This window comes from Acomys minous (genome assembly GCF_964271855.1).
Source record: "Acomys minous genome assembly, chromosome: 5".
Classification (NCBI taxonomy): Eukaryota; Metazoa; Chordata; class Mammalia; order Rodentia; family Muridae; genus Acomys; species Acomys minous.
Genome location: NC_140494.1, coordinates 72,314,216 through 72,386,304, shown reverse-complemented (window position 1 = coordinate 72,386,304; position 72,089 = coordinate 72,314,216). Strand labels below are relative to the sequence as shown.

The 72,089-nt window shown below is 42.3% G+C and overlaps 1 pseudogene across 1 annotated transcript; it reads right to left on the bottom strand.

Annotated features, from left to right (window-relative positions):
* Positions 1–21,602: 21,602 nt before the first annotated feature.
* Positions 21,603–22,334, bottom strand: LOC311598018 (ferritin heavy chain-like; annotated as a pseudogene). Its single transcript has one exon. The product of its transcript is annotated as a ferritin heavy chain-like (transcript).
* Positions 22,335–72,089: the final 49,755 nt, after the last annotated feature.

The following is a 72,089-nucleotide window of genomic DNA, read 5'->3' as shown; positions in this document are numbered from 1 at the left end:
TTCTGCCTGAGGCACTAGCTCAGCTCAGCCACAGCTCCCCTGCTGTGATGCATGCTGGGCAGAGTGATCAGTTCCACCATAGGCACTAGCTGAGCGCAGCCGCAGTTCTCCCGCTGTGACAAAGGCTGGGCAGAGTGCTCAGTTCCACCCTAGGCACTAGCTCAGCACATCCGCAGTTCTCCTGCTGTGACACAGGCTAGGTGGAGTACTCAGTTCCACCAGAGGCGCTAGCTCAGCTCAGCGAGCAGTTCTGCCCGAGACACTAGCTCAGCTCAGAGTGCAGTTCTGCTACTCTGACTCAGGCTGAGGTCAGCACACAGATTTGGCCCAGAGTCCCAAGCTGGACTTGCCGGGCAGGTTTGGCCCAGAGACTCTAGCAGAGCTTTGCACACAGGCTCATCTGCCCTGAGACACTGGCTGGACTCTCCAGGCAGTTTAGGCCCAGAGTCCCGGGCTAAATTCAGCACGCAGTATAGGTCCAGAGTCCCTGGCTGAGCTCAGTGCGCAATTCTGCCCTGGAGATTTGGGTAGACCTCAGCATGCAGTTTGGGGCCAGAGTCCCTAACTGTGCTAGGCAGATAGGTTGGGTCCAGAGACTCTAGCTGAGCTTTTGGCACAGTCCTGGCTCTAAGACTCTGGTTGGACACAGTGCGCAGTTGAATCCAGAATTCCTGGCTGAGCTTGGCGGATGGTTCAGGCCCTGAGTCTCTAGCTGACCACAGCACGAGCTTTGGGCAAAAAGCCCCTAGCTGAGCTTGGTGGGTAGTCCCAGCCCAAAAATTCTGGCTGGACTCTGAGTGTATTTTGGGGCCAGAGTCCCTAGGGGAGCTCAGTGCGAGGATTGAACCGAGAGTCCCTAGCTGAGCTCAGCAGATGGTTCTAGCCCTGAGAATCTAGCTAAGCTCGGCACGGGGTTCAGGTCCAGTGTCCGGGCTGGACTTGGCAGGGGACCCAGAAGACTGTAGATAATTTGGCCTGACACAACGCTCATTCAGAGATCCAGAACGATTGCAGGACCCACAGTACAGGAGAGCAGAGGATCACTGGCTGTGAGAGTCCAAAACGACTGGGCTAGCCTCCTGCCATCCACACCAGTGAAGCATCAGAGCTTCCAGCCTAGGGAAATTGTGAGAAAACAGGTGAATCTATCATCAGATTCCCTCCACCCAACTCTGGAAGCTACCCAACAAAAACAGAAATGGCAGGATGTCTAAAGGACAGTGTAAAAGCGTAGGCAAAAAAAACTCCAAAACAACATGGCATCTCCAGTTTCCAGCTATCCCAAAGAAAAGAACCTACTTTGAAGGCATATATGCCACAAAAGTTGAAAATCTAAGGGAAATGGACAATTTTCTTGATCAATTTCACTTGCCAAAGTTGAGTGAAGAACAGATAAACAAGCTAAATAGTCCCATTTCCCCTACAGAAATAGAAGCAATCATTGATAGTCTCCCAACCAAAAAAAGCCCAGGGCCAGATAGTTTCAGTGCAGAATTCTACCAGACCTTCAAGGGCGAGCTAATACCAATACTATTCAAGCTACTACAAAAGATAGAAATGGATGGAACATTACCAAATTCATTCTATGAGGCCATAGTCACATTGATGCCTAAACCTCACAAAGACTCAACAAAGAAAGAGAATTTCATGTCAATTTGTCTTATGAACATTGATGCAAAAATACTAAATAAAATACTTGCAAAACGAATACAGGAACACATCAAAGATATTCATCATGACCAAGTAGGCTTCATTCCAGGCATGCAGGGATGGTTTAATATATGGAAATCCATCAATGTAATCCACCATATAAACAAACTGGAAATAAAAACCACATGATCATCTCCTTAGATGCAGAGAAAGCATTTGATAAAATCCAACACCCATTCATGTTTAAAGTTTTAGAGAGATTGGGGATACAAGGCACTTTCCTCAACATAATAAAGGCTATATACAGCAAGCCAATAGACAAAATCAAAGTCAATGGTGAGATACTCAAGGAAATTCCCCTAAAATCGGGAACAAGGCAAGGCTGCCCACTCTCTCCATATCTCTTCAATATAGTACTCAAAGTTCTAGCCAGAGCAATAAAACAACAAAAGGAGATCAAGGGTATCCAAATGGGAAACGAGGAAGTCAAATTATCCCTATTTGCAGATGATATGATAGTGTACATAACTGACCCTCAAAATTCCACCAGAGATTAACACCTTCAGCAAATTGGCTGGATACAAAATTAACTCAAAAAAGTCTGTAGTCTTCCTATACACAAATGACAAGCTGGCAGAGGAAGAAATTAGAAAACACACCCTTTACTTTAGCCACAAGCAATATAAAATATTTAGGAGTTACTCTAAGCAAGTGAAGGACTTGTTTGAAAAAAAATTCAAAACTCTGAAGAAAGAGATTGAAGATGACATGAGAAGATGGAATGATCTTCCATGCTCATGGATCAGGAGAATTAACATAGTAAAATGGCCATCCTACCAAAAGCAATCTACAGATTCAATGCAATCCCTATCAAAATACCTACACAATTTTTTTTAACACACTGGAAGTTCCATTCTGAACTTCATATGGAAAAACAAAGAACCCAGAATAGCTAAAACAATCTTGTACAATAAAAGATCCTCTGGAAGAATCTCCATACCTGATCTGAAGCTGTACTATAAAGCAATAGTAATTAAAACAGCATGGTACTGGCACAGCAACAGGCTGGTTGATCAGTGGAATCGAATCGAAGACCCAGATATGAATCCACACACATATGGTCACTTGATTTTTGACAAAGAAGCCAAATCCATTCAATGGGAAAAGGATAGCATCTTCAACAAATGGTGCTGGTCTATCTGGAGGTCTATGTGTAAAAAAAATGCAACTGGACCCATATTTGTCACCTTGCACAAAACTCAAATCCAAGTGCATCAAAGACCTCAACATAAAACCAGAGACACTAAGTCACTTAGAAGAAAAAGTGGGGAAGAGCCTGGAACATATTGGCACAGGAGACAACTTCCTGAACAGAATACCAACGGCCCAGGCATTAATGTCAACAATTAATAAATGGGACCTCATGAGGCTGAGAAGCTTCTGTAAGGCAGGAGACACTGTCAAGAGAACAAAGCAACAGCCTACAGACTGGGAAAAGATCTTCACCAACCCTACATCTGACAAAGGTCTAATATCCAAAATATATAAAGAACTCAAGAAATTAAACACCACCAAACTAAATAACCCACTTGAGAAATGGGGCTTGGAACTAAACAGAGAATTCTCAACAGAGGAATATCAAATGGCTGAGAAACACTTAAAGAAATGCTCAACCTCCTTAATCATCAGGGAAATGCAAATCAAAACAACTCTGAGATTCCATCTTACACCCATCAGAATGGCTAAGATCAAATATTCAAGTGACACCACATGCTGGTGAGGATGTGGAGAGAGAGGAACACTCCTTCATTGCTGGTGGGAATGCAAACTAGTACAGCCACTTTGGAAATCTATCTGGTGCTATCTCAGAAAAATGGGAATAGGGCTTCCTCAAGACCCAGCTATTCCACTCCTTAGAATATACCCAGAAGATGCTCCAGCACACAACAAGAAAATTTGCTCAACAGTGTTCATAGCAGCCTTATTCATAATAGCCAGAACATGGAAACAGCCTAAATGTCCCTCAGTAGAAGAATGGATAAAGAAACTGTGGTACATATACACTATGGAATATTACTCAGCTATTAAATACAAGGAATTCCCGAAATTTGTGGATAAATGAATTGAGCTAAAAATGATCATAATGAGTGAGTTAACCCAGAAGCAGAAAGACTCATATGGTATATACTCACTTATATCTGTATACTAGCCCAAGGGGCATGTCCCATGAAAGCGTTTACTTACCAGGAAACTGGGACAGAGGGGAGGACATCCTATTGGGACTCTACATGAGAGAAGCATGGGAGAATAGCAAAGTAAAAGGATCCAGAGGATCCTAGAAACCTACAAGTAGAAAATTATGATAGGCAGATTTGTGCCCAGGGGTCCCGCTCAAACTAAGGCACCAGCCAAAGACAATACAGGCGGTAAACTTTAAACCCCTACCCAGATCTAGCCAATGGACAGAACATTCTCCACAGTAGAGTGGAGAGTGGGGTATGACTTTCACACAAACTCTGATGCCTCTTATTTGACCATGTCCCCTGGAGGGGGAGACCTGGTGGCACTCAGAGGAAGGATAGCAGGATACCAAGAAGAGACTTGATATCCTATGAGCATATACAGGGGGAGGAAGTCCCCCTCAGGAACAGTCATAGGGGAGGGGAATAAGGGGGAAATGGGAGGGAGAGAAGAATGGGAGGATACAAGGGATGGGATAACCATTGAGATGTAACAAGAATAGATTAATAAAAATTTTTGAAAAAATAAAAAATAAAAAAATGCACACACACAAAAATAAAAATAAATAAATAAATAAAATTCAGACTTGTATGTGATTTAAAACACTTAAAAAATAGAAAAACAAGGTGAGATGAGCAGCCCAAATACATACAAGCTGATAACATAGTCAGTGTGTGTATGTGTCAATATGTGTGTTATGTGTGTGCATGTGTGTTGTGTGTGCATGTGTGTGTGTTATATGTATGTGCATCTGTGTGCATGTATGTGTGTTGTGTGTGGGGAGGGGTGTGTGTGTATGTTCTGTGTGTGGGGGCATGTGTGTGTTGTGTGTGTGCATGTGTGTTGTATGTGTGTGCATCTGTATGTGTGTGTGTGTTCTGTGTGCATGCATGTGTAGGGAGTGTGTGTGTGTGTGTGTGTGTGTGTGTGTGTGACAGACTTGGAACTAAGCCTAAATCCTTTCGAACACTAGCCAAACACTATACTACTGAGCATAAGACCTGAAGAATCATAACTAATATACAATACTGAGGAGCAATATTTAACAGAAGGAATGAGGCCGACTCTATTTGTGTATGCCTAACACACACATCCATTTACGTCTAAGACTTCTACTCTGCAGTAGGAATGACTGGGCTGTTAGAAGCAGAAGCTAACCCAGGTGGAGCACAGTGTTTCAATGAGGAGTGTCTACTTAGATATTATCAGAATATAAGAATATACCAAGTGGTAGGAATTGGAAAGAGTATAGATTAGATGAGCCAGGACCCAATACAGAAGCCTCACAATATCTAACCTTCAAGCCAAAGAGAAGGAGCCAGAAAGGGGCCACAGAAAGTCTTATCTTCCCTCCCTGACTGACTTTCCCACTGAGCTACACCTTCGCAGGTGATGCTGATGTGGCCAGCATCCCTACGCCCTTGTAAAGGTATCTATCCCTTCTTCATCCTGGTTGCCCTCTTGAGGTGCCCTACTCCATCCCCTTAGTAGACCCAAATTGCACCATCGTTCAGGTAATGACTTGAATATCGAATTGCTTATATAATCTACTCCTTTGTTAGATATATTCTGAAATGTTGACTATGAAATAACAGCGAATTAATATTTACCTCAGTAGTTTTATGTGGGGCTGTGTTATTACTGCAAGGACAGAACCTGCTACGCTGACTCTGACTTTAAAAAGGTTGACTTGTTTTTCTTTTAAAAATTAAAATGAGTTTCTCCCTATTACATTTGATACCAAGATAAAGCAGTTGTGGTATACTTGTATTCAGAATATTCCAATTTTAATTTACATTTTGAGAAATATTTCTGAAGTTCCATTTATAAGAGGTATTGTCATGGTAATTTTTAAAAAGATAACCTCTGTATATTTCTGAAACTTCTGAAGATCTGTCCTAGGAAAGAGTTTAGACTATAAGTTTCCACTATAATGGTTCATACAATATTGGCTTCCAAAGTGAGAGTTCATCAGTTCCCTAACATCCTCACACACATGTGTGGGCTGCATTCACCTGACCATCCACTCCCCAAGTTCCTGACACCAAAACAGTAATGGATGCAGGAAACCAAACTTGTAGCCCCTGCAAGAGCAGCGCATGCTGTTAACTGCTCTGCCTTCTCTCCAGCCATGAGAATACATAACCTCTTAAGAACGCCATGTACAACCTTAGCAGTGTTACCTGACAGTGTCATCTAATGCCACTGAGCATGATGGACACACAGTCACTGTCCAACATCCCCACAGCTGCAAAGTGTCTGTGCTGGGGAATTACTCTGCCAGCAGGAAGATATCGCTTGCACAAATTGACAAGTGACTGCTGTAAATACCCCGTGGCTTTCGCAAACCACACACACTGTAAGTGCTGGTAATGTTGGTATTCGTTGCCTTCGGCCAGCGTCATGGAGGAGGTGATGGTGGCCTCAGGACTAGCACTGTTGATTTGATCTCCCTGTAGGATTTATAGCTTCATGTCTTACTATGACTGCCACAGAATGGACCATAGGCCACTAAACACGACTCACGTTTTGTTTTTATTTCTCAGCCGGACTGCACTCACTTTATTTTAATAAACGTGTCTCTACATAAAAGTGCCAGTTATTTGGTGAGTGTCCCCCACAAAAAACTTTATAGACTACCCTGGCCTTCGGCCTGACACTATTCAGAGTTAACTCTTGTCTCTGGCTGAAGCTTTAAATTCCTTATGTTGCTGGTGTTCTCAGTGTTATCCCTCTGTCCAAGCGCCCAGCGGTAAAATATACAACAATTCTCATTAAGTTTGTTTTGTTTTATTTTGTTTAATTTTTAACAGCATACAAAGCAACACTTTTGTTCTGGCATTTTCATGCATATATATCCTTGTACTTAGTTCTGATTTGTTGGGCTCCCCTACTTTTCTTCTTTGGACCTCCCTTCTGTCTCTTCCTGGTTTTCTTTCTTCCTCTAAAGAGTCTCCCTTTTACTTTCATGTCACAGGAACACAATCCATTAATCTTACCTTTCCCTTCTTCCTTGAACTCTCATTGTCTGTCATGATCCCTTTCTATTTTCATCACACACACACACAGATACACACACACACACACATGCACGCACATATCTAATATGGGTTTGAAGCCAGGCATAGTGACATACACCTGATTCCAAACGTTTGGGGAAGTTTGTTTTGTATATATAATTTTTAATCTGTGTTCTGCATATGAGAAAGAATGAGACATTTGTCTCCTGGAGATCTCCTTGTTTAGCTTACCATACTGACCTCTGACTTGTCAGTTGTCCTTAAAATGTCCTGCACATCTTGCTGTTTTTGTAGCAACAGCTGCCTACTCCCTGAGGTTCTCCCACACTTGCTGCTCCAGTCTCACCTCACTTGGGTTGGAACCCGCAAAGCTAAGATGTGCTAAACATTGCCCTTCACTTGGATGCTCCTCCAGACACAGTGGACAGACATGCCTTCAGCTCCAGGGTCAAGAGTGGACCTATTGCACAACTCGCACTATTCTATTGTGGCTGGACTTCCTCTCATCACTCTTCCCCATCTGAAGCTCAACACAATCATGTCTAGTGTGCTACCTGACTATTGAGTCAACTCTTTTCTGCCTCCCACTGACTTTGGATCTTAACAGTTTTCTATTTCATACTAATTCTGTACCCAAGAATCTAAATATTTTCATGGAATTCCACTGTGATGACATGCAAACTTCTCTGCTCTAAACCATGTTCCCACCCAGACCAGACTTTGTTATTTCTTTTTTTTTTTCCCTTCTACTTTCTTAAGAACTCAGCCCTCATATCTACTCTATATGGGGGAAACTGCAAGGGGAAATGCAGGAGGAGAATGCTGGGGAAAATTGCAGCTGGAGAATGCAATTCTCTCTCTCTCTCTCTCTCTCTCTCTCTCTCTCTCTCTCTCTCTCTCTCTCTCTCTCTCTCTCCCTCTCCCTCTCCCTCTCCCTCTCCCTCCCTCTCCCTCTCCCTCCCTCTCCCTCTCCCTCCCTCTCCCTCTCCCTCCCTCTCCCTCTCCCTCTCCCTCTCCCTCCCTCTCCCTCTCCCTCTTCTTTGCTCTCCCTCTCTCGTCCTCTCTCATCTCCTTTTCTCAAGAATAGGAAGTCAGGTTCTATCTACTACCCCATTTCAACAAGGTCTCCTGTGCATTAATGTAGAAAAATTCAGTGGCAGCATCACAAAACAGATACCTCACCCTGGTATGTTACACCTACGGAAACCCAGTCACATGGCACACAGACCTGCTGCCCCTCTGTGTCCTGGAGAAAATAAAAGAATGGCCCCAGCTGCGGACTACACACACTTTTTACTCCAGTCCCCATTAGTATGGCTCATTGAGACTCCTAGTACCTGCTCTAGAGCGAACACTGGAAACCACCTTCACTGGCATAACTAAAGCCTATTTCCCACCATGAATCCCAGGAAGACAGCTACTGCTGCTCTCCAGGCCTTCCTCCCGCACACAAAAGGGGCCACTACTGAGCTGCTACTGGAGCTGCCTCCTGCCTTGACCCCACGGAGGTGAGGTTTCAGAGCAGCAAGAGCTGCAATGATTCCGCGCACCCTCAGCCCTAGTTCAGCCCCGCTACTGGGCCAGCACCTGAGATAAGAGTTGCTGTTGTAACCCACACATGTGCAGCCTAGACCCTGGAGCCTTCCTGCTCCGTGCATGCCCAGCCTCAGCCCAAGGTGCCTTGCGGTTTAGAGCTGTGGCCGCCTAGCGGAATAGGGCGGAAGAAGGAGTCGGGTGGAACCAGAAGATAAGAGTGAGGGGGTTACAATTGGGATGTAATGTGAATAAATTATAATAAAAGAAAAAGGCTGGGTGTGGTGGCGCACGCCTTTAATCCCAGCACTAGGGAGGCAGAGGCGGGAGGATTGCTGTGAGTTCGATGCCAGCCTGGTCTACAAAGCGAGTCTAGGACAGCCAAGACTATACAGAGAAAACCAGTCTCGAAAAATAAAAAAAAAAAGAAAGAAAGAAAAGAAAAGAAAAAAAAGAAAAGAAAATGAGTGTCCAAAAAATTTTAAACAAAAACAAACAAACAAACAAAAAAACCAGAGCTGTGGCCACTCCTGCATATCTACACTCCAGACCTCTGATCCATGGCCACTGTGGCAGGCACACAGGACAAGCTTGCTCATGCAACCTTGCAACCTTGTCATCTTAATTACTCAGGAGACTGAGGCAGGAGCATGACAATTGCAAGGCTTGCCTGGGCTGTACAACAAGTTCAAAGCCAGTCTGCATAACCTAATGATGTTGTGTCAAAATAAAAGGTGGTTGTGGTGATGGTGGTAAGGTTTTTGTTTGTTCGGTTTTTGGTTTTTGTTTGTTGGGGGTGTTGTTGTTGCTGTTGTTTTTAGCAGGGAATGGGAACAGGTTAGGGAGTGGCCCAGCTGTAGAGTGCATAGCTAGCATGCATGCAATCCTAGGCTCAACCCCCAGTCATGGGGTGGGAGGGCGGGGCAGTAGGACATCTGAGTCTGACAGCATCTGCCCTTTAACTGGAGTGCATAATTCATTCATATTTACTTATGTACATGACTGCTTAAGTCTACCATTTTATTGTTGGTTTTCCATCGATCGGCCTTTCCCTCTCCATCCTTGCTTATTTACGAGTATCCAAACAGTCAAGTTATTGCATTTTAACTCTTTCTGAGTGTTTGGCTCTATGTTTGCCTGGCTTCCTTAGGATTAGTACTATTCTCCTTAAATGTGTCACACTACTGTTAGAACAGATGCTTTCTCTCTTTGTTAAATATAAAATTAATAATATAACATAACAATTCCACTTACCTCTGCCTACGTTTTATGGTGTGTGTGTGTGTGTGTGTGTGTGTGTGTGTGTGTGTGTGTGTGTACACGCGGGTGTGTGCATGCGTGCATGCATGTGTGTGTTCAAGGGGAATCCATCATTTTGTGAAGCCATGGCTGTAAAGACTTGCACACAGTCAGGAGACAGAGAATCATTAGTCCTCATCTTTATATATTTTCAATCTGTACAAACAGCAAATTCCATTTCCCTTGCTTTTATATACTCTACCCAAATCAAAAGAACTCTGCATTTCTAGTGGCCTTTATTTATTTGTAACTGTAGCTAGGACTCTTGCATGTAGTCTCTCTGTCTTGGACAATCCCTGTAGTCTGTCTCGGGTGTGGTCCTGAGGTGAGGGATTTTCTGTTCCCTCTAACTGAATAGGCTTATATCTCACCTTTATTTCTGAAAGAGACTTTCATTGGATGCCTGAGTTGACCCTTCTTTTTCCTTTCGTGACTCTAGAGATCATCCCTGCATTCAGGTCTTCCCTGGATCTGGTCAAAATCCAGCAGCCATCCATTTTATCCTGTAGAGAATCCTTGAAGATTTTCTGTCACTGATATTCAGCAGTTTGACTATGGCATGCCTAGGAATTACACTCCCAATATGTATCTTTTTGGAGTCTGCTTCATGTCTATAAGCATGCATGTATTTGGTCTATCATCATCTTCACAAATCTGCTCTATTTTCTTTTTCTCCTTTCTTTTTTTTTCCCTCCTTTCTTTGTGAGACTATGTGTCTCACATTTTTGCAGTAGTGCATACTGGTCCTTAAAGCTCTGTTCACTTACTCTTCTCATTCTGTGTACTTTCCATTCTATAGAGGAATACAGATTTATCTAATTTTTTAATTCACACTGCTTTTTGTTGATTTTTAAATCCGTGTCATGAATTTTTATTGTTGAAATTCTACATTTTTATGTTATTGTGTTTATTTTTATGTCAGTGCATTTTTTTTTCAGGGTGGTGGCTCTCTCTAGGCTCATATATTTGAATGCTCAGTCACCAGGGAGTGGCACTATTTGAGAAAGACTCAACAGTGTGGCCTTGTTAGAGGAGGTGTGTCACTGAGGGTGGGCTTTGAGGTTTCAAATGCCCATGCAGGCTCAGTCTTTTTCTCTCTGCTTTCAAGCCAGGCTGTAGCTCTCAGCAGCTTCTCCAGCACCATGCCTCCATGCTGCTATGTTCCCTGCCATGGTGATTATGGACCAAGCCTCAGAAGCTGTAAGCCAGCCCCAATTAAATGCTTTCTTTTATAAGAGTTGTCTTCGGTCATAGTGTGTCTTCACAACAACAGGACAGTGACTAAGACAATATCAGAAACTCTTTTGAGGTTTTCTATTGATTTTGAACATACTTTTTTACCCTCAATTTGAATTGTTTTATTTGCTTTAATTCAGCTAAAGAAGCAGAGTGAGGGAAAGTTTAGTTCTCCTTCCCAAAATCACACAAAAAGTAAGCAACAGAGCTGCAATTTGACGCTGACTCAAGTTGCATCATATTCTCTGTAGAAAAATCTACTGTGGTTATTCAGTATTGCTTTAAAAGCATATCAATTGATAACTAACTTATTTTCATTGTTTAAACACTGCACAACACATATTCTTGTTAATGAGAACAGGTTTCAATTTGTTAATGCCACTTGGTGGAGATCAAAATAGTTTGGAGTCTTATTGGAAATAGAAAAGTTACTGATAGTTTCACTCAGAAAACATATTATGTAAAGAAGTGGCACCTAATTTTAAAAAAAGGTCTCTGAAGAATATATAACTATCACACACAAAGAAAAGCCACTGTCTCTGGTGTAGAACAGAATAAAAGAAAAGAAGAAAGAAAGAGAAAGGAAGAAAGAAAGAAAGAAAGAAAGAAAGAAAGAAAGAAAGAAAGAAAGAAAACAAGTTAAGTCCCATCTAACCCCAAAGCCGCAATTCAGACTTTGGAGACCTGTGGTAATGGCAGACTGGTAGAAAGACAAGTCATGGTAGGACAGTAAATAAGAAATCACCTGCAGGTAGATGAGAAATAACAGACCCACAGCTGGATAATGTGCAGAGACACGTTAGAACACTCAGTGCTAAATGGGATGTCTTCATCAAGCCCTTCTCCTCAGGACTCAGGAGCAGGAAGGTGGTAAAAGCCACAGGGGATGGATGGCACCAAGGAAACTGCCCTCCTGATGCAACAGGACTGATGCGCATACAAATCCACAGGGACTGTTGGCAGCATCCACAGGGCCGGTACAAGGTCAACCTGGACAAGGTCCCAGAGCTGAGAGTGGGAAGATGACACTGGCTCCATTCCTAACCAATATGTTATCTCCAATTGTCATCCACTTGCAAAGGAAAATAATTTTCTCCAGTGGAGTCTCACTGGGAAAATTAACCACACTTCAGGGTAGCCCCATGCCCAGCAGAAGATGCCAACGCAAAAGGGACTTAGTTCTGTATGCTTTCCGTCTTATATCTCTTTGTCTGAGCGTTGGCTGTCTTACCTGGTCTTTGGCTTCTGTATTATAGTTTTTTGATTTTGTGTTTTTATGGGTTTTGTTTTTCTGAGTCTCTGTGTTTGTTTCCTGTGATTGTTTGTTTTTGATTCTGGTTTGCTTGTTTTGTTTGCCTGTTTGTTTTCTAAAGAGAGAGAGAGAGAAAGAATGTGGAGTTTGGGTGTAGGCAAGTGTGGTGGTGATCTAGGAGATGTTTAGGGAGGGAAAGCCATGATCAGAACACATTGTATAAATTTTTTTCAATTGAAAAAAAGGAAGAAGGAAGGAAAAGAAAAGAGAGAAAGAAAGATCCTGCTGGGTCCCAAATGTGGAGAGAAGACAGTAAACCTCCACAACGTCAAAAGGCAGAAAATCCTCAGAAGCAGAATATCTTTCCTTCTCTGGTTCCCTCGGGCAACTTCTACCAATGCCCAGTAACACCACAGCTGTTACAAAATCAGACCTGGCTGCACCACGTGGACCCAAGTGCCAGAAGACAGGAGAAGTAACTGGAGCTGAGAACTGTGAACCAATGACTTCCACTGGAGCCGTGTTGTGACATGTGCTTTAAAGGACTTGTTCCAGGAGCTATGTTATCTCAGGGCTTTTGGGGTTTGTTTTCTTTTTGCTTTTGTCTTTTGGGGTGTTTGGTTTTTTGTTTGTTTGTTGTTTTGGGGGTTTTGTTTTAGTGTTTTGTTTTGTTTGTTTTCTTGTTTTTGTTTTGTTTGTTTGTTTTGGTTTTGGGGTTTGTTTGTTTGTTTTGTTTTGTTTTGTTTTTTGGGTTTTGGAGAAAGGGTTTCTCTGTGTAGCCTTGGCTGTCCTGAACTTGCTTTGTAGACCAGGCTGGCCTTGAACTCACAGTGATCCACCTGCCTCTGTCTCCCAAGTGGCAGAGTCTTTGTCTCATCTTTCTCTTGACTGATTCGGACTGTTCTATGTCTTTAAATACCTATTGATTTCTTATATGCACTAGATATTGCAGATGAGGTGTTTAAGAGACCAAACCTTATTATCTCTGAAAATGCTACATTTGTTCTAACAGAAAATTCACTTACTGGACATTTGCTCAACTTAAGTGTTTTGCTTAGAGAGGGTCTCTTGGCTTCTGTTTGTGGATTTAGCATGAATCTTTGTAGACCAATTCTAGGGCATAATCTTTTTCCTATACCATGAATCTTGTATGGTTTCAGTGAATAGCTTGATTTTTCCAAGCCCCTTCAACATGTCAGACTCCCCATCTCTTTCTGGAGGGAACAACTGGAATATTGTTCAACCTTACAACAGCTGGTTCCCACTGGTCTTAGAGCTCCCATGCGTATCGGGGTTACCTAAGAATTCAAATACAAGACTTGGCGACTCTGCCTTTAGAGGGTCCTCCTTGCATGACTTTTCCACAAAGTTCCCACCCCTCAGCCATCCTACTCCTTGCTCTTGCACATAAGTTCAGCAACACTGTGGCTTCCTTCATGTTCCTAGCTGCTCTGTGACATTCGAGACAGCCCATTTCCTCACAGAAAAATCTGCACTGAGGCATCCCTCAATCTGCGGTAGGTTCCACCTTAAAGGGCCATTTCTGCTTTTATTTTACTCGCAAGTTCTTGAGGTGAACTGCCTTTCCACACCGAGAACAAGACAGAACTGGAAATCATTTCTACGTCTCACTTTTGATCTTAGTCGGGGTTTCTTTCCTTTTAAAATTAATTTATTCTTGTTACATCTCAATGGTTATCCCATCCCTTGTATCCTCCCATTCTTCCCTCCCTCCCATTTTCCCCTTATTCCCTTCCTCTATGACTGTTCCTGAGGGGGACTTCCTCCCTCTGTATATGCTCATAGGGTATCAAGTCTCTTCTTGGTATCCTGCTATCCTTCCTCTGAGTGCCACCAGGTCTCCCCCTCCAGGGGACATGGTCAAATATGAGGCACCAGAGTACTTGAGAAAGTCATATCCCACGCTCCACTCAACTGTGGAAAATGTCATGTCCATTGGCTAGATCTAGGTAGGAGTTTAAAGTTTACTGCCTCTATTGTCCTTGGCTGGTGCCTTAGTTTGAGCGGGACCCCGGGCACAAATCTGCCTATCATAATGTTCTACTTGTAGGTTTCTAGGACCTTCTGGATCCTTCTACTTTGCTATTCTCCCATGCTTCTATCATCTAGAGTCCCAATAGGATGTCCTCCCCTCTGTCCCAGTTTCCTGATAAGCTTTCTCTGCATCTAAGGAGATGATCATGTGGTTTTTTATTTTCAGTTTGTTTATATGGTGGATTACATTGATGGATTTCCGGATGTTAAACCATCCCTGGAATGAAGCCTACTTGGTCATGATGAATGATATCTTTGATGTGTTCTTGTATTGGTTTTGCAAGTATTTTATTTAGTATTTTTGCATCGATGTTCATAAGAGAAATTGATATGAAATTCTCCTTCTTTGTTGAGTCTTTGTGAGGTTTAGGTATCAATGTGACTATTGCCTCATAGAATGAATTTGGTAATGTTCCATCCCTTTCTATCTTTTGTAGTAGCTTGAATAGTATCGGTATTAGCTCACCCTTGAAGGTCTGGTAGAATTCTGCACTGAAACCATCTGGCCCTGGGCTTTTTTTGGTTGGGAGACTATCAATGATTGCTTCAATTTCTGTAGGGGAAATGGGACTATTTAGCTTGTTCTTCACTCAACTTTGGCAAGTGAAGTTGATCAAGAAAATAGTCCATTTCCCTTAGATTTTCAACTTTTGTGGCATATATGCCTTCAAAGTAGGATCTTATGATTCTTTGTATTTCTTCAGTGTCTGTTGTTTTCTCTCCCTTTTCATTTCTGATTTTGTTGATTTCAATACTGTCTCTCTGCCTTTTAGTTAGTTTGGCTAATGGTCTTTCCATCTTGTTGACTTTCTCAAAGAACCAGCTCTTGGTTTTGTTGATTATTTGGACTGTTTTCTTAGTTTCTAATTTGTTAATTTCAGCCCTGAGCTTGAATATTTCCAGATGTCTACTCCTTTTGGGTGTTTCTGCTTCTTTTTTTTTTCTAGGGCTTCCAATTGTGTGGTTAAGATGCTTATGTGGGATGTTTCCAATTTCTTTTTGAAGGCACTTAGTGCTATGAATTTTCCTCTTAGCACTGCTTGCAATGTGTCCCACAAATTTGGGTACGTTGTTCCTTCATTTTCATTGAATTTCAGCAACTCCTTGATTTCTTTCTTTATTTGTTCCCTGACCCAGGTGTCATTTATCATAGAGTTGTTTAGTTTCCATGTACGTGTAGGCTTTTTGTTATTTCTGTTTTTGTTGAATTGCAGCCTAAGACCATGGTGATCTGATAGGATACAAGGTATTATTTCAATCCTCTTGTATCTGTTGAGGCTTGCTTTGTGTCTTACGATGTGATCAATTTTGGAGAAGGTTCCATGGGGTGCAGAGAAGAAGGTATACTCTTTCTTGTTTGGGTGAAAAGTTCTATAGATATCTGTTAGATTCATTTGACCCATGGCATTGGTTAATGATGTTATTTCTTGGCTTAGTTTCTGTTTCCGTGACTTATCCTTCAGTGAGAGTGGGGTGTTGAAATCTCCCACTATTATTGTGTGGGGATCAATGTGTGGTTTAAGCTCTTTTACCATATCTTTTACAAATGTGGGTGCTCTTGTATTGGGAGCATAGATGGTCAGAATTGTGATGTCATCCTGGTTGACTTTACCTTTGATGAGTAAGAAGTGTCCATCCTCATCCCTTTTGATTAATCTTGGTTGAAAATCTATTTTGTTCGATATTAAAATGGCTACGCCTGCTTGCTTCTTGTGTCCATTTGCTTGGAATATTTTTTTCCAACCTTTTATCCTGAGGCAATGCCTATCATTATGGGTGAGATGTGTTTCTTGAATGCAGAAGAATGTTGGATCCTGTTTATGCACCCATTCAATTAGTCTGTGTCTTTTTATTGGAGAATTGAGACCATTGATGTTGAGAGATATTAACGACCAGTTACTCTTAAGAGTCTTAATTTTGATGTTGGTTCCAGTCGAGCGTTTGTGTAGTTGTGTTTTTGCCATGGTATAGTTATCTATTTCCTGAGTAGTTTTGATTGTAGCTTGACCCTTTGGGATGGAGTTTTCCTTCTAGTCCCTTCTGTAAAGCTGGATTTGTGGATAGGTACTGTTTGAATTTGTTTTTGTCTTGGAATATTTTGTTTTCTCCATCAATGGTTATTGATAGTTTTGGTGGGTAAAGTAATCTGGCCTGGCATCTGTGGTCTTTTAGGATTTGCAGCATCTCTGTCCAGGCCGTTCTGGCTTGTATGTTCTCTGCTGAGAAGTCGGGTGTAATTCTGATAGGTTTGCCATTAAATGTTATTTGGCCCTTTTTCCCTTGCAGCTTTTAATATATTTTCTTTGTTCTGTATGTTTTGTGTTTTGATTATTATGTGATGGGCAGTTTTTTTTTCTGGTCAATTCTATTTGGTGTTCTGTAGGCCTCTCGTATGTTTATATGCATCTCTTTCTTTAGATTGGGTAATTTTTCTTCTATGATTTTGTTGAGCATAGTTTCTGGGGCTTGGAGTCTGATATCTTCTCTTTCTTCAATGCCCATTATCCTCAGATTTCTTCTTTTCATGATGTCATTGATTTGTTGAATGTTTTGTGTCAGGCGTTTTCCAGATTTGGCATTTTCTTTAATGGTTGCTTCAAGATATGTGATTGTATCTTCTAAACCTGAGATTCGTTCTTCCATCTCTTGGATTCTGTTAGAAAAGCTCACCTCTGTGTTGCTCGCCTTCTTCTCTGAGGTCTCACGTTCTTGTTTTTCTTCTGTCTGTGTGTTTATCAGTGAATCCACTTTCATCTTCATATCTTGAACTGATTTTTTTTATTTCCTTCATCTGATTGTTTGTATATTCCTGAGTTTCTTCCATTGCCTCTGTATAGGTCTTCAGAGCTTGAACCATTTTATTTATTTCTTTCATCTGGTTGTTTGCATTTTCCTGAAATTTTTCCATTCTACTCTATGTGCTTCTTTTATGTCTCTGACCTGTTTGGCTCTGTCTTCCTGCATTTGATTACGAATTTTATTTGTTTCCTCCATTATCGTCCTCATTACTAAGAATTTGAGGTCATTTTCTTGCATTTCTGTTGTATTTGAGTTCTCTGGGTTGTTTTCTTTGGGATAGCTGGAAACTGGAGAGGCCATGTGTTTTGGGGTTTTTGCATATTCTTTTACGCTGTCCTTCAGACATCTTGCTGTCTCTGGTTTTGTTGGGTAGCTTCCAGAGTTGGATGGAGGGAGTCTGATGAAAGATTCTCTTGTTTTCTCATGATTTCTGTAGGCTGGAAGCTCTGATGCTTCACTGGTGTGTATGGCAGGAGGCTAGCCCTGTCATTTTGGACTCTCACAGCCAGTGATCCTCAGCTCCCCTGTACTGTGGGTCCTGCAGTCGTTCTGGGTCTCTGAATGAGTGTTGGGTCAGGCCAAGGTATCCATAGCCTTCTGGGTTCCCTGCCAAGTCCAGCCAGGGACACTGGGCCCGAACTATGCGCCAAACTTAGCTAGATTCTGAGGACCCAGACGGTCTGCCAAGCTCAGCTAGGGATTCTGGGCCCAAAATCCACACAGAGTCCAGCCAGAATTTTTGGGCTGGTCCTGCGCACCAAGCTCAGCTAGGGGCTTTTGGCCCAAAGTGTGTGCTGTGGTCAGTTATTGACTCAGGGCCCAAACCATCTCTGAAGCTCAGCCAGGAATTCTGGATTCAAACTGTGCACTGTGTCCAACCAGAGTCTTAGAGCCGGGATTGTGCCAAAAGCTCAGCTAGAGTCTCTGGACCCAATCTGTCCACCAAGCACAGTTAGGGACGCTGGCCCCAAACTGCACGCCAAGCTCCACCCAAGTCTCCGGGGTAGAATTGTGCACCAAACTCAGCCAGGGACTCTGGATCCACACTGCACGGGCTTAAACTGTGTGGAAAGTCCAGTCAGAGTCTTAGGGACTGTTCGCAAAGCTCAGCTAGAGTCTCTGGGCCCAACTGCCCAGCAAGTCCAGCTAGTGACTCTGGGCTGAATCTGCGTACTGACCTCAGCCTGCATCAGCGCCCCAGAACTGCACGCTGAGCTGAGCTAGTGTCTTGGGCAGAACTGCTCGCTGAGCTGATCTAGAGCCTCCAGTGGAACTGAGTGCTCTGCTCAGCCTGTGTCACAGCAGGAGAACTGGGGTTGCACTGAGCTAGCTCCTCCAGTGGAACTGAGCACTCTGCCCAGCCTGCATCACAGCAGGGGAGCTGTGGCTGAGCTGAGCTAGTGCCTCAGGCAGAATTGCTGGCTGAGCTGAGCCAGCATCTCCAGAGCACTGCACACTGAGCTGAACCCAGGACTCTGGGGCTGAACTGTCCTCTGAGTCCAGTTTGGGTCTCAAGGCACCACGCAACCCAAATCCTTCCCAGAGTCCCCTCTCCCACAGCAACTACCACCAGCCACCACACCAATTGCCTCCACCAGAAGGTTCTGAGCTGCAAATCTCAGCCACCACCGCTGGTGCTGCTGGTGCTGGTGCTGCTGCTGCTGCTGCTGCTGCCTCTGCTGCTGCTGCTCTAATCTGAGAAAATCCACACTCCTCCCGTGTGCAGTGGCATGCAGGTCCTCCACACCCTTGTCCCTCCGAACCGTGGATCACTCATGCTGCCGTGGTGTGGGGACCTCAGTGTTCCTGGCTCAGAAATCTGTGCAACTCCCTGAATTGTTCACTGGAGCTTCCAAACACAGTCCACACTGCTCGCCACTATCTTGGATCCTCCCTAGTTGGGTTTTCTATTTCTGTGATAAAAATACTATGACCAAAGGGTACCTAGGGAGTAAAGGGGTTACTTCTGCTTATATGTCTTGCTCATGTCTTCATGAAGGGAAATCAGACAGGACTTCAAGGAAAGACCTAAAGAAGATCCCATGGAGGAATGTAGCCATTTCATCTCTTATAAAAGAAAACACTTAATTAAGGTTCAGAGGCTTAGTTCCTTATCACCAGGCAGAAGCATTACACTATGCAGGCAGACACCACGGTGCTGGAGAGGAACTGAGAGTTCTAACTCTGGGTTGCAGGCATCAGGAAGAGAGAGAGACATTGAACCTGGCTTGAGCATCTGTGACCTCAATTCCAGTGGGGGGCAACTGGGGTGCCAGTGACATACTTCCTGCAACAAAGCTACACCTACTCCAACAAGGCCACACCTCCAATAATGCCACTGCCTATGTGGCCATTTTCATTCCAACCATTATAAAGGCTATGCTTATGAAGACATTTTCTCAATTAAGAGTCAGTCTTTCCCTCACCATAAAACTGGACACACTAAATCTGTTAGAAGAAAAAGTGAGGAAGAGCCTTGAGCTCACCGGCACAGGAGACAACTTCCTGAACAGAACATGAACAGCTCAGGCCCTAAGATCAACAATTAATATATGGGACCTTATGAAACCGAAAAGCTTCTGTAAGGCAAAGGATACTGTGAACAGACCAAATGACAGCCAACAGACTGGGAAAAGATCTTCACCAGCCCTGTATCTGACAAGAGGCTAATATCCAAAATATATAAAGAACTTAAGAATTTAAACACCACCAAACCAAATAAGCCAATTTTAAAATGGGGTACAGAACTAAACAGAATTCTCAACAGAGGAATATTGAATGGCTGAGAAACACTTAAAGAAATGCTCAAAGTCCCTAATTATCAGGGAATACAACTCAAAATGACTCTGAGATTCCATCTTACATTTATGCAAATGGATAAGATCAAAAACTCAGGTAACAGCACATGCTGGGGAGAATGTAGAGAAAGGGAAATACTCCTCCATTGCTGGTGAAAGTGAAAACTTGTACAGCCACTTTGGAAAGCAATCTGGAGCTATCTCAGGAAACTAAGAATAATTCTACCTCAAGACCCAGCCATACCACTCCTGGGAATATACCCAAAAGATACTCCACCATACTACAAGGACATTTACTCAATTATGTTCATAGCAGCTTTATTCATAATAGCCAGAATCTGGAAACAAGCTAGATGTCCTTCAGTTAAAAAATGGAAGAAGAAACTGTGGTACATTAACACAATAGAATACTATTCAGCTAGTAAAAACAAGCAAATATTGAAATTTTCAGACAAATAGAAAAGATCATCCTAAGTGAAGTGACCCAGACCCAGAAAGACACGCATAGTATTTACTCACTCATGAGCATATATGATATTAGCCACATAATACCAGATAATTACACTACAATACAGAGACTGATACATCAACCAAGGACCATGTAAGATGTGGACCTAGACGCTCTGCTCAGATGTAGTAGCACAGTCTCCTTGACAGTTCCACAATGTGGAGAGTAGGGACTACTTTGGACATGGACTCTGGCCACTTCTATCACTTCCCCTGGCAGGGCAGCCTTGCCAGGCTATAAAGGAAGAGGTTACAGGAAGTACAGATGAGACTTGGTAGCATGAGGTCAGATGTTAGGGAAGGAGGGCTCCCCTTCCTGAGGACTAGGAGAGGGAGGGAGAGAGGATGAAGGAGGCAAGGGGGATCTAGGGAGGATGCAGGAGGGGGCTACAATCAGGATGTAAAGCATCTAAACTGTAGAGCAAACAGGTGGCTTATATTGCTAATCTCATTTATGGGAATAGCTCTGAGACTGGCTGAGACATGAATGTCTATACATAGGCAATGCTTCTTGTTGGCTATAGAATCTCTATGAATTATTATTAGATACCATTCTTTATATGGCATGAATTAAGATTTACAGATGTCTTTTTTTTTCTGTTCATACAAAGAGAAGAGAACCAGCCTTAATTGCTTTGTGCATCCTGCAAACCTTATATGTTTATAATTTCAGGACTGTATAATGCTTGTGAGAAAGTATATGTTTGAGAACAAAAGAACTGGACACTGACATTGGATCAGACCTGACAAGATTCATTTCTCTCAGGATGATGGACAGTTGGCATCCTGCATCCTTCATGTTCCAGCACCAAGTGCTTCAATTGCTGTTCCTCATCAGAACAAGACAGCTCCCAGAACACCTTTGAAGAAAACATTTGTGGAAAGCTGTGAGGTGCCGCGCCTTAACATGGCGCAGGCTTCCGCCTTCCACCATCCCGACAGTGAGCGCTCTCTAAGATAAACAAGTCCTCATATGGCAAAAGGCTGTGCAAGGGTAACTGGTGATCTGATGACGAGCAGTCCTGCTCTGACGTGGACCTATGAGGAGGTGACACCTGGCATGAGCTGATTGGCCCTTGAGTTGTACTTAAGCTTGGCCCTTCCCTTCTTCGGGGCCATTCCCACTGAGCTTAATACTGACTAAAGATCTCGAGAAGATGTCTGGTTGTTGGTGTCTTATTTCCACTGGACGGTGCGGCGCCGACAAACATCTTTTTTTTTTTTTTTGTACCAAAACTCTTTATTTGAAAAAATGGTACAAATTAAAGAACTTAAGCAGATGTTTTGGTGCAACTTATAGAAAAGATCAAGGCAGATCGACATGCATGCACTGCCTCGGTGACCAGAGAAGTCACGTGGCTTTGGGGAAGTCAGCTTGGCTCTCATTACTGTGTCCCAGGGTATGCTTGTCAAAGAGATATTCTGCCATGCCAGTTTTGGGGGCTCCCATCCTGCACAAGTTGGTCATGTGGTCACCCAGTTCTTGGATGGATTTCACCGGCTCATTCAGGTAATGTGTCTCAATGAAGTCACATAAGTGGGGGTCATTTTTGTCAGTAGCCAGTTTGTGAAGTTCCAGTAGTGACTGATTCATGCTCTTTTCCAAGTGCAGTGCACACTCCATTGCATTCAGCCCGCTCTCCCAGTCATCATGGTCTGGTTTCTTGATATCCTGCAGGAAGATCCAGCCACCTCATTGGTTCTGCAGCTTATCAGTTTCTCAGCGTGTTCCCTCTCTTTGTGGTGGAGGAAGTATTTGGCAAAGTTCCTCAGAGCCACATCATCCCGGTCAAAGTAGCAAGACACAGACAGACGTAGGAGGCATACAACTCCAGGTTGATCTGGCGGTTGATGGCAGCCTTCAAGTCCTGGTGGTAGTTCTGGTACACTTGAGAAGGAGGCATGGTGATCAACGCAGTGGTCATGGTGGCAGCAGGGCAAGGCGCGGTGATGACACTGGAGCGGGGGCGTGATGAGATTGCAGAGGGCTCAGGCTCAGAGTGGCCTGCTGGGGTCGGAGGGGCCGAGTACCTGGTTCGTTCAAACACTGTTGAAGCAGAAAACCATGGTGACTCTGGGTGAGAATGTCTGGCCAAAGAAAACCTCTAATCCCAATTGGTCCAGCATTTCAGACTGTCCCACACAGGACTCTGATTAAGCTTGGAATTTCTCAACATTTAGAAACTAGATGACAAATGCTATTCCTAGCTTGTTTAACCATTTCCCCAATTATATTTGGGCCCTTACAAAGGTATTATTCATCCCAAATCAGCCAGAAGAAACCTTAAGAGAATGATGCCCCCTTCCTTTAAGGTGTGTTGTGTAGGTTTTTGGTTGCTTTCTTGGGATATAGAGGGTTGTTTTCAATGGGAGTTGGTTATAACTTATTATTAGTCTTATTTATAGAGAAAACAAGGTTGGACTCAGGTATGTCTCTCTTTTCCTTTATCTTACATTCTTAGGTTTGGAGATAGGGGTTGAAAAGAAAGAAGGGAGAATATAGAAATATGTAGGGAAGATAGACCAAAAAGTAGATTAGTGAATCTACTTCTCAACTTAATGCCTTGTCACTCACAAGGTTATTTTTAATTCACTGGAATAGAATTTTCTATCTACATGCAAAATAAGTTTAATTTTAGATACAGTGGTATAGAATTCAAATGTAAGGATTATTCTTCACACATTATATATATATATATATATATATATATATATATATATATATATATATATATATTCCACTCTAATATGAGGTATTGTACCTGTATAACTCAATTATAATACAAGGTTACTTCCAATACTTTGAAAGTGCTATTGCAGGCTGTTTAGGATAAATAAGTTTTATAAGTTAATTGTTAGTTGATCAAATCATGGTCATATCAACTACTAGCCTATTTTTATCACAGTAATATATATCTTAGGTGTAACAGATAGATATGATTATATAGAAAGATAAGGTAAAGTAATTAGATAAGGTCTTCAAAAACCTCAGCGACTTAAGAATATGGCATTTGAAAATGTTTTTATTATTTTTAAAGATTCATTAACAATGAAACAGGTTAAGTCCTGACAACACCCAGCTTACCTCAAAGAGGATGATGATCATCAAAGAACCACCTTACGGAGATGGCTTCAAATGTGGCAAATAAGCCACTGGGCAAAATTTCCTCATTTCTACCACAGACAAAATTCTGCCTAAATAGGGAAAGCTTGGATGCAGGCACAGTCAATGGCCAAACACTGCCAAGACAGGATAAGCAAGTCCTCAATAGTTCCTCACAAATATGTCTGTCAGATATATTGGGCCAGAAGGCTGAAGATGAAACTTCAACATTAGAGAGAGTTTTGGGTGACTGCTCAGGCAGCAAACTGTCTATGTCATCTTCTCATTTGGGAAACAGCTAACCTGTACACCCTGAATACTCAGGTATTTAATTTTATTCCTTCTCAACTCTCTGATGGGGTTGAAGACCAGATAGTTTAGTTTTACATTTAAGCTTAGTTCTTTAGGGGTTAAGATGTTTTTAGGTCCAGATAGATGTTTTAAGACCATAATGACAAGATGTGATGGAGATTGATTTACATTCAGAGTTTTAGATACACCAAGATAGGAAAAATGTTTTCTTCAGGGCTGCCAAATACAAATAGCCAAAACACTAGGAATATAACATTTATATAATTCCTCATTGTTTCATGGTTCTTCTTGCTGTAGTTAGTTTATTGTATATATGTGTAATAATATAAATGCATATATAAAAGTACAAAAATTAAATAATAAAAACCTAAACATCAAAAACATACTAGAAAAATAAATGCAATGAAAAAAAGTCAGTCTTCTCAAATGACTCTAGCTGCATCAAGTTGAGATAAAACTAACCAGCACAAAACAAACAAACTAACTAACTAACTAACTAACTAACCAGCACAGTAACACCCTAAGAGATTTAGAGCCAACTGAAAAAGTAGCTTTTAATACATGTTATCATGGATTTTTATTGGCTAGATTATAAGTTACCATTTTGGCAAAATATGTCCTTTATTTCAGTACATCCTGACTGCAGCTATGGATAGAATATTAATTGTGCTGACATATAATAAGTAGACAGTGGGATAAATAGCCTTAAGGTAGCTTGCCTCACTACACTTAGAGTGAACATGAAATGTCGTATCTCAGAATCAGCATTAAAAATAGTCTGGCTTCACAGTGAATACCTTTAAGTGGTGAAGAGAGCATGTTTGTAACTGGTACATGTACACACACAGCAGATCTTCACTGTGCAGAGCACAGCCATGCTCCTTTCCGGGAATGGGCAGGACTTGCTCAGGAGCAAGTTATTGCTCCTCCACAGACTACAGAACTGACAAGGTCTCCTGGGTGAGGCACCAGGACACATGGCCCAGCTGGCAGAGGAAGTAATTGGGGAGAGAAATTATTGTTCAGTGACAAGTAGACAAGGGCTGGCTTTTTCCTTCTCTCATTAGGTTGTCTGAAGCATTAGCTCCCAGAAAATACAGGCTGCATGTGGCTTCCTTTGGAGCTCAGAGGGACCACTAACAAACCTAGCCATGTGCGATATTTAATCTTGTTGCAGAAAAATAAAAGGGTAAAGGTTAGAGCGAAAGAAAAAGGAGCAGCCCCTCTCTGTAATGGTGGTCACCAACCTCTGTCTGCACAGGGAAGAAGGCTTAAAAACCACCAGACTGCATTCCTTTTTTCCTGTTATATCAAACATTTTTATTGTTTTTCTTTCCTCTTGACACCAGAAAACCTTACACTGCAGGAAACACATGATCAGTAATCTCACCATCAATAAGAGGCATTGTTTACACTTTGCTCAATAAACCTAGACACAAGCAAGAGCACCATTTACCTCTTCACCCCAGTGAAACTGCTCTGCTAATTTGGATGAGAATGTGTTTTAATTAAAATCTCATGTTATCAGGCCTCTAGCAAGTAGTATTATTAGACTTATGAGCTTCTTTGCTTACTAATTGAGCCTAAGATGAGTGGCCTCACTTGTAGTACTTTTTTTTTTGCATTATTTGTATAAATTCTTAGACGTGAAATTATTGAATCAAAGATTATAGGCATAGGTAGGCTTTTCATAAATAGTAACAGGGAACCATCCAGGTATGTTATATGGATAACTACTCCCACTATAATGGCAGGGCCTTCTACACCCCTGATACACACAGCTAAAAACTTGAGAACACACAACAGCAAGAAGAATAGATAGGCTGCCTGCCCACAGAACTCTCCTATGCCCTCAGTTTGGTTACCAAAGACCCAATCTGTTGACCCCATTCCTTCCTGCCCCAATGGCCACCCCTGCTGCCATGCCTCCCCACAACTTGAGCAGTTATCTGCTGCTCAGGTGCAGGCCACATCAGTTAGGCCATGATAGCAGCCAGATCTCCAACCCCTAACTAGGGTGAAGACTCCCTGATGGGCCAGAGACCACACCAGCCTCCAGACCTCCTCCACATTCTCACTGTCCCATCCCTGACACTATCCCAAATGGCCCCTCCCCACCTCTGCAGGTATTTCACCCCCCTCAACTCAAGTGGAGACCATTGGCTCTACCAAAGGCCATTCTAGCATCTGGAATTCCAGTCCTCAACTTGGATGGAGACTCCCTGCTAAAGCACAAGCCACACCAGATGCTGGAACTTCAGGCCACAAAGACCAGAAGACCAAAGAGGAAACAGAAACTAAAAAACAAAATGCCTGTCCAACAAAGACAAATTCAGAAATCAGTACCTAGACCTATAATCACCCAGAGGCAGATGCCTAGACACCAGCATAAGAACACAGTCAACAACGCCAGAGTACATGTTCCCACTGGAACCCAGCTCTCCTATGACAACAAATCCTAAAATTCCCAACATAGCTGAAGCACAAGAAAAAGGCCTTAAAACCAAACTTATGAGGATCATAGAAGTCCTTAAGGAGGAAATAAGTCATTTAAAGAAGTCAAGAAAACAAACAAACAAAATTTTGAGCTGGGTGTGGTGGCGCATGCCTTTAATCCCAGCACTCGGGAGGCAGAGGCAGGTGAATCGCTGTGAGTTCACGGCCAACCTGGTCTACAAAGTGAGTCCAGGACAGCCAAGGTTACACCGAGAAACCCTGGGTCGAAAAACCAAAACAAACAAACAAACAAAACTTGAAGGAAACAATTGAAACTGTTCAAGACCTGAAAAGTGCAAAGAGAAGCAATAAAGAAACAAACTAAAGGAAATCTGGAAAAGAAAAATCTAGGTAAGAAATCAGGAACTACAGACACAAGCATAACCAACAAAATATAAAAGATAGAAGAAAGAATCTCAGCTGTTGAAGATACAACAGAAGAAACAGATACATCCATCAAAGAAAATGCTAAACCTCAAACACTCTTACACTAAACACCCAGGAAATCTAACACAGTATGGAAAAAAAACAAACCTAAGAATAGTAGGATAAAGAAGGAGGAAGAGAAGGAGGAGGAGGAGGAGAGGAAGGAGAAGAAGAAAGAGGAGGAGAGGAAGGAGAATGAGGAGGAGGAGGAGAGGAAGAAGAAGAAGGAAGAGGAGGAGGAGGAGGAGAAGGAGAAGAAGAAGAACTCAAAGTCCCAGAAAATATTTTTTAAAAGATCATAGAGGAGATTTTTCTTAATCAAAAAAATAAATGCCTATGAAGACAAGAAGCATAGAGAACACTAAATACACTGGACCAGGAAAGAAAGTTCCCTTCCTGTGTAATAAATCCATAGACATATGGTACAAAGAAAGAATATTAAAATCTTCAAGGGAAAAAGTTTAAGTAACATATAAAAGTAGACATATCAAAATTACACTCAATTTCTCAGTGGAGACTGTAAAACCCAGAAGGGCCTGGACAGGGATACTGCAGACTCTAAGAAAGCACAGATGCCAGCCTAGACTACGATGCCCAGCAAAACTGTCAATCACCATAAATGGAAAAAACAAAATATTCCACAATAAAGTCAAATTTAAACAATACCTATCTATAAATCCAGCCTCACAGAAGGTGCTAGAACAAAAACTCCAACCTAAGGAGGTTAACTACACCCACAAAAGCACAGGAAATAATCTCACACCAACAAAAAGTAAAAAGAAAACACACACATACACATAAACACTTACCAACAACACAACAACTGCAAACTAACAGGAATTAACAATCACTTGTCATTAATATCTCTTAGTATCAATGGATTCAATCACACAATGATACAGACTAATGGAATGGATGTGAAAACAGAATCCATCCCTCTGCTACATACAAGAAACACACCTCAACATTAAACATAGACATTAAGCAGAAGAAAATGCTGGAAAAATATTTTTCCAAACAAATAGACCTAAGAAACAAGCTGGAGTAGGCACTAAACTCTCTAACAAGATAGACTGCAAACCAAAATTAACCAAAAGAGATGAGGAAGGATACTTCATACTCTTCAAAGGAAAAATCCACTAACATGACATTTCAATTTAAACACCTATGCACTAAAAACAAGGATGCCCAAATTTGTAAAAGAAACATTCCTAAAGCTTAAGGAACATATGGACCCTTGCACATTGATGGTGGGAAACTTCAGTAACCCACTCTTGCCAATGTACAGGTCATCCAGACAAATCCTGAAAAGAGAAATACTGGAGCTAACAGTTGTTATGAACTAAATGGACCTAACAGATATCTTCAGAACATATCAACAAAACAAAAAAAGACTATACCTTCTTCTCAGCACCTCATGGAACCTACTCCAAAACTGTGACTCAGTCACAAAGCAGTCTCAACAGATAAAAGAAAAGTAAAATAAGGTCCTGAATCCTATCTTACCACCGCAGAGTAAAGCTGGATTTCAATATCACCAGAAACAACCAAAAACCTACAAACTCACTTGAAACTGAACAACTCTCTAAACAAGACTATTGGCTCAGGGAGAAAAAAAAAGTCTGCCTAAAATTCAATGAAAAGGAATATACAACATATTCAAACTTAAGGGACACAATGAAAGTGACGCTATGAGGAAAACTCGCAGTGTTAAGCACCTACATAAAGAAGTCACTGAGACAACTGGAGACCTATGACAGGGTAGGCTTCAGGAAGGATGTGAGGGTGGCTCTAGCTGAGCCTCCCAGCAGCAGGGGGCACGAGACTGGGGAAGCCACATCCTAACCAGGCAGGACTTATATTGGTGGGAGGAGAACACCAATCTACCTCTATAAAAGCTTCGAACCAAAATTTACCCTGTCTACAAGATGTGCAGAGATAGAAACAGAGTAGAGATTGAAATAATGACCAAGCAATATCTGGCCCAACCTGAGACCCTTCCCATGGGAGAGAACCAACCAACCCCTGACACCATTAACAATAACCTGCTCTGTTTACAGACAGGGGCCTAACTTAGCTATTCTCTAAGAGGCCCCACCCAGCAGCAGATCAAATCGGATGCTGAATCTCACAGCCAAGGATTAGGCCAAGATAGGGGAATCCAATGGGAAAGTTGGAGGAAAGGATAGAAGGACACAAATGGGACAAGAATGCTTCAAGAGGAACAACAGAGTCAACTAACCTAGACCCATGAGGGCTTACAGAGACAGAAGAACCAACCAAAGAGCATGCATGGACTGACCGAGGTCCCCCTATACATATATGTAACTAATGGGCAGTTTGATCTTCATGTGGGTCCCCTAGTAAGTTGAGTAAGTGCTGTCTGTGACATGGACTCTGATCCCTGCTTTCAATCACTTTGCACTAGCCAAGCTGCCTGGCCTGGCCTCAGGGGACGAGGAGGACATCAGTTCTAATGCAACCTGATGTGCTGGAGTGGGTTAGGGTTGCTCCCCTTTTCTGAGGACAAGAAGACAGGGGATGGGGAAAGAGGCTGGGAGAGTGGGAAGGAGGGACCAGGAGGAGAAGAAGGAGGGGCTATAATCAGGATATAAAGTGAATATATAAATTAAAAGTTAATTTTTATAAAAAGGAAAAGAACAAACAGAAAGAAATCAGGACCAGAGGGCCTCGCCCCATCACCTACCCACGTCAGTCCAGGCCCACAGTGCAGGCCTCATCCCTGGAGGTCTACAGGCATCAGGTCCAGGACAGACAAAGAAGACCTCTACTCTCTAGCCTCCTGCCTACAGGGGCAAGCACAGCAGCAGTGAGCTATGCCCTTCCCCCTTCCCCCTCTATCTCCTGGAACCCAGCCAGAGCTGCATTCTCAGAGGTCTGGGACCACCAGGTAAGACTTATGCCCCCAATTCCAGCCAGCTGGTCCCCCTAATACACTCCCAAGAGAGATAAACTGCACCTTCTCCCCAATGATCCATTTTCTGGCCCTCAACTCAAACTAAATTACCAGAGGCCTGTCAATATCAGAGACAACCAGATGGCTAAAGGCCAGCATAAAAACACCAATAACAAGAGCCAGGACAATATGGCAACACCAGAACCTAATTACTGTACTACAGCAAGCATTGGATATCTTAACACAGGTGAGGCGCAAGAAACGGCCTTAAATACAATTTTATGAAGATGATAGAGCCTTTTAAAGGAAAAAATGAACAAATTAAAAAACAGTAGGGGATCAGGAGAGATGCTGGGACTCGCAGCTGAACTCTGGGTGATAGTGGCTGGAAGCATAGAGAGAGGAAAGGATCCAGAGGACTCAGGAACCCTACAAGGAGAACATCAAGGCTGGCAGATCTGGAACCAAGGGAGACTATACAAACTGTTGCACCAACCAAGGACAATGCATGCAGTAAACCTGACCCCCTGCTCAGATCTAGCCAATGGACAGCCCATTCTTCATGGCTGTGGGGAGAGCCTACACTGCCTCTGACATAAACTCTGATACCCCCAATTTGGTCACTCCCCCTTGGTGGGGAGGCCCGGTGTCACACAGAGGATTGGGAAGCAGGCTATCTGGATGGGACCTGATAGGCTGTGGTAATATGGTGGGGAAAGAGGTCTTCTTCTGTCAGAAGTCTAAGGGAAGGGAAGAGGGCAGAAGAGGGAGGGAGAGTGGAAACGGGAAGATACAAGTGAAAGAATAACAATCAGGAGGTAATCTGAATAAATTAATATATAAAAGAAATGGGAAAATACAATTGAACAGGCAAATGAATAGATAGATAGATAGATAGATAGATAGATAGATAGATAGATAGATAGAAAGAATTAATAAAACTGACGAAAAAATGAAAATAGAAGCAATTAAAAAAAAAACAAAATCTGATGAAATCCTGGAGGTAGAAAACATAGGGAAGAGAAGAGGAATTACAGGCTCAAGCATCACCAACAGAATACAAGAGATACAAGAGAAAAATTTTAGGCATGGAAGATAAGATAAAAGAAATTGATACATCAGTCAAAGAAAATATTAAGTCTAAAAAAATTCTTGACACAAAACATGCAGGAAATCTGGGACACTGTGAAAAGACCAAACCTACGAATAATAGGGATAGAAGAGGGTGAAGACTCCTAGCTCCAAGGCCCAGAAAATATTTTCAATAAATTAATAGAAGAAATTTCCTCAGCCTAAAGAAAGAGATGTCTATAAACACAGAAGAACCACACAAAACATCAATTAGATTGTACCAGGAATGAAAATCTTCCCACCACATAATAGTCAAAACACTAAATATACAGAACAAAGAAAGAATATTAAAAGCTGCAAGGAAAAAAGTCCAAGTAACTTACAAAGGCAGACCTATCAGAATTATACCCAACTCCTCAACAGAGACTGTGAAATCCAGAAGGGCCTAGACACAAGTCTAGCAGCCTCTAGGAGACAATAAATGCCAATCTAAACTATTATACCTAACAAAACCCTCAATCACTATAGATAGAAAAAACAAGATATTTCAAGACAAAACCAGATTCAAACACTACCTATCCACAAAGCCAGCCCTACAGAAAGTACTAGAAGGAAAACTCTGTCCAAAAGAGGAATCCAAGAAAATACAGGAAATAAATAATTCTACACCAGCAAAACAAAACAAAAAAAAATGGAAGCACACACAAACACACTAACACCGCCAACATCAAAATATCAAGAATTAATAATAATTGGTCATTAATATTTTTAACACTAATGGACTCAATTCATCAAAAAGACACAGGCTAAGGATGGTTACAAAAATAAGATCTATTATTTTACTGCATACAAGAAACAAAGATAGATATTACCTCAGGAAAAAAAGGCTGGAAAAATGTTTCACAAGCAAACAGACACAAGAATCAAGCTGGAGTAGCCATTATATAATCTAATAAAATAGACTTTCAAACAAAATTAAAAGATATAGGGAAGGACACTTCATATTCATCAAAGGTCTCAACATAACACCAGATACACTAACTCTATTAGAAGAGAAAGTAGGGAAGGGTTTTGAAATCATTGGCATAAGAGACAATTTCTTGAACATAACACCAACAGCTCAGGTTCTAAGATCAACAATTAATAAATGGGACCTCTTGAGAAGGAAAAGTTCCTGTAAAGCAAAAGACACTGTCAATAGAACAAAATGGCAGAATACAGAATGGGAAAAAGTCTTCACCAATCTTACATCTGACAAATGGCTAATATCCAAAACATATCAAGAACTCAAAACATTAAATACAACAAACCAAATTCCTCAATTAAAAAATGAGGTACAGTGCTGAACAGAGAATTCTCAGCAGGTAATATAGAATGGCCACAAAGCACTTAAGGAAATGCTCAATATTCTTAGTCATTAAAGAAATGCAAATCAAAATGCCCCTGAGAGTCCACCTTACACTCATCAGAATAGCTAAGATCAAAACTCAAGTGCTTTCACATGCTGGCAATGATGTGGGAAAGGGGGAACACTCCTTCGTTGCTGGTGGGAGTGCATATTTGTACAACCACTTTGGAAATCAATCCGGTGCTTTCTCAGAAAATTGGGAATAGTTCTACCTCAAGGCCCAGTTATATGACTCCTGGGTATATACCCAAAAGACGTTACACCATACCACAAGGACATTTGCTCAGCTTTGTCATAGTAGCTTTATTCATAATGGTTAGATGCTAGAAACAACCAAGATGTCTCTCAATTGAAGAATGGATAAAGAAATGATAGTGCATTTATACAATGGAATATTATTCAGCAATTTTAAGTTTCATCCCTTCTCAAGACTCTGATGGGTTAGAAGACCAGATGGTTTAGTCTTTCAATTTAGCTTAGTAGGTTAGGGGCTAAGATGTTTTTAGATCAAGATAGATGTTTGAAGTTAATAGAGATGAGATATGATAGATATTAATCTCCAATCAGAAATTTAGAGCCAACAAGATAGGAAAGATGTTTACTTCAAGTTTGCCAAATACAAATAGCCAAATCACTATGAATGTAACATTTATATAACTCCAGATTGTCTCGTTGTTCTTCCAGCTCTATGTACTTTATTTTACTCACGTGTAATAATATAAATGTGCATGTTAAAAAAGAAACATAATAAAAATATTTTTTAAAAAATAAATCATGCAATCTGCAGGCAAGTGGCTGAAACTAGAAAAGATCATCCTGAATGAGATAACCCAGGCACAGAAAGACACATATGGTCCATACTCATCTGTAAGTAGATTTTAGCCATATAGTATAGGATAAGCACACGACAATGCACGGACACCAAGAAAATAAATAACAAGGAGGATCCAAGTGAGGACACTTAAACCTCACTCAGAAAGGGAACTAGAATAGACAGAGGTAATGGTTGAAGAGAGGAACAAAGTAGGAGAGGAAACACTTTGGAGAGACATGAGAGGGGAGAGCAGACCTTGGGAGAGTGGGGACAGGAGGACAATAGGCCTGTAGGGAAAAGAGAAACTATGTGCAGGGGCATCTCTGTGACACACTGGAGACCTACATCATGGTACGCTCCCAGAGGGATATGAGAGAGACTCTAGCAGAGACTCCTAGTAGTAGTGGCCATAGAAACTGGAAGAGGACACCCTCTAACTAGACAAGCCTTTTAGTAGAGGGATGGGAATACCAACCAACCTGCCCACAAAAGCTTCGACCCAAATTTCACTCTGCCTACAAGATGTGCAGGGATAGGGCTGGGGGATGGCTCAGAGGTTAAAAGCACTGTCTGTTCTTCCAAAGTTCCTGAGTTCAATTCCCAGCAACCACATGGTGGCTCACAACCATCTATAATGAGATCTGGTGCCCTATTCTGACATGCAAGCACACACGTGGGCAGAATACTGTATAAATAATAAATAAATTAATCTTTTTTTAAAAGATGTGCAGGGATAAATACAGAGTGGATATAGCTGAGATTGAAGGAAAGTCCAACCGATGCCCAGCCCAACCCAAGACACATCCCATTGGAGAGAAACAACCCCTGACATCTTGACATTTTTGATACTCTACTATGCTTGCAGACAGGAGTCAAGCAGAGTTGTCCTCTGAGAGGCTCCACCCAACAGTGCCTCAAAACAGATGCTGAGACTCACAGCCAAACATTCAGTGATGCCTAGGGAACCCAGGGGAAAAGAGAAAAGAACATGAAGGTGACAGGAAATTCACAAGAAGACTAACAGATTCAACTCACCAGGGCCAGATGGGCCTACTGAGACTGAAGCACCAACCAAAGACCTTGCATGGACTAGACCTGTGGCCCCTATAAAATGTAGCCAATGGGCAGCTCAGGCTTCATGTGGGTTCCCTAGTAAGGGGAGTGTAGACTCTCTCTGACAGGAACTCTCTTGCCTGATTTTCAATCACTTCCCCCTGGCAAGGTTGCCTTCCCAGACCACTGGGGAAGAAGGCATATTCAGTCCTAATATGACTTGATGAACTGAATGGATGGTAGATGAGTGGATGGTAATGAGGCTCTCCTCTTTTGAGGAGATGTGGGAGAGGAAAGGAGGGTGGAACTGGGAGGTAAGGGAGAGAGAAGAGAGACAGAAGAAGAAGAAGAAGAAGAAGAAGAAGAAGAAGAAGAAGAAGAAGAAGAAGAAGAAGAAGAAGGAGACAAGAAAAGAAAAGAATACAACATCCCTTCATGATAAAAGTCTTGGCAAGATCAGAGATTCAAGGGACATACCTAAACATAATAAAAAGCAATTTACAGCAAGCCTATAACCAACATCAAAGTAAATGGAAAGAAACTCAAAACAATTTCACCAAAATCATGAACAAGGCAAGGTTGTATTCTCTCTCTCTCTCTCTCTCTCTCTCTCTCTCTCTCTCTCTCTCTCTCTCTCTCTCTCTCTCTCTCTCTCTCTCCATATCTATTCAATGTAGTAATTGAACTTCTAGCTAGATCAACAAGACATCTGAAGATCAAGAGGGTGGATACAGATGATGATATGATAGTATACATAAGCAATCCCAACAAATTCTACCAGGAATCCCCTACAGTTGATAAACATATTTAGGGAAGTGGCTGGCTACAAGATTAACTTTTTTAAAAAAATCAGTAGCCCTCCTATATACACACAACAAATGGGCTGAGAAAGAAACTTGGAAAACAACATCCTTCACAATGCACAAAGAATATCAAATGTCTTGGGGTAACTCTAACCAAGCAAGTGAAGACTTGTTTGAAAATAACTTCAAGCATTTGAGGGGAAAATTGAAACTATAAGACAATGGAAAAATTTCCCACACTCCTGGATCAATAGGATAAATGTAAAATTAGTAAAAATGGCCTACCAAAACCAACCCACAGGTTCAATGCAATCTTCATCAAAATATAAAGATGGTTTTTTGTTTGGTTAGGATTTAGAGATAAAGTTTCTTTGTGTAGTCTTGGCCATCCTGGAACTGCCTATGCTTCTCCAAGTACTGGGATTATAGGTGTGTGCTACCACAGCTGGCCCAACACAGTTCTTGAAGGAATAAAACTCAGCATCAAAGAGCCTCCTTATGGAGATGGCTTCAAATGTGCCAAACAAGTCACTAGGCAAAATGTCCTCGGTCCTGCCACAAACAGAATTCTGCCTACAAATGGGCAGCTTAGATGCAGGCAGAGTCAAAAGCCAAATTCTGCCAAGACAGGGTAAGCAAGTTCTCAATAGTTTCTGCCATGTGAGCAAGTCTGGCAGAAATATTGAGCCAGAAAGCCAAAGATGATGCTCCAATGTTATAGAGAGTGTTGGGTGACCATTCAGGCAGGAAACTGTCTCAGTCATTTTGTTCATTTTGGAAGCTGCTAACCTGCACTGCTGGTTCACTCAGGACTTTAAGTCTTATTCCTTCTCAGGTCTCTGAGGGGTGTTGAAGACCAGATAGTTTAGTTTTAAAATCAAGTTTAGCTGGTTAGGGCGTAACATCTTTTTAGGTCAAGATAAAGGAATTAAGTTAATAGAGATGAGATAAGATAGATATTGAACTTCATTAAGAAATTTAGAGCCAACAAGACAGGAAAGATGTTTACTTCAAGTTTGACAAATACAAACAGCCAAATAACTATGAATGTAACATTTATAGAACTCATGATTGTCACATTGTTCTCCCTACTCTATGTAGTTTGTTTTATGCATGTCTAATACAATAAATTTTTAAAAAGGAAAAAAACCTCAACTTCATATGGAAAAGCAAAACAAAACCCAGGATAGCTAAAAACAATACTGCACAAAACAAACAAACAAACAAAACAAAACTTTTGAAGGTATCAGCATGTCTGATTTCAACCTGTACTACACCAGTATAGTAATACACACATACACACACACACACACACACACACACACACACACACACACACGGTATTGGCATTAAAACAGACAGATTGATCAATGGATTGAATTGAAGACACAGACAAATCCACACACCTATGGACACCTGGCTTTTTATAGAGAAGCCAGAAATGTACAATAGAAAAGAGAAAACATCTTCAACAAATGGAGCTCGTTTAACTGGATGTTTATATGATGAAGAATGCAAATATCTATCACTGCATAAAACTCAAGTCCAAGTGGATCAAAGGCCTCAGCATAAAACCAGATACACTGGACCTGATAGAAGAGAAGGTGAGAAACAGCCTTGAACTCATTGGCATAGGAGAAAACATCCTGAACAGAATACCAACAGCTTAAGCATTAAGATCAACAATTAATAAATGGGACCTCATGAAACTGAAAAGCTTCTGTAATGCAAAGGACACAGCAAAGGAACAAAATGGAAGCCTACAGAATGGGAAAAGATTTTTACCAACTCTGACAGAGGGCTAATATCCAAAATATTTAAAGAAATCATGAAACTAGACAACAAACCAAATAATCCGATTTAAAAATGGGGCACAGATCTAAATAGAGACTCTCAACAGAGAAATCCCAAATGGCTGAGAAACACTTAAAAGATGCCCAACATCCTTAGCCCTCAGGGAAATGCAAATCAAAACAACTCTGAGATTCCATCTTACACCTGTCAGAATGGATAAGATAAAACACACACACACACACACACACACACACACACACACACACACACACACGTGACAATTCATTCTAGCAAGGATGTGGAGCAAATAGTTCAATCCTCCATTGCTAGTGGGGATGTAAACTGGTACAGCTACTTTTGAAATCAATCTGGCAGTTTCTCAGAAAATTGGCAATTGATCTACCTCAAAACCCAGCTATACCCAAAGGATGCACCATCCTACCACAAGGACACTTTCTTAACTGTTCATAACAGCTTTATTCATAATAGATAGAAACATCCCTCAAATAAAGAATAGATAAACAAAATGTGGTGTATATACACAATGGAGTATTACTCAGCTCTTTAAAAACAATGACATCATGAAATTTGCAAGCAAATGGATGCAACCAGAAAACAATCATCCTGAGTGAGGTAACCCAAACCCAGAGAGATAAACATGCTATGTACCTACTTATAAGTTAACATTAGCTGTTAAGTAAGGGATAATCATGCTACAATCCACCGATCCAGAGAGGCTAAGTAACAAGGAGAGCTCAATGGGGATTCCTTCCCTGGAAAGGAAAAATAGATTTATTGGGTGGACTAGCGGCAGGTGAGGATCAGGCAAGGGTGGGAACGGAGCGAGAGAGTACTAAGAGAGAGGATTGGAATGGGGGAGGGGAGCAGTTCAGGGTAAGGTAGAAACCTAGGGCAAAGGAATCTATGAGGATAACGCTAGCTAAGACTTCTGGCAAGGGGGATACATATCCTTAAACAGCCGTTTTCTGTTACCACGAAGGCCTCAAATGTAGAGATTGGTACACCAACCCAACCCCAAAACCTTAGCCCTACAATTTGTTCTGCCTATAAGATGTGCTGGGGTAAATGTGGTGGAAGCAGGAGGATTATGAGATACAAAGTGATGACCTACTTCAAAAAGGAAAAACAATCATTTTCTGAAATGACTGATCCAACTTGAGCCACTTGCCCTGAGAGGGAGCCCACACCTGACACTGCCTAGATGGCTAGGAACCAAAGGCTAAGACCTAGCTCAGAGACCTTGAACAGAACCAAACAATACTGGCCAAAAAAAAAAAAACAGTCAATGAAATGATTCCTAATGATATTCTGCTATAGTTGTAGACAGGAGCCTAGAATAATCATCGTCAGAGAGGCCTCATCAAACAACTGATGGGAGCATATGCAAAGACTCACAGCCACACATTAGGCCAAGCTCAGGAAATCTGTGATAGATAGGGAGGAAGGATTGTAAGTGTCATAGGGGTTGAGGACACCACAAGAACACGACCTACAGAATCAACTAAGCAGGGCTCATTGGGGCTCTCAAAGACAAGTGACAAACAGACCCTGTATGAGTGTGAGCTAGGCCCTCTGCATAAATGTTGTGGTTGTGTGGCTTAGCATTCTAAATGAATCCTAACAGTGGGAGCAGGTGTTGACTCTGACTCTTTAGCCTGCTCTTGGGACCTTTTCCTCCCACTGAGTTGCCTCCTCCAGCCTTGAGGGTCTCTCCCTGCTCTGGTTGTAATTTGTTATGCTAAATTGAGTTGATATCCCTGGAAAGCCTACTCTTTTGTAAAGGAAAACAGAGGAGTGGATCTGGGGGAGAGGGAAGGTGTGGCTGAAGGGAAACTGCTATTGGAATGTAGTGTATTAAAGAAGAATACATATTAAAAACACACACAGGCAATGTCAATAACAATAACAAAGACAGCTTTTCTAAAGACCTTTGCTATGTATGAGCACCCATCAGTCTAGCCATACACATTTTACACATACGATCTCACTTAAGTTTAAGTTTGTATTTATTCCAATAAAAAAAACAAAACCTGAAATCTGGGCAAAGAAAGAAGTTGTCAAATCAACTAGCAGAGGTTGTCTTGGTCTCTGATCTCCAGCAGCCTGGCTCCACAGGTGGAGTTCTCAAAGGTGCCTCAGGAAGCCATATTTAAGTGCAATTGTGGCTTCCTCGTCTTGCCTTTTGTGACTTCATCCTATCATGGTATCCATCCTATCTGATGGGCAGCTTTTTCATAGCTTCTTGGCTAGATCACCCACTGACTGATTCCTCAAAGGCACAGTGCTTCAGTCCAGGACTCTGATCTTGTTTTATACGATGTCATAGATGAGCCTCTCCATCTCACCCCTGTAAAGATTCCATATGAGATAACAAATCTGAAGCTGTGTTGGCTTCCCTGATTTTCCTTGGCTATATGTACCCATCTACCAAAAAAACAGCAAACACCTACTTAGCTTCTCAACATAAGACCAGAATGGACCACATCCAATTTCCTAGACTTACTTCTCATTGGTCTTCAGTCTTTCAGAAAATGATTGTTTTTCCTTTTTGAGATAGGTCATCACTTTGTAATAATCCTCCTGCATCCACTTGCCAAGTGCTACAAGTACAAGTGAACACAGCCATGCCCAGCATGTACATGACTTCCTTAGACTCAAGTAACCATATTTCTCCTTTCCTTCTTCCCTTTCTCCCTCCCTTCCTCTTCCTCCCTCTCTTCCTTCCTTCCTCTTCCTCCTTCTCTCTCTCTCCCTCCATCTCTTTTCTCCTCTTTCCTCTCTCCCTTACCACTCCATCCATTCTCTGAGTGACCTTTGTTGACTTGGCTTCTGAAACACATCACAAACCCTCCCTTTCCCTATATCTTTACTGTCACCACCTTCACTGAAGCACCCCAAAATGAGCAGACCTTCCCCACCCCCGATAGTCAATTACTATGCAACATTAAGAGTAGTTGTTTTAAATAAAACTCTGATTGAATCTCATCATGGCTTGACATTTTCATGAGTATATCAGTAGATTTGAATAAAACCCAATTTCTTACTCTTGCAATCTTTTCCTTATGGGCTTTGCCCTCCCACAAGATGCTGTGTTTCCTTTTTATTACCCATCACAAGTCACCTTTACAAGTCACCTTTAGCATGCCCTCAGGCTACCCTCCCCTATAGTGAGAATTCACACAATGTTCTCTGTGAATCCATTGGCTCACGGCCAAGAAGAACCTTGACTACCATGGGGTGATTGTTAAGTCTCAGGAGACATCTTAGTCATGACCAGGAGAGTTCTGGCTTCTAGCAATGTTGACTGCTGAACTTCTGACCCTGCACAGGATAGGCCCCACAACAAAGAATTATTTGGTTCAAATTTTCAGCGGTGAAGGGGAAAACAAAACAAAACACTTTCACTAATGCATGGCTACTTCCTTCTCCTTTCTTTCTCAGTATATATTTTAATCTTCAGAGGCTCCCATGAGTACTCTCACCTAAATCACTCACCCCAATGGCTAAGGTCAATACCTCACAAGTATTTGACATTTGCTTTTTTCACACTTGTTCATTAGTTCAATTGCTCATTATCCGTGTGTTTCTTAGATTACAGATGACATCAGTGTAAGATTACTCCCTTATTAAGCACCAACACCAAGCACTGTGTTTTTCACAAAGAATAATGATGGGAGTACAAGATGGAAGAGGCTTTTAGGTAACCTTAATACGTGGAGGAGACTGACCTTAGCAATTGCAAAGGATTTCCCTACAGTACAGTACTCAACCTTGTTTAACTGACATTCCAGTCATCAATCAAATACTCACTAAATAACTTCTGTAAAGATAGACTAGTGCTAAGAGCTGCTCTATTTCCCACATGGTCTACACAACTGCTTTAAGAGTAAGAGGCTGAGGTTGAGAATAGACAAAATAGGAGTTTGGTCTTAACATACAAGAGCATTAGGGTCAGCTCCAGGAGTGGGTGACAGAATCTCATAGAAAATGTGGCCTGGGGACAGAAAATAAGATCTGCTCCAAACTGACCTCGCAGTAAGGACATAAAATAGCGTGCTTGGGCAAAATCAAATGCTCTGTATGAAGCAGGCAACAAGTCACAGGGTAGGAATGCACTTCACGTTTTGGAATCTAAAGGTAGAGATGAAGCAAGGTTAGAGATGGTTCCATGGTCAAGAGCAAGCATTGCTCTTCCGTAGGACCAGAGTTTGATCCCTAGCACCCACATCAGGCAACTCACCAGCACATATGACTCCAACTCCTCGGGATCAGATAGGTTTGGTCTCTACCTGCATTTACATGCACATGCCCACACAGCCACATGTACACGCACATACACCTAAAAAATGATCATGGTTAGCAAAATCAAGGTACAGTTCAAGTACCATTGACTAGCCCACGGTATGTTGCCACTTCTCAAATTCTGGCAAAATGGAAAAATTAACACAGGGATGCTTTTCATAACAAAACACCTTAGAACATCATAACAAGATCCAAGATGTTTTCCGTGTTGGTGGGAAATCTAGCAGCAGGTCCAAGTGACTATTCCCCTAAGGAAGTCAATATTGAGAATGAAGTTCACATTTTGACCACACGAGATTACAAAGCTCTCGGTTCCTGCCTTGAGAGACAGAAGCCTACCACCCTTGTGGTAGCGAAAGAACATTGGCTTTATTATGAGCAACAATAGCTCCAACTAAATGCATTTTCAACCTCCCTCTCATCTATGTATGACTAAGCTGTTTGCAACCCCCAGCTTTATGCAACAAAACTGTGACCAAGTAGATGGATTATCCTACAGATATCCAGGAAGACTAAGGGATCAATGAAAGCTGGAGAGATTTTCCCCCATGTGTGCCAGGAATCACCCTAACATCAGCTTGACCTTCAGACAAGAAGCTGTGACTAGAAGCCACGAACTAAAAGTTGCCTAGCACAAAGATAGAAAGAGCAGAAGTCTTGGGTGGACAGGCAGAACTGCCACACCACTCGTGGCATGCTTTCTATAGATTGGCCATTTTCACTTGTTTTGTCTGTTTTTACACATGAGACCTAGAAGTTTACCTTTGTTTTTATTCACAACTAAGTTGCATTTTTCATTACATGCAGCTTTCAACTGATACAGAAAGTCAGGGAGCAGGGTGAGTAGGCTTCAGTCTGACTCAGGTTTTGTGTTCTCATGCTCAGACACACATATTCCCTGGGGTACAGGCAGACTCCTCACTGGCTGGTGGCAGAACAGGGCAAATGTGAGCAGAAAACAGCCTCCTGTGCTTAGGCTACCTGTAGAAAACTGTATCTTCTCGGGAGATTCACTCTGGCCATGCTGTCACCGTGGCCATGCTGTCAGTCACCCTGGCCATGCTGTCACCGTGGCCATGCTGCCAGTCACCCTGGGGGTGCTGTCACCCTGGCCGCACTGGGTCTCCAGCTCACTTTGAAGAGGGAGCCATGTTGAAAGATCTCTAAGACAAGAAGCTGAAGGAATTCACTGTAAACTCCATGTTATCTCAACCTAATAGCCAACAAGAAGCAAATGTCCTCAGTCCGACAGCCGCAGGGGAATGGATTCCGCCAACAGCCTTCACAGACTTAGAAGTTCAATCCTGAGTCTACCTTCAGAAGACGGCGTAGCGCATGTGATGCCTCGGATTAAGGCTTCTGAGCACCTGTGCAAAGAACCCAGCTGCGCTGGACCGGACCTGTGGCACAGAAACTGTGAGAAAATATATTCAGCCCCTGAGTTTCTGGCTATTTTCGATGCAAAATTAGACTGCTAACAATAGAAGTGAAGTTGATGCATGGTTCTGAGATTTCCTCTGGCTGTAGTGCAAGTTACCAGGCCATTACCAAATAAGCCGAGCAAGTAAGAGAGAAATAGACTTCACCGGTAATGCCCGACACAATGCATGAAACTTTGACTGTCTGACGCGGCTCCCACAAATTCTTCAGGTATAGTCATGTGTTCATTCTCTCCCTTCCACTCTTTTTAAAGCTTATTTGTTTATTTACATCCCAAATGTAGCTCCCCCTCCCTCCTCTCCTCCCAGCCCCTCCCTCTCCCCTCCCCTCCACCTCATCCATCCTTCCTCCCTTTCTCTTCAGAAAAGGGGAGCCCTCCCATGAATATACACCAGCCTTGGCATATCAAGTCGCAGTAAGTCAGGAGCATCTTCTCCTATTGAGGCTAGACAAGGCAGTTAAGTAAGGGGAAAGGGTCCCAAAGGTAGACAGCAGAGCCAGGGACAGCGCCTGCTTCTGCCTTAGGAGTCCCACACAAAGACCAAGCTTCACAACTGTTATGTACAAGCAGAGGGCCCAGGTCAGTCACACGTATGCTCTCTGGTTGGCAGTTCAGTCTCTCCGAGGCCCGTTAGTTGATTCTGTAGGTTTTCTTGTGTTGTCCTTGACCCCTCTGGTTCCTTCAATCCTTCCTTCCCCTCTTCCACAGGATTCCCCAACCCGTTTGCAAGTATAGTAGGATGCCATTAATAGCATCAGGGGTTGTCTCTCTCTTGGCATGGGTTGGGCCCTCCTTGTCACTCAGCTTCTTTGGGGGTATGGACTCTAGTTACTTTTACCCAGAGTTCTACAGGGCCGATGGCCAAGGCCTGCTTCCTCACAGGCTAAGCTGTGCTAGTGCACTGCTGCCCCAAAGGTGGATGTCCTGTGTTAATGCACCTTCCTAAGAAGAAAGAGGCAGACAAGAAATATTCCAGATCCACATTCACCCAAAGAGATTGTGAAAATTAAGTAAACACTGAAACTCTCAGACAAAAGGGTGCCACGGGACTGCAAAACACAGTTATTCATTTACATACTTGCAGGATCTCAGGCTCCAGGTGGAGGAAAGCCTTGGAAGCACTTATGAAATTCAGTCTATAACACTTGAAGTAAATACATCAAAGAACAGCATGTTCTTTGGTTTTCTAAATAGGAACAGTGCCATTGGATAGCTGTGTGCCTTTCCATTCTGGTATTGAAAAGAAAGGTGAGCTAACACCACAGTGAAGCCAGAGGGACAGCCATACTTTGCTCTGCACCACATGAGTCTGGAAGTCCACAGCTCTGCCCTGAACAAACACTGGTCAGAAGGTTTATGTCAACATGTCCTAGTAGCTAATACGTTTTAAGTTTGTGACCCTCGTTTACTCCGAGTAAAAACCTGACTTGTTTAAAACATATCATCACAACTCACAGCATCACAACATCAACTCACAAGATAAATTAGTATTAAAAAGACATTGCCTAAAATGGAGATGTGCTAAAAATATTTGCATTTTATGTTGGTACAATCTATTTAGTGCAGTATACGGATTTTGTTTTTCTTTCTCTTAGAACAGAAAAACAAAACATTGTAAGAGCAAAACACAGATAAGTACTTACAAGACAATTGAAAAAAGAAAACTCCATTATTTCAAAAAAATTTTAAACAATTCCAAGTGTTCTGTCAGTGACTCCAAATTGCAATTAAAATATTTATATATTTAGAGCTCTTTCTGAATAGATTTAATTTTAAGCTTCTAATTTTATACTGATATATGAGAGATATAAATTTTCAAAATTCTACTTTATCATAGTGGGTTCTTATTGCATGTCTGAAGCATCATCAAAATAACTGAACATATCTGACCACTATTTCTAATTTCCAGAGACAATATGACCATTGAAATCTCAAATTTCTATATTATTATGAAAGTTAGTAGCTATTTTACATGTTGAAACTTACTTTGAAAACAATATACCATTGGGGGCATAGTTTTTTAAAAAAATTTTATTAATGTGGAGGATCTCCAGAAATTGGGAAATGATCTACCTCAAGACCAAGCTACACCTAACTCCTGGGCTCACACCCAAAGGACAAGCCATCCTACCACAAGGGCACATGTTCAACTATGTTCAAAGCTACTACATTCATAACAGAAAGAACAACCTAGATGGTCCTCAGCCGAGGAATGGATAAAGAAAATACAGTACATTTACACGATGGAGTATAACTCAGCTCCTTTTTTTTTTTTAATGACATCATGAAATTTTCAGGCAAATGGATGCAACTAGAAAAAAAAATTCTGAGTGAGGGAGCCCAGACTCAGAAAGACATAGTGTGTACTCACTTACAAGTGAGCATTCGCTGTTAAGTAAAGGATAACCATGCTACGATCCACTGACCCAGAGAAGCTAAGTAAATAGGAGAGCTTAAGAGGACCACACAGATCTTCCTGAAGAAATAGAACGTAGACTTCGCAGGTAAACTGGAGCAAGCGGGGGTGGGAACAGAAGGAATCAGGTGGGGAGGGATGGAGGAAGAAGGTACTAAGAAGGACGAACTGGGGGTGAGGAGGGGACTACTGGAGATGATGTAGAAATCCAGTGAAGTAAAAATTCCCTGGAATCTATGAGAATGCCCCTAAAGAAGCCTCCAAGTAATGGAGGGCGTGCAGCCCCATCCGACCATCTTCTGGACCCAGGCAAGGCTCCCAACAGTGGAGCTAGGATATCAGCCCAGCCACACAACCTTCAACCTATAGTATGTCCTGCCTGCAAGATGTGCTGGGGTTAAAGGTGGCACAGACCTTATGGGAGTGGTCAACCAATGACTGGTCTTACAAGAGGCCCATGCCATGAGAGGGAGCCCATCCCTGACACTGCCTGGATGGTCAGGAACCAGAGACTAGATGGTCCAGAGACCTAGGATAGAGAATGAGTCCTAATGATATTCTGCTTTACCCACAGATTAGTGCTTTGTCCAATTGTCTGTCATTGGAGAAGCATCATCAGGCAACTTATGGGAGCAGATAAAGAGACCCACAGCCAAATGTGAGGCAAAGTCAGGGGATCCCCTCTAGGAGCCAGATAGGACGAGAGCACAATCCACAGAATCAACTATCCAGGCCTCACAAGGGCTCACAGAGACTATAGCGACAATCACAGGCCCTGTGTGGGCCTGAGCTAGGTCCTCTGCATATAATTCATGGTTGTGTTCTTTGATGGTCTTGTGGAACTCCTGGTAATGGGAGTGAGCATATCTCTGGCTCTTTTGCCTGCTCTTGGGACCCTTTTACTCCTACTGGGTTGCCTTGAGCAGCATAGATATCAGAGTCTGTGCAGAGTCTTATTGTAATGTGTTATGCCATGTTCAGTTGATAGTCTTTGGATGCTGCTCTTTTTTTTTCTTTTTGAAAGGGGAAATAGAGGAAGGGTAGATCAGGGGAGAGAAGAGGTGGTGAGGGAGCTGAGAAGAGTGAAGGAAGGGTCAGCTTGTAATGTATATAAAGAATAAAATTAAAATCAAAAAACATGAAAACAACAAAAAGCATATTTCTTCAACAAAATATACTTGTGCCAATTCAAGGTCATGAAAATTTAGATATTTAGACTTGAATACATTTAAATTATTCATCATTTCTAAAGAACAGCAAGGAAAATTAGCAAGGAATGGGGTCTTTTCTAGTTATTGAAACCAGCAATGTTAATAGAAAGAGGCTCCATTGTATACGATCTATTTTAGTTTGCTTTCTAGTGCTGTGACTAACACCAATTCCTAAAAGCCACTGTGTGGGAGAAAGGGTTCCTTTAACTTGTGTGTTACAACCCATCACCAATGAAAGCCAAGGCAGGAGCCTAGAAACAGGAAGGGAAGCCGAGACCAGGGAGGAAGCTGCTTCCTGCCTGCTTCTGGCTGGGCTTACATTCATCTCCCTTTCTTCAGCCGAGGTCACCCGCCGAGGAATGGCATCACCCACAGTTGGTCAGTCCCTCTCATGTCAATCCTCAATCAAGAAAATACCTCACAGACAACCAAGATCAGCCATCACGCAGTCTTTTACAAATAAGGTCAACTGTCTGTAGACAGCTACTTATAGCTTCATCGGAAAGTGCATCTTCAGTGGTGGCATTCTTAGTCCGCAGAGAGGAATCTTTCTAAGAGGACAGCCATTGGTGCCCATGGACACATATAATCCACATACTGAGAATATGTGACTGCTGAGCACTCACTCCTAGAGAGATCTGTAGCACCCGATCTAGAGGCCCCAGAGAGCATTGTGGAAGAGGTAAGGAACAAATGTGAGAGCCAGAGATTGGAAGGGAGTACCGCCAAACCCTGCCATCCAGATACAATATCGCAGTTCTGAACGCACTGGATACCTAGGGAGGTAAACCGACCCTTCCACACTCCATCGCAAACTGAGGAGGTGCCAGTGAGGCCACACCCATTTCTGAGGACCTCTTGGCTGTGAGCAATTGCTGGAGGAGCGAAGAAGATAGGGTTCGGAGGAAAAGTAAGGTGACAACAAGGGGTGAACATAAGCATAGTACATTGCATTTGGGTATGAAGCTGTCAAAAAATAAAATTAGTTTTAAAAAATGTAAGTTTTATTTAATATTTCCTCTTCCTCGAAGGAAGTTGTCCTTTTGAAAATAAAAAAAAATCACGAGTCTTTTAATTAAAGTAGTTACTTCTGAACTTATGTAATATTCTTCTAGATATTTCCAGGCATTCTTGAAAACATTGCGATATCCCTGACATCAAGTTAACTATCCAGAGGAGATCTAGGATTAACATAAACTACAAATAAAGTGTTGAAATCTGTATTTCAGGTTCCACAATTGACGTGAGAAAGAAAAATGAGTTATTTGAGGTATCTCATGTGATCAGAGACAGCTTTCTTAAAGATCAGTGCTCAATTCACTAAATTCCTACCTTCATCGCATCTTTTCATAGATATAAATAATATACAAGCCGACTTCAAGCTACTTTTACCTTGCAGAGCTAAAGCCTTCTATCTTGATCAAAGTTCACAGAAGAGCAGGCTGAACCTCGTGTGCCGGCATCATCACCCGTTGGCCATACAGGGGGCATGCTCTGCTTTGTTGGAGGCCTGAGACCCCCAAACCACTGTGTACATCCAGCTGCTGCTTTCTTGATTTGTTGGTTCTGCCGATGTGCCAAAGGAAAGCCTGCATATGATGATGCACTTGAGAACAGTGATTCATCTTGCTTTTCATTTAACACTTGAGGTGGAGAGCAACAAAAGGAAAGGTGAGGGGAGCACACAGCTCTTTGGGGTGCCCTTCCTAGCACAGGCAGGCAGCCTCTGCTTCCCAAGACAGTTCGCACATATATCGTGATTACTATCCTCTTTTAATTAATTATTTGTTACATTTTATGTACATTGGTGTTCTGCCTGCACGTATGTCTGTGTGAGAGTGTCAGATTCCCTGGAACTGGAATCACAAATGGTTGCGAGCTGCCATGTGGTTGCTGGGAATTGAACTCAGGTCCACTGAATGAGCAGAGATGGCTCTTAACTGCTGAGCCATCTCTCCAGCCTCTGTAATTGCTATTCGTATACAACTGATTGTTTTTCTCTGTGTCCTTTTTTCTTCTTTTCTCTTCTTCCTTCCCTTTCTGTCCTTCCTCCTTCTCTCGCCTCCCCCCCCCACCCCCATCCCTTCCTTCTTAAAACCAGCTGAACACTTTTGGAAATGACTTTTAGTGCTGGAAAAGCAACAAAAATGTCCTACCAAACACAAGGGGTTTGACAATCATAACTAAATGCCAACAGGCAAACCGTGTAACTCTAGCTTAGGCCATTGTATCCATGTCTGAAAAGGAAAGTAGAAAGGTCTTCGTGGGCTTCTTGTGAATGGTATTAAATGATAACCTGTACCTAACATGCTCTTGAAGCCTTCAGATCTTGTGTATTTAGGGATTGTTATAAATTGTATATGCCACTAAATTAGACGCACCTTAGTCCTGACTAACTGGAGCATTTTTTTTTCAGGATCTTGCACTTGCCTACCTAAACCCCTGGGGTCATCATTATTAAAGTTGATGCCTAAATGAAAGCTGAAGTGTGAGGAAAAGAAAGGCTTTAAAATTCTCAACTCCACTGTCTGCCATGGGCAAACAATCCACTCGCTAAGGTATCAGAAGTTTTGCTTATCAGTTAAGGAATAAAACCAAAACTGGGTGAGGATTAGGGAACTTTAAGGGAAGGAGAGGGTCTGGATGGCGCGCTCACCTCCCGCAATGTGTTATGATTTAACCCATTGTGTACTTTCTTAGCTTAAATCTAAGCACTGTCACAGCTGGACTTGCTCCTCCTGAGGAGATACCCTAGATGAAGCTGGGAAAACAAGCAGGTGGGTCAGCATAAGGCCGGCTTCCCCCACCTGCCCACCGCGGAAGGCCAGCTTCCCCACCTACCCACTGTGGAAGGCCGGCTTCCCCCACCTTTCCACCCTTCTTGCCTTTTGCTTCCACTAGTCAAGGACTTAGTAAATGCTGAGAATGTGCACAGCTGTGAGCGTTTAGGCACATGAAACCGTCCTGTATCAGATGACACCATTTCATTTAACTTTTACTTGTTTCCAGTAGGGAATATATTGAGGAATGGTGTGTTATCCTTTTACATAAAATCAAAGCTGTGGTACAAACAAGATAATGTGCTCAGACAATTGAGCAATATTCAGTCAGTACTAATCATGGTTTGAAACGACTGGCAGGTTTTTTTTTTCCTGTTAAATGAGTTCAGTATCCTGAATCTTGTGTGTTCCTAAAGCTGTGTCCTGGAAAGCCAGTACTAAGCTCTCCCTGGAGCTATGTGCACAGTGAGGGTTTGTGAGTTCTGTGTATACACTTGAGAGATGGGTGAGTTCAATGTGGGTCTTCATAAGGCAACAGGAAAGATGACTATTGCTTAAGGTGGCCATGGTCCTTTGCAATGACAGATGGGAGAAATGCTTGCAGCATGGACGAATGCCACTGGTGTGCCATTCCTGAGTGCAGCGATGAATGACTCTGCCTCTGAGTCAGATTAACTAGAATGGCTGGGAAAATGCCTGAATACATCATGATTTAGAAATCTATGTGTAAACATTTCTGAAAGAGCAAGGACAGATTGCTGAAGAACAACACCCGATGAGTCTCCTCTGCTGGTTCTGAGTTTAGACTGACAGGAGTTCAGTGGGTATGGAGATATGCCAGAATTTACTTAAGAAGGTTCTTGAACTCCCATGCATGATACTACTAACTCCTAGAGAAAGAGCAGGGGTGAGTGCAGGAAACGAAGGCCCTCCCTCAGGGCTCCGTCTGAGGAAACCACTGAGAGCAGCCCGGCTGTGTATTGAACAACAAGCAACAGACTAGAAGTGACCTTTCTGAATGGAAAGCCCCTCCACTGATCCACTTCCTACTCCAGCTCCATGTTTTTTTGTTTGTTTTGTTTTGTTTTGTTTTTTGAAACAGGGTTTCTCTGTGTGGCCTTGGCTGTCCTGGACTCACTTTGTAGACCAGGCTGGTCTCGAACTCACAGGGATCCGCCTGCCTCTGCCTCCCGAGTGCTGGGATTAAAGGAGTGCGCCACCACCGCCCGGCTCCAGCTCCATTTTAAACTTTATCCAGATCCCAGAAAATTCCTCGAAAGGGCTGTACACAATCAATGTCACCAGTCTCCTTTTCCTACAAGACTAGCTGCAGAAATTACCAAAGATTTGAGGACCATAGAAGAACCTAGAGGAGTGTATGAACTCTCTAAACATGCAGTCTTCCATGAAATCCACATGGCTGCTTCTGCTCTGCTGTCTTCTGAGCCGACCTCAAACGGCCTTTTATTCTCCACTGATCCTATGAAAGCTGTTAGTGGTGATGACAACACTGATTTCTACTAAGGCAAATCTAAGCAGCACCTCTGCTCCTCCTCCTGACCACCCAAGCACTGTTGGACAGAGGCCTATTCCCTTCTTCTTGATTCCAGAACACTCCCTCTGTGGCCTGTTTGCCTCATCTTCATAGCTCCCTACCATTTTCTCTTCTGGTTTTTCCCTACAGGAAGTTCTCCAAGACACCCCAACCTTGATGTCCAGAGCCGGAATATTTCATGTTCCATGGCAAAGGAGCAGTGTAGGCAATCTATTTTAAGAGGGTAGATTACCCTGCACATTCCAGATAGAACAAATATTTTCACAAAGACTCTTTTTAGAGGGAGACCTACAAATAACGCCAGTAGTAAGACAGTTGACGAATGACGGAAGAGGTTGATGTCATATGAAGAAAGGCCCAGAAGCTAATGGATACAGCTGACATTTAGAAGCTGAAATAGACTTTCCCGTGAAGCCACCCAAGTTAGCACCACTATTCAGGCCCTAAGAGGACCTTGGCTGTAGAGTTATGACCTTCAAATCCATAAAGAAATGACGTGCTGCTAACCTAAGGCACTAAGCCTACAGAAGGCACTGAGCTACTGCCCTCTCCATCAGCTGAACTCTGGCCTGGCAAAGAGCACCGTGGCTCATTCCTAGCATACCTGACCTCTGGATCTCCTTACAACCCCTAGTTTCCCCAGTTTTGAGGCAACAAAATAAAACCAAACACTGACATCCCCAAGAATCATTTCTCTAGATCAGATTTTGTCTCTAAATCTGGATTCTGGCAAACAGTTGACCTGACATTTTCATTTGAATGTACAGAGGGTTTTGTAAAGCTAACATGTATCAAGATGCACAGGATGTCTGCCCCATGTTTCCTGTACTTACCAGTGGAAGCTCCTCTTTCACTTCCAGCTTCACAAGCCAAAGACCTCAGTCATCCTTAAAATGTTTTCCTCACGTCCTTCATCCTATCTACCCCACTTGGTGAGCCTCAGAATAAACCTCAAATCTAACAGTTCTCTCCCCTTCCTTTGTCCTTATTCTGAATAGTGACTGTTGTGTCTCACCTGGGGTCTTAGCATTATCCAGCCTCTAACCTCATGATCTAAGCCCAAGCCAGCAACCATGTTTCTCCTACAGTATGTGTAAAGCCAAAGCCCTTGTGTTAAAACCCTAGAAAGGTTCTTCCATTTCCCAGAAGGGACAGTCTTTACAATAATGCCCACACGCTGCCCCTGTGTCTACTTCTCCACTCATGGTATCCAGGTCACTGTGCACTGGGCTGGACCGTAGAGAGTGAAGCTTAGCCCGTCAGGTGGGCGCAGTGCAGTATCTCCATTGGTGGTGAGTGATGGAGAACAGCCTTCTCTAGAAACGGTTTCAGTGAGACAGCTCATTAAATTAGGTGGGGGGGGGGGAGACAAAGGCCTTCGGGGAGTGAGTAGAGGCTTCTGGGGTGACTGTGTTTTATTGGCTGGGGACTAGGTGCTGGGAATGCCTTATCTGCATGAAGAGGAATTCCAGGTGCTTGCTGAGCATGAAAGAGGAAGTTTAACCTGTAACCTGGCTGTCATGCTACATAACTACCTGTAGGGTGGCAAAAGTGGGGAGCACAAAGCTCCGTGTGCAGGGACATGCAGGGATGTGCAGAGACATGCAGGGACGTGCAGGGACGTGCAGGGATGTTCAGGGACATGCAGGGACTTGCAGGGAAGTGCAGGCACAGGGCAGGGAAGGAGAAGTCCTACACCTTCTGGTCACAGATGAGATTTTCGGGGTTTGAACACTCTTGCTTCAGGCTGGCTCACCCCATCACAAGTCTCCCTGAAAGGATCCCTCAACTTCAGATGCTTCTCTGACAGTCCCTCTCACCACTTCCAGATTCAGCATCTCTCCTTCTTCGCAGGTCTTGTTCTTTCTAGAGCACTGAGCCTTTGTAACCGCCTTTCCTTCTATCCTAAATTGGGCCGTGGAAATTCCTTAGTCCATTCCTTTCACTTCTAGGTTTTCTGTAAAACACTGACTCACTGTATTTTGGATGTATCATTTCTGAAAAACCAGGCTGTCATAGTAAAATAACAATGGTGGCATACACTCTAGAACAGTACCCAGTGTTTGGTGTACAATGTGCATATGCATTATGCATTTATGTGTGCCTTACAGTCACTAATTTAATACTTATTTTATGACTGCTAGTAGTGTTAGTATGTCCCCTATTTGAACGATTTTATTAATAAGAAAACCAAGGCATAGAAAGGCTAAGATAATTGTTCAGATTATCGGATCTTAAAAAAAACACAGAGACTTCCATGACCATCAACCTACACCATTTTTTAACCAGATGACAGCCATTCAGTACAACTTTATAAAGACCAAGGAATACTTAAGTATGAAATAGTATAAGATAGAAAGTTTTTAGTTACTAGGTAAATTTGTTCCTTGTCCAATCAAAAGATAAGTCACCATTTCACATACAACTTTGTTTCTGTCATATTTTTCTCCAACATGACTTTTGACAACATAACTTCCAAAGACCAAAGCCTAAAGAAACTTCCAGATTCTCCTCCACACTGCCTGAATGAATATCTGGTCTTTATGCTGCTGTGAGCTTCTGCTTTTGATGTCATGTGATCTGAAAAAAATGTGGTCAAATGAGCATCATTTGGGAAACATGCTACATTCTAGATGAAGTCCTACCTGTCAAAGATAGGAGTCCATGTCTTTACAGCCACAGCGGTAGACAAGCATTTCAGATGACTGGAAATGGCCTAAGATTTACTCTTGCAGGTTGACTGTTATTTTTAATTTTTTTATATAATTTATTCACATAACATCCCAATTGTTATGCCCTCACTCATATCCTCCCATTCCCACCCTCCCTCTGCTTTCCCTCCATTCCCTTCCCCTAGTCATCTGACAGGGGGACCCCCCTCCCCTACCATCTAACCAGAGCCTATGAGGTCTCATTAGGATAGCTTGCATTCTCTTCCTCTGTGTGCCTGCAAGGCTGCCCCACCAAGGGGTAGTGATCAAATCACAGGCATGAGAGTCCATGTCACAGGTGGTCCCTGCTCCCCTTACTAGGGGATCCACATGGAGAATAAGCTGTCCATCAGCTACATCTGAACAGGGAGTCTAGGTTCTCTGAATGTATTGTCCTTGGCTGGTGCATCCATTTGTGCAGGTTTGTTGGGTTTGATGGTCTCCTTGAGGAGCTCCTGTCATCTCTTTGTCCTTCTATCCCCCCAACTCTTCTATATGGTTCTCAGTCCTCTGCCCAGAGTTTAGCTGTGAGTCTTAGCATCTGTCCTGATCCCCTGCTGGGTAGAGTCTTTCAGAGGACATCTACATTGAGCTAATATCCACTTCTAAGTGAGTATATACCGTGCATATCTCTCTGGGTCTGGGTTACCTCACTCAGGATGATCTTTTTATAGCTCCATCTGTTTGCCTGTAAATTTCATGATTTCCTTGTATTTGGTAGTTAAGTAGTATTCCATTGTATAAATGGACCACAGTTTCTTTATCCACTCTTCAGTTGAGGGACATCTAGGTTAAAAAAGACAGCATCTTCAACAAGTTGTACTAGTCTAGCTGGATGTCTACATGCATAAAAATAGATCCATATTTATCACCCTACACAAAACTAAAGTCCAAGTGGATTTTTAAAACCCTCAAAATAAAACCAGACATACTAAATCTATTAAAAGAGGGAAAGTGGGGAAGAGCCTCAAACTCATTGGCATAGGAGACAACTTCCCAAACAGCTTAGGCTCTAAGATTAACAATTGATAAATGGGATCTCATGAAACTGAAAAGCTTCTTTAAAGCAACAGACACTGTAAACAAAACAAATGGCAGCCTACAGACTGGGAAAAGATTTTCACCAACCCTACATCCAACAGAGGGCTAATGTCCAAAATATATAAAAAACTCAAGAAACTAAACACCAACAAACAGAAAATATCCATTTAAAAATTGATGGAGTACAGAGCTAAACAGAGAATTCTCAACAGAGGAATATTAAATGGCCAAAAAGCACTTAAAGAATGACAACATTCTTAGTCATCAGGAAAATGCAAATCAAAACAACTCTGAAGATTCCATCTTGCACCTATCAGAATGGCTAAGATCAAAAGCTCAAAGTGGCAGAACATGCTGACAAGGATGTGGAGAAAGGAGAACACTCCTCCATTGCTGGTGGGAGTACAAACTTGTATAACAACTTTGGAAATCAATATGGAGTTTCTCAAGAAATTGCAAATAGTGCTACCTCAAGACCCAACTATATCACTTCTGGGCATATACCGGAATGATGCTCTACCAGACAACAAGGACATTTGCTCAACTATGAGCATAGCAGCTTTATTCATAATGGCCAGAACTGCTATTTTGTATACCTAGAACCTGTTATTGCCTTGGGAAAGCAGCTTCTTGCTTTCTTGAACTGGAGTGATTGGTTTACACATGGAAAGCAAAGGAGCCATTTATGATGCCAGTAGATAGAAGTTGTTACCTTTAGGTGTCTTGGCCCCAGACCATAAATTCCTGATATTTTTACAAACTGCAACACATATGAGGATGAGTTTTTCCTTGTATTCCTTATACAGCCACACAAATAACTGCATATAGGAAATATTGGCATGGGCTCAGAAGGGAAACATTGATGGTTCCAGCAGCGAGGGTGCTCATATTCAGACCACTGTCAGGTATTCAGCTTTTCACCCATTCATTCCTACATCCTAAGGGAATAAGAGATTATTATGAAAAGTGCTTAGGTATCATCTTGTTCTCTTTTCTACAGGTAAAGTAGCTTACACACACTGCATTTTGGTAATTCAATGAGAAAAGATTTACCAAGCTCTATAAATACTATGAGATAACTCACCACCATGTTGTAGGTAGTGATCTCTGGGGGAAAAAAGAGCTATGATTGTCTTAGAACACACAGAACTGAGAGCGAGGCTGAGATCTCATGCCATCCATAACGTCATGCAGCTCATCTATGCCCAGCCACCACCAACACAGCAAGAATATTGAAGCAGGTCTGGGATGGAGGACTGTCCTCTGGGGAGCCTCGTAGAGCATGGTGGTAAAGTTTCTGTGAAGCTCTGCACACAACCCAGACCCTCACTAGCATCCTTAAGGACATCTGAGCTGAATGCCACAGAACCAAGTGGATCTAAATGGGAATCTACAAAGAGAAAGTACCTTAGTTTTCTATTATGATAAAGACCATGACCAATATCAACTTGGGGATGAAAGAGTTGGTTTGTGGTTATAGTTCCATATCATAGTCTGTCACTGAGGGAAGTCAGGGCAGAAACATAAAGGCAGGAGCAGTGCACAGGCTGTGGATGAGTGCTGCTTACAGACTTGCTTAGTTGGCTTTTTTCTCACACCCAAGACCACAAGCCCAGGAGTTCATCTAGCCACAGTGAGTGGGCACTTCCGGGGATACTATTGCCTACATCCACCTTCAAGCAAGAAAATGTGCCACAGCTTGTCCAAAGACCAATCTAGAAGGGCTTTCTTAACTGAGATTGTATCTTCCAAATGGCTCTAGCTTATGTCAAGTTGACACAAAACTTGTCAGCACAGAAGGAAAAAGGTGAAAACTGGAGACATTATGTAAGAGTGGCAATTCAAGCACAGAAGGAGAAGTCATCCCAGAGTCCTTTGGAAATCTTTAAGGTCATTGCATGTCATTACTGATGGCTGGAGAACACCACCCTTCATGTACTCAGACACCTACTAATAAGGAAGTTGGGTCAGGCAAGGTTCAGACAAGCATCCCTCCACATTCTATGTGACTACACATGCAGAAGAAAACTCTCGTGCTCAGATTTGACACTCTTACATGTTTTTGTTTCTGTATCAGGCTGCCCCTCAATGAAAAGGTAGAAGCTACCGCATGAAAATAGGAAAGGCATATTTATTTGAAATGGTGTGTGATGCATACATGAACATGTCTCCATGTGTGTACATATAGCTGTACATGCCCATGTGTACACATGAATATGGAGGCTAGAGGTCAAATCTTGTGTCTTCCTGAATCACACTCCATCTTATTTTCTAAGACAAAGTTTTTCACCAAACATAGAGCTCACCAATTGTGGCTAGGCTGGTTGGCCAACAACTCCCAAGCATCCTTCTGCCTCTACCTCCCCAGAACTGGGATTGCAAATGAGTGGTGCCACACTCAAGTGTCTGTGTGGGTGCTGGGTCTCTGAACTCAGGTCCTTGTGCTTGTCTGGTAAGTATTCTGTACATTGACACACCTCCTGGCCCCTTGAAAGAGCTGAAATGTGAGCAGAGAGCTTGCCAACAAGGACATTGCAGCTCTTACCATTGGGTAGGCTTCGTCTCTTAAATATCCCGCATAATTCATCACATAGTCATCAAGAAAGGACTCAAGCCTTTTAAGAAGAACCATCAGAATTGCTTCCACAGTTAAAGTAGTGTGGGATTTTATTACAAGGCTACTTTATGTGTCCGATTTGGATATTTTGGGCCTGAGGCATGCTATGCTTCAAAGTCCTATTTGAAACGAGGTCAGCTGAGATTGTGTGGCAGTGGGGCCCTTCCCTACCTGTCTGCTTCAGAGTCTGTGACAAGTCAACACTCATTGTTGTCTAGTATATTTGACTCTCACCCTTTGTGCATAATTTGCAGTTTTCACAGTCACAACATGGCACTATCTTTGTGAGAGGCGGGTTATGTAATCATTATTTCATTTTAGAAATTAAAATTTGATAACATTTCAGCTCAGTAAAGCACGTCATTCTCAGCAGAAAGGAAACAAAGTAGGGTAGAGTAGGTCCAGAAGAACTAGGATATTTTGTTTCTCAAAGAAAATATTTGTCAAAAAAACTAAAGAAGATAGTCTCCAAAACTTGAAGTGATTTTGCTCAAGATGGGGAATTGAAAGGGTTAAAGATATGGAAATGAAAAAAAATTAAATTGAAACCTAATAAGGTAGACATCTATAAACTTTTGTTTTATGGGGGTTGTTCTTATTTTTATTTGATCATTTCCATTCCTGGAGCTGGTCTTGGGGAGTGGCAATAACCCTAAAAAATACTTATATGTACTTTATTATATCTTTAAAGATATTTTTTAAAACACTATGAGCTTCATAAAAGTTGAGTCATTTGAACAATCGCTGAAGAGCCTGAAGTTGATTTGAGCTCTTCCAAAGCCGCCTGCTTCCACTCTCGGCTTCATCTCTGTGCAGGTGTGTGGCACGGCCTGTTGGCACATCCTTTTTGCGTTATTGGCTCCTAATAAAATCCAGATGCTTACCTGGCTACCAAGAAGAGACTTGATACCCTATGAGCATATACAGGGGGAGGAAATCCCCCTCAGTCACAGTCATAGGGGAGGGGAGTAGGGGGGAAATGGGAGGGAGGGAGGAATGTGAGGATACAAGGGATGGGATAACCATTGAGATGTAATATGAATAAATTAATAAAATATATTTCAAAAAATCCAACTGCTGCCGAGGTGTCCACCCTCCCACACATAGTACTGAGAACAGGGCCTCATCTCCTCCTCAAAGTTTTAATGATCAAATGTTAACCACTATGAAATATCTTACTCTGACCAATGTCAGACAAAGACCATGCTGCTAGGGGGTCAAAAGCACTTTGGGAGAAAAAAAAACATCTCTCTCTTTAGGAAGACATGAGCATGCAGTAGCCATCTTTAGGATATGGTTGTATCTGGGGATGATTCCTGAAGTTGTCAGTGGCAGCTTGGTAGCAGCCAGAGCACAGAGCCTCTGCTGAGCAGGGCAGGAACAAAGAGCTTTGCCTCATACAGAATTCTTTGAGCTGACCAATTAGCCAGCCCTGAATGTCCTCTCCCAACTGCTTCTAATGAAGCATGTGCCTGCTCACCCACTTAAACTCCTGCTTTCATTGCCGTGTGAAGCACCCTAATGATATAATAGAGGCCGACACTCGGTGCAGCAAGATCATTCTGCAGATTTCAAGGCAGGTGTGACAGGAGGCCCTAAACTTAAATCAACACATCCAAGCAGGCCAGGTGAAGGTACCAAAGTGACTAGGATTTGCCATAGAAGCATTTACAGAACCAGGCTCCAGCTGGCACAAGGGCAGGAACATTTGCAGAAATCAAGTCTGGCATCCCTGTCAAACCACTGTGAGTAAGTTAACAAGCTGAGCCTGGGCCTCGTTGCAGACACGCAGAAGAGGTGGTCAAGTCCTAACAAGCTGAGGTCATTTACAAGGAACACAGGAAAACATGGCCTGGTAAGAGCCAAGCCAATTAAATCCATCTCTTAAGAACTCTTTCTGGGCAGTAACTGTTTTGTCTAAAAGACAATTCTGAAAACTGATTAACTATCCAATCACTCTGAAGTCATTGGCTTGAGATTTTAAATTTAACACATTAAAAAGTTTTATGTTTGATTTTTTTAAAAATATTGTTAGTTTTAAGGTATCTAGCCGTGTTGTAGAGTCTAGGTATATGAGCTGTTTAAATTCTTAACACAGTATCTGTACACATTGCAGGGGTGGGGAGGGCCAAGGGGAGAGGGTGTTAAGATGCTCTGTACTTTGGTCATAGTCCCTTAATCATATTGCTTATTTCCTCCTTGTGTGCAGAATGGAGAAACACAATATGACACTTAATAACTGCCCTTTTTATTTGTTGGAATAATGAAATGCCTAATGATAACCACATATAAACATCACCAAAATAGCTTCTCTGGAGAAATTGAGTTACCAGCTAAGCACAGAGTTATACAATCTGATAAGGACTAACTGACATCTTCTTCGACCTCCCTAATTCTCTCCAGTCAGGTTAACTAGGAAAGAGTGGCTGGGCTGGAGGGGTGTCACCCCAGACTAAGGATGACATCTAACCACGTGTGATTTTATGTCTTTCTTAAAGGCATGCAAGCAAGCATGTTTGGCTTAAATTCCATTTCACCCAACTGATGGAGACAGCAAGGGAAGTGGGATCGTAACTGATCGTGAGTATAAAGTATAAAACCCCTGAGCTGTCACACATACTCCTCCAGGGTCCTCGCATACAACTAGGAAAAAAATTCCCCCCAGGTTAAAGAAAAGAAAAAGAAGAAAATAAAGCTTACAAATAAACAAACTGGGCAGAGGTAGAAGCAATACAATGGTGTTAGCCACTGTGCTGGAAATCGTTTTTACATGGATGCCACTGAAAATCAGAGTTTCATTTAACGAGACAATCTGACTCCAAGGCATGGAAGCTATTATGACGTTGTGCTCTGTCAAATGAGCTACGTTGGAACTCGCTTTCACAGAATTCTTTTCCTTATATGGCTGTGGGTTGTGATTGGCTAAAAGAAAAAATTGAGCAATATTTGAACGGTAAAATTCAAACAGAAGTTGCTCTGTGCCCCGAACTTTGCAATAGCCAGTGTGCTGCATCCTCAAACACAAGACTCTTCTGTCACCCTCACCTTGCTGATTGTGGACAGCAGCTAGAACACAGCAACTTCTGGACCCACCCTATCCCCTTTGTTATACCCGAGCAGAAGCAGTCTGGTGAAGTAATAAGCAATGCATACATAATAAGGGTACCACCATCTTTTCCCTAAGCCAGGGTACCACCATCATTAATAACAATGATGGATCTTGTCCATAAGTCAAGAACAGTGGTGAGTCCCTTCCATTGGCCAGGAATAATGGTATGATAGGAACCAAATAGCAATGGCCAGCTGATAAAACTTGTAGTCATAGGGTGGATGGGGAGAATTGCTCTAGTGAGTGCCACAGTTGGAGAAGCATCAGGGTTCTTGAATTGTAGCTACAGAGCTATCTCATAGACTACAGCATGCTTCTGTGTAAAACTGGCAGCCAGAGTTGGCTCATGTGTACAATCAAAATTAATCAAGTATGGATAGATAAATCCAGATGAGACAGTGCACAGCTATAATCTCAGCACTCAGAATACTATAGACAAGAGAATTGCCAAGAGTTCAAAGCTGGTCTTAGCTACCTAGCCAACCAGCTCAACCAGGGCAACATAGCAAGGCTGCAGTCTCAAAAGGCAACTAAATGGTGCGAGTGCTGAGAAAATCACCCCAAGAAGTCACATTGCCTCATGCAGCAACTAGTCCTGAGCTGCCTTTCATACCCACCCACAGAAGCACAGGCTAGCTTACCTCTCCACACCATGGCAGTTATGGGGACACGGTTCTCCCCCTGGAGAATCTGCAGCCATTTACTTGAGTAACTCTAATCTAAGAACTATCAGGCATGGAACTTGAGTTAACACTGATACCTGAAGACTCAAGCCACAACCCCAGTTCCACTGTCAAACTGGAAGGATACATGAACCATAGAAAGGACCATCCCTGGGTCTGGCTTAGAGCAGGTCCCCTGAGACTCTGGGTGGACTTGTGTCCTGCTCGTTTTCCTGGTAATTAAGTCTACAACTGAAATAGCCACAGTTGATAAGTGCAGAAGCTCCACATTAGTTCTTAGCAGTTGAATGGAGAAATATCTATGAGTATAAAAAGCAGAAGATTCTGAGACTACTAATCCTTCCCCGCTAAAATGTTATATTACCTGCATGTAAGCAGTGTGGCCTTCACTGCATGAACACGTGGATGCTCAGGGGAGGGGCCTCCTCGCATTACACATGCATGCCTGCAAGTGTAGCGCTTCAGGGTGGGTATCTCAACGTCCTCAGATCCATGACAATAACGCCCACTTTCAATTGATATACTCAAAGCTATAAACATCCTCCTATGGACCACATTGCCCGGATTTTGCCACTTTTAATAAATGTTTTAATTTTTCATTTGGTTAAAATGGTTGTAACTTCCTTTATTGTTTCTTCCTTAACCCACAGACTATTTAATAGTGTATTTACTTGAAAAAATAAGTTGGGTCTTTTCCATATCCTTCTGTTAGTTCCCAGAACGTATAGTCTTTTTCAGTGCAAGTGCTAACTAAGTGCATTTTTTTAAAAAACAGTATATATTTTTCTGTGGTTGGGTTGAGTATTTCCAAATATTAGGCTAGTTAGCTTAACTAGTAATAGTCTTCAAGATGCTTATAGGTTTGGAATAACCTAGGAGACACAAATTTGACCATTCTCTGGATAGGAAAGTCAAGTAAGGTTTGATTGAGAAGGGCAGAACCAGCCTGAATGTGGACTGTGCCATGCACTCGAGTCTTGGGCTGGATAAACAGTTTGGAAAAGGGAGTCATGTTAGCATCACCATCCATCTTCCTCTGCTTTCTACAGCGGATACAGTGTGGCCTGCTGCCACGTGCTCCCACCACCATCAGGCCTCCCTCACCGTGAGGGATGTTCAATGGCTTGTTGTGGCTCACAGCTGTTGAAGGGCCCATTGTAAGACTGCGCTCATTGCATTGGCCTTCTGATGGGATTTCCATGGGTAATGGGGGTGAGGGCACTGCAGAGCTATCTGCTCCCTTCTTAGTCAGGGAGCATGAAAGGGACAGGCCAGTCCATGGTCCCACAACCCCTTTGAAGTGCATTCCCAGAAACCTGAGGACCACCCGCTGAGATCTGTCTGAGTCAGTTTCAAGATATTTTCCTGAAAGCAGTCATAGCATATGTTTCAGGACCCTATAAGAAACAATTGCTTTGCCAGGTGTGATGGCACGTGCCTTTAGACCCACCACTCAAAAGGCAAGGACAGACAGATCTACATAAGTTTGAAGCCAGCCTGATCTACAGAGTTACAAGACACCCAGAACTACACAGAGAAACCCTGTCTTGAAAAAACAAAAATAAAAAATAGGAATGATTGCTTTAATTTCAACCCAAGACAATGATACCATCTCAGTTGCTGGGAAACCTAATGGCAAATAATAATAATAAATAATAAGCAATAGTAAATCAGTTTAGTTAAGCTTCTGATCATTTGGGAAACTCTACTAAAGACTCCATTTGCTAAACAATTTTGCTATATTCAATTTAAAAGCTTTTCATTTGTCCCAGCACAATCTCACTAACCACTACATACAGCAAGCAACGTTTCAATTAGGTTATTGATTTTTTTTTCAAAACTTAAACTCTGCAAATAGCATCAGTTGGTGCTTAGGTTCCAGTTGACGGTGGGAACTTAGAAAGCTTGCTACACTATGAGCTATGTCTGCCTCCTGAACATGGGCGGACTCTGGGAAGCAGCAGGGCTGGGAGTAAACCCTTCTGGAATGTTCTCTGCAGTTATACAAACTGTTGGATTAATTAACCTTTTACCATGATAATTACATTCAAGTCCTACTAGTGAAAACTAGGAAGGGATTTAGACTTATTATTACCGTAAATACTTCCTAGAACATGGTATTTTTAAAATAGATCTTAGAAAGAATTGGTTCATGGGACACAGACAATAGTTCCAAGCTGGGGAAAAATGCACGGCATATTTCCAGATCAATGGTAGAGGTAACTGACCAACCACCTACACAATATTGAAAGCTAAGTTTGGATCATTTAAAGAACCAAAATGTAAAATATAAATGGAAGAATAAGAGACTATAAAAATGACCAAGTAAATATAAAAGAGAACCAAATAATAGATGAAAAATAAAAAACTACAGCATTGGAAGTCCTAATTCAACAAATGAGGAAATTGCTCAAAAAAATCAAGAAGAATGAAATCATGAAGGGGATGAAAAGTAATGAAGAGATAATCTAATCAGAATCAACAATAAAGAAAATGCAAGACAAGATAATATTTAAAAAGAAAATGCCTGTGACTTTGGTGAAGTAATGCAGATGATGACCAGCAAAGAACAAAACCGGTGCCACTCTGGTAAGGTGACTCTGTGAATAAGAGCCCCGGCATTGAATGAAGTTCTGAATCCTGTTCCAGTGGACTGGATGAGTGTGATACCCATGAATTCTTATGTTAAAATCTACACACACACACTCCAAAAGACACTGAGAATAAAATCCTGAAGGGGAAGATAATTAATGAAGAAATAACATTTAATCAGAAACAATTAAATAGAAAAATGCAAGATATGCACTCACACACATTAGCTACAATGGTCTTGTGAAGCAAGGGCTTTGGCAGTACTTCAGTCACAAGGATGAAGCCCCTTAAAAAAAGGATGCTGCCACTTATAAAAAGGCCCTCAGAGAACCCTCTCCGTTTGTCTACTTTGTGAGTATACACAGAGAAATTGATTGCAGTGTGGAAGAGTGCCCTCACAGTCCAACAAGAGCCTTTGGGCTGATCTTGACCTAACTAGCCCGCACACACAGTCTTCCTTGCCTTCCGTTGTACCTCATGTCAAAGGAACAGTTTCTGCCATAGGTTTCACCATGTAAAAATCCATGTGATGTTGAGAATCAAAAGGCTACGTAACAGTAAGTACTGGTAAGACGTGGGTCATTCAGAACCCATACACATCAGTGTAAAACGATGCAGACACTTTGGAGAGCAGCCTGCTGGTTCCTCAAACAAGGCAAGAGATGTTACCAGAGAGCAGAGGCAGCAAATGCTGTTCCTCTGTGCTTCACTCTGTGCCCACACTAAAGCGCCTCCTCACCCAAGACACACTGAGCTCCAGTGTTTGTCATGAACTCTGACCCTGGGCCTCCTAAGGCCTCTTTCCTCCCACCCTCCACCAAGACCGATTTCTGAGTTGCTAATTCCTGGGTTTCTTTGGTGTGCCTTTCATAATCTCTCAGCCACAGTTTGCGACCGGTGCCTTAGTCTGTTCTTTTTCTTGTTTGAACTTGACAGATGGATATTGTCACTTCGACTCTGATTACCTCTGCTGCTTTTATTCTGCAAAATCTCTTTCTGGGTTAATTCCAAAATCACTTTGGTGAGGTATTTAGGACAATTCTAAGTTGTAACATGCGAATAAAGACATGACATAGAACACATCGACAAAATTTGAAGCATTAAAAAGAAAAGCATCTGGGTAGGGGTTTAAAGTTTACCGCCTGTATTGTCCTTGGCTGGTGCCTTAGTTTGAGCAGGACCCCTGGGCCCAAATCTGCCTTTCATAATGTTCTACTTGTAGGTTTCTAGGACCCTCTGGATCAAATGGTCAGAACAGTCTCCACACTTGAGTGGAGAGTGGGATATGACTTTCTCACGTACTCTGGTGCCTCATATTTGACCATGTCCCCTGGAGGGGGAGACCTGGTGGCACTCAGAGGAAGGATAGCAGGTTACCAAGAAGAGACTTGATACCCTATGAGCATATACAGGGGGAGGTAATCCCCCTCAGGAACAGTCATAGGGGAGGGGAATAAGGGGAAAATGGGAGGGAGGGAAGAATGGGAGGATACAAGGGATGGGATAACCATTGAGATATAACAATAATAAATTAATAATAAAAAAAATTTTAAAAAGAAAAAGAAAAGCATCATACTTAAAAATAAGTAAATAACCTTAATTCCAGAATATTCACTGCTAGAGTCAAGAGGGAAAAATACCTCATTATATATCCATGGTGGGGTGGGAGAAGATTCTGGATTATCATGATAGACACCGTGGTGGTGCGAATGAGAGTGGCGCCCATGGGATCATAGCTTTGAATACTTGGTCACCAGGGAGTGACACTACTTGAAAGGATTAGAAGATGTGGCTCTTTTTTTGGAGGAAGTGTGTCACTGGCAGTGGCTTTGATCTTTTCCATGGCCCACGCCAAGCCCAGAGTCCCTACTTCCTGTTGTCTGCTGGTCTGGATGTAGACCTCTCAGCCACTTCTCCAGCATTGTGTCTGCCTTGGCGCTGCCATGCTTCCTGCCATGGAGATAATGGACTGAGCTTCCGAAATGCTACACAAGCACCACGTGACTGGACTAACCCACTGGACGTGGAACCCAGGCCACCCACCAGATGTTCAACTAGGGAATTGAAACTTAACATGTGCCATCTCCCAGAGTTCCTAATCTGTACATGTTAAGCACAGGCTTAATATTTTTTAGTTAATTACGTTCCATTTTTTTGTCACCTAACAAAAGAGAAAACACTGAATAATAAAATTAAATAGCACTTACTTGTACAGAGAGTTTTTCAGAGGAAAATATAAAGCAAAAACAACTCATCAGAAAACAAGATTAAATAAGAGATAGCTGAAAAGAGAACATTCAGTGCAGTCTGTGATGGGTGCTCACCATCTTCACTTACCTTGACAGACATTGCTGAAGCACTGGGGCATACCAAGGGCAAGGCTGAGCACTAATACAAAGATGGGTGAGGCATGCTCTTGGGCCTCAAGTAATTGTGTGTAACTAGCAAGAGTAACCACAAAAAAAACCACCTCTAAAGAAGTGTGCTAAGAACCACAGGTGTGGTGGAAATTTACCAGAGGGGGCGGGGGGCGGGGAATGTCTTCTGACAAGGTCAGTTCGGAAAAGTGCTGGAAAGAAGAGACATTTGATTTGTTCTTGTACCTATTCACTGGGTTGAGGTAAGGGAGAAAGTTACCCTAGCCTAGACAAAAGCTTTAGTAAAAGAAAAAATTAAATTGATCCTGTGTTCAGAAAAAAGTCTAGCGTGACAAAAGTGTAATTGTGAGAAGAGAAAATAAGTCAAGTTGAGTGTGAAAAAGAGCACCAAGAGGTTTTTTTTTTTCTAAACCAGGAGAAGCTACATTCTACGCATGACACAGTAGGGGCTTCAAAATATAAACTGCATTGTTGCTTTTAGGTGGTTAAGGAATGTCGCCAATACTATACTTAGGGAAGGCCTCTCAGGGAAGGTGACACATCAAACACGTTCATTTACTAGTCATACATAAATATATTTATGAGTTAATGTTCATCGGTTAATGAAGACCCTATGATGACGCTAGTAATAATAAAATAGAAGCCACCCAAAGTCAGACTCTGCGCTGGTTAGTTCTAATTGTGAACCTGGAGTGATCTAGAAGCAATTGGGAAGACAGCCTTACTGAGGGGCTGTCTACATCAGATTGGCCTGTGAGCTTGTCTGTCTTACACCAATGTGTCCATTCAAATGGGAATGCCTACCCTGGCCTGTGCCCCTTGGCAGAGGATCCTGGACTATACACATGTGGACAAGGGGCTGGCACATGCAGTCATGCATGGACTCCTCTTCCTGTCCTTGGCTATGGGTGTGACTCCTTGGCTCAGGCTCCTGCCTTGATGAGGTGCTCTAGTCTGGAATTGTAAGGTGGAAATCCCTCTCCTCCCTTAAAATTGCTGTGGTATTTCTTTACTTGTTTAGCTGTCAGTTTTCTCTTTGTTTCCAAAAATATCAGGTTTAACCAGTGCGTATAATTCAAAGCCAAGTAGAAACTTCAACACAGGCTAAGTGAGGGTATAACCAGTGTGCATAACACAGACATCTCTGTTTAAGTAAGTGTGACGTTCACAATCATGACGTATATCAGAATATATATGAGATAAAGCCATGGAAAAACCATAACTCATGGGCCACTTATATTTGATTTTATACTAGTACTGTACAATGAGATAAGAAGAATATGAAAATATTCCCTATACCCTATGAGGTTAGCCAGATTTTGTCAGGTGTCTTAACACAGCAGCAGAGAGGAAACTAGGCAGACAGAATGCATGGGACCACACCTGTTAGTTACCACCTGCACAGCCTTAAGGAGGAGATGCATGGTCTCTGTGCTTGCTTCCCTTGTGTCTAAATCAAAGACTCAATCTCTGCTTCTCATCTCATAGGACTGATGTGACAACGAGGGCAGTTGTGATCATGAAAATGTTGGTAAATTTTGAACAGCTGTAATATATTATTACTGTCAAAGCAAAAGTTCCCTGTTATGACTCTTGTATATAATCTTCCTGAAATACTATAGGAAGGACCCTTGGCATTCATAAAAGAGAAAACACATACCCAAAGCCCTTTATATAGAATCTCAAGCACTTCAGAGATATCCCATGGTAGCAACAAAGAAGGTAAGAACTCAAGTCAGTGGACACAGAATTTTGAAGTTTATGATAAGTATCTTCACTGTGTAATGGTTAACAAACGTTATGGATAAATGAATGGACGGCATGGCCACTGTCGACTCTCCAAGACTGCTGAGGAAATCCCACCACTAAATCAAACAAGAAACACAGTTAGGTGTCAACGTTGACCTCATCCTGACCTCCATAGAAGGCTCACCTCTCTTGTCTCTGACTCTAGAACTCTTCAATCAACTCATCCTTCTGAAAGTCCCCACGTTGGTTGATTGTTTAATCAGTTATCTTCTAGAAAGCTGTCTTGCCTGTGCTGTCACCATCCAATGAGCTGGGCAAGTAGAGAGAGGCGAGGATCTAGTATTTTCTCTCATTGCAGTTGGGGGAGGGGTTGTAGATAACTAAACACAGCTGTACTAAAGTGTACTATGACGGACTGACCAACATATGATCCATTCCTTTTTATAATGCTACAGATGACACCAGCTGCCCCTCACTGTCTGACTCACCCCAAAAGTGGCATACCCCCCCCAAACCTAAGAATCAGTTCCTTCTAAACACTCTCAACCAATGACTGTTGGTTTCTGCTGTATCTAATAATTCTGATCTCCTGCTTCCTAGGCTAGTAGAAGTGTGCTTTGTATTATTTCCTCCAAGTTTTTTTTGCAGGGTGTAAACAACAGTGACACCATGGTGAATCACTCAGACTTTCCTGATTATCTTTCCTCTCTTCGTCACCCCTGCCCCTCTGTCAACCAATGCCACCATCACATCAGGCCAATTTCTGTAGCTTCATCTGAAGATTTTTTTGAGGGGTCTACTTTGGAGAAAGCACAAATGAAGTAATACTGTTTCTAAAAATAGAAGCATATACAGGGTGTGGGAAGGAAATCAAATGATATAACCAAAAGCCAAATGGTCAGGGAAGGTTTCTCGGGGGAAAGTGGCATGAACGAGTCATGAAGAAGCTGTCCTGGAAGAAAGAACCAAGGAGGTGACCCAGATAGGACAGGAACGTGGGGAACTGTGACTGGAATGAAATGTGCTTGTTGGTGGTGAAATGACAGATGATGAAGTCAGCAAGGCGGACGGAGGTCACCGGTTGAGGTCACTGTGAATGATCCTCTGTGCAATGACAAGGCATCTGGCTTTTATCTTAAAACACAGGGAAGACAGAGACCCTGGGGTGGGGTGATTTAAGAATGAGGATCACACAGAGACCCTGGGGGTGCTTTAAGAAAGCCAATGGGCAGGACATTCTCCACAGTTGAGTGGAGAGTGGGGTATGACTTTCACACGAACTCTGGTGCCCCATATTGGACCACGTCCCCTGGATGGGGAGCCCTGGTGACACTCAGAGGAAGGATAGCAGGCTACCAAGAAGAGACCTGGTACCCTATGAGCATACACAGGGGGAGGAGGTCCCCCTCAGTCACAGTCATAGGGGAGGGGACTAAGGGGAAAATGGGAGGGAGAGAGGAATGGGAGGATACAAGGGATGGGATAACCATTGAGATGTAATAAGAATAAATTAATAAAATTAAATTTAAAAAAGAAAAAAAGGGAATCGCATGGTCATATCTATACATGAGAAAGATTGTTTTAGCAGCAGGGTGGGAAAAGATTGGGGGGAGGGGTGGAGGTGAGGAGACAAGAGACGTTCTTACAATGTTGCAAATAGATGGTAAAGAAGAAAATCCAACATTTGATAAAACAGAAAAGCGGCGTTCAACCTTGGGTCCTGCCGCTGCCTGCTTTGTGGCCTGCAGAGAGCTGTTCTCTTGACCTGTGACCTCACTTTGTCATTGGTAGCAAGAATACAACTGCGTCTTCCCTCTGGTGTCTGGTGTCGCAGCTCTGTCTCACATGAAGGAAGGTATAGTGGCTGGATCTTGGATGAAGTTCAAATAGCTCTCGCCATGCCCTCTTTCTATGAGCAGGATGCCAGGCCCAATTTTGAGAGTCTCTTGCAGATAATCACAGCTGCTCTGATTAAAATGCCAATGGCTGTCATGCTCAGAGGACAGCATTCCACAAGCAGATAAACTGATCTTGAGCAAGATACACAGGATCACAGTCGTTCCCGTGAGTGGAAGGTCCTGAGAGCCGGGAGGGAGAAGGGAAATGACATGAAAGAAGAGAATGCAGCTTGAGATTCAGGTTCTTGCCCTGGACTGATGCCCTAGTAAAAACAGCTATTCCGGTGCAGGGAAAGCATCTGTGGTGAAATGTAGGGGAACTAAATTGTTAACAGCACTAAAAGGAAATAGAGACCAAAGCTCAGACCTCAAAGACTCTGGATAAATTCAGCTATTGAGCATGAATAAAAACCCAACCCTAGTCAATGAAATAAGCCATGTGGTAGCAGAAAAATCAACTAGAAAGGCCTGCTTGCTGCCATGCTTACCCGTGTTGCTCTGTGCCTGTGCTCTTCAGGCAGGCTTCTGAAACCCAAATCCTGGGACTAGGAATGGACGGCCTTTGAAGATGGAGATGAAGTCTTTGGGAAAGGTTGGCAATGAAAATCCTTTCTCAATGAAGTTTATAAAGGCTATATATTCAGTGATAGGTAAATTACTAGAGTACAAGACACCTTTGAAATCTTTTCAATTTGCATATTTAAATATGCCATCAGCTGGAATCATTTGTTTCAGAAACCACAAATCAGTCTTTCTAAATACTTTGGAAATGCTTCAGCAATTTTAATGTTGCCCAGGGATTCTCCCAGGGACAGTTTGGAAGTGAGTGTGATGTTTTTGCTCATCACAAAGGCTGTGAAAACACCACTGGTTTTCAGGGACCACAGTGCCACACACTTGAGGTGTCAAACACTGCCGAATAGTTCAAGTGGTTGGAAAACTTAGTAATTTATGTTATTTTGCAGAAAACAAAAATCCCCTCAGCAAACATTAGGGAAAGTTTTCAAGGCATGAGAGACAAATTCAACGGAAATGTCTCTTGATGCGGTTAAATACTGATGGCGTTATTTCAGGAAGATTTGATCATCTGGTAAAGGTTTCCAAACAGCAAATAAAAGAGCATGAATCAACTTATTCTCACTTTGGTATGGAATACATGTTTAAATCATAGTAAAGCTTCACTATTCATGTGCGTTGAGTTTTTCAAGGGCTGAAGAGCTTACGACAGAAACACTCTTCTCACAGTGACTGGAGACAGACACACAAGAGTCATCAAAACAAGATCCTTGAAACACTGGCATTCCATCCATAAAATGTTGCTTCATCTAACACAGCAGTCCTCAATCTGTGGCCTGCGATCCCTTTGGGGGTAAACAACCCTTTCACAAGGGTTACCCAAGACCATCGCAAAACACAGATATTTACATTATGACTCGTTAACAGTAACAAAATAAGAATTAATAAGAAGCAATGAAAATAATGTTATGGTTGTGGGGGTCACCATAACATGAGGAACTGTATTAAAGGGCATCAGCATTAGGAAGGTTGAGAGCCTCTGATGTAACATCTTTACAATAGAAATTCCATTGAAAGCACCAGAAATACTAAAGCATGCACAACCTATAAACCAACATTCATAAGGTAGCACTAAATATTTTGGGAAGTCACAGTTTTTCTTTGACCACCAAATATTTAATGGAGGGCTTCACCAGCTGAATATGTCAACACAAAAACATAATTTTTAACACAAAAGAGATATGAAATTCTTTGTTCTGGAGATGAATATGAGTGACCATGGCCCAGGAAACACAGATTCAATTTAGTCTAAATTCCATGTTCCAATGTGTAATATTTCCATGAACTTCCATAGTAGCCAAAGGGAAATCATAAATCAAGACACTTTTCAAATGCATCAGTGTAAGCAAGTCACGGAGAAGTGTGCGAGCCTCAGCTACAGACAGCAGATGCTACCAGACAACATTCTTAGCCTTTGTCTGGAGAAACAAGGAACTTTTTGAACATTTCAAAGGATTTACCTTTTTTTTTTTTTTTTGTCTTTTTTTGGTTTTGTTTTTGTTTTTGTTTTTGTTTTTGTTTTTGAGACAGGGTTTCTCTGTGTAGCCTTGGCTGATCTGGAACTCAATCTGTAGACTAGGCTGGCGTGACACTCAGAGATCCACCTTCTTCTGCCTCCTGAGTGCTGGGATTAAGGGCATGAGCCACCACTGCCCAGTGTGGAAGGATTTACCTAGGGGCCCCAGGGACGTTAGGTCACATACAGAGGAAGGCAACCAATGGCTACTAAGGAAATTAAATATGCCTGAGGTCACTCATCTCTGCGCCACAGCAGCCCATCCTTTCCACACAGTGAAGTTCTGATCAATCAGTCAGCCTTGCTGCATGGTCAAGTGGAATGCGGTTCTTCCCAGGAACTTGTCTCATGAATACTCTTCAAGGCTTTTAGGATAAGTACAAGATCACAAAATGACAGTTAAGAATTGGCATGTCTTTTCTTATGCTTGAAAGTTAAACAGCCCTTTAAAAGAACTTTTTAATGATTTAATAGTTGATATTATGGTGTATGTTTATACTCATAGTGAAAATTTAAATATTAAAGGTAAACTTGTAGGCATAAAAGACTTTACATACGTATTTGAGAGGCTAATGCTGCCCTTGTTACGAAATAAGGGCCAGTTGGCTTAGCAACGTGATGAGAATTAATGTTTGATTTAATGATAGTCATTTGTGACAGCTAGCTTTGTCAACAACCTGGAGTCTCTTGGGAAGAGACTCACAATGAGGGATTCTCGGTATTGGGTTGGTCTGTGGCATTTCTACTGTTGTCTCAAGTGAGTTTAATTGAGGGAAGATCCAGCACCCACTCTGGGCAGCGCTATTCCCAAGACGGGAGTCCTGAACTATATGGAAGTGGAGAAACTGAGCTGACCACAAGCAACCCAGCCAGTTAACACAGCATTTGTTCTCTTTTTTTTTTTTT